General features: G+C 36.7%; 1 protein-coding gene across 3 annotated transcripts; it reads left to right on the top strand.

The window, feature by feature from the left end:
• The first annotated feature begins 6,943 nt into the window (after positions 1-6,943).
• MS3_00002111 (uncharacterized protein) lies at positions 6,944-28,272 on the top strand. Of its 3 annotated transcripts, XM_051209673.1 has the most exons (12): positions 6,944-7,396; positions 7,435-7,536; positions 7,571-7,670; positions 7,707-7,942; positions 7,975-8,077; positions 8,109-8,188; positions 9,577-9,645; positions 9,685-9,762; positions 15,469-15,582; positions 20,872-20,938; positions 22,075-22,155; positions 27,333-28,272. In XM_051209673.1, exons 1-12 carry the CDS (start codon positions 7,331-7,333, stop codon positions 27,416-27,418), a joined length of 1,182 nt encoding a protein of 393 aa, XP_051075133.1. In that variant the 5' UTR covers positions 6,944-7,330; the 3' UTR covers positions 27,419-28,272. The 3 variants fall into 3 exon arrangements, with proteins under 3 accessions (XP_051075133.1, XP_051075134.1, XP_051075135.1); XM_051209674.1 differs by having other exon boundaries at positions 7,975-8,188; positions 9,577-9,762; positions 27,333-27,616; XM_051209675.1 differs by having other exon boundaries at positions 7,571-7,942; positions 7,975-8,188; positions 27,333-27,616.
• Positions 28,273-63,416: the final 35,144 nt, after the last annotated feature.

The following is a 63,416-nucleotide window of genomic DNA, read 5'->3' as shown; positions in this document are numbered from 1 at the left end:
CTGTTTATTTTGGGGATTTGCTTACCGCTACGCTTCACCCCCACTAATCGGGTAGTGATGTTCCTACAGCATGGCCAGCTGAACATTTAGTAAGCACTCCTCTGATAGGTTACCATTTTCAGCTGTGCCTAATGGTCTTTCTTTGCTGCAAGAAGCCATGTGATACAGCATAACAACATAAAATGTACAATTAAAATTTCGATTCATTGTATTTTTTTCGGCTCTTTTTATCATTTCCATTCTTTCTGGAAGGGAAAAATGAAGGCATAAGTGCATTACGTGATACACACATACCCGCATAAGGAATCAAAACATGGGAAAAAACCCGGTATACATGCTCATATAAACCATGCGATAGCGTGAAAATATTTGATAGTGAATGGTGTTCTGGATATTATTTATAAAATACGATTTACACTTATATGAGAATAATGGAAGAAAAATGCTCATTTTTTTATTGGCGTGATAATACAAAAAGAGTGAAAATAAAAGCAACTATTAGCGAAAATGTCCATTTTGACATCTGGTAAATAAAAAAGGAACGAAGACATGCGGAGATGCACGAAAACATGGGTTAATCGCAGTCATTTGGAAGTTAGCCTTCATTAGCTCGCAAAGGAGATTGCATCCACATACACCGAAAAAGACGAAGTATTCAAGAGCTCTACAGAGCGTTGAAGTATATTTCCGTTAATGAGTTGCGCCTTATTGTATCCATTATCAGCTTTCACTACATCGCGAATATCGAGTGACACTAGTGGAAGTGTGTTAGTCCACTGTGTAACGTTTGCAGCTGGAAATGAAGCTGTCACTGGTCCGTGAAATCACTCTCCCAACTCGTTAGCTCGTAAGTGATAGACGGTCGTTTGGAAACTTGTAACGGCATAGATTGGTTGGTTAAGAGTTGACCTCAAACAACCAAGCATATGCCAAGACAGTACAGGTCAAGTATTCATTCACTTCCTTATTTTGCATAGGCGTTATATTTCCTGTTATCTTATATTGAATGTTTAGAGGCTTTGTTTGTCTGAACAAACAGTCTCACGCTCCACTGTGACTGCGCTTAGATCGAAATAAAGACCTATTCACTACTTGTCTGGTTTCTTCTATCAATAGCACGAGGGTTACCAAGATCTCATGATTCCTAGTAACGTAGTAAGGAAACGAAAAAGTCCAGATTTGAACTGGAGTTCACAGACTAGAGTGACAGTTGAATAGCAGCTGTATTTTGTTATTCAACGTTTGACGAAGGCGCATGTCACCATTTTAGCAGTAATGTCCTCTATAAATACTACCTCTAGGCATCATGTATAATGGTCTACACACGTCAAGAGGGAAGAGTGTCCATTTGAATCTGATAAGGGTCATATCCGATCATGATGAACATGGTCAAAACAAACGTTGGGAGTTTTGGAAGAGCTTATAGAACATTTGTTGTGTCCGATCACCTTAGATTTCTGACAGCTTACACAAGAGTGTGCCCACTCCCTCACGTCTTTATTCGTACCAGGTCAACGAACTGGTTTTGCGATGAGCTTTATAGTTTCTCGAAAACCTGAACGAGTGCATTTGTGCAAGGAGTGGAGGACGTTGCATTGAAACTGTTTCGGCACGATTTGTCGATCCTTATACGTAGATTTTTCACATAGTGAAGTCACCTTACCTGTTTCCATCTGTTTTATACAGAGTTTCATGGTTGTCGAGGACATCTCTCGTTGAAAATAGGTTTCTTTTCTTTGAAGCTGGTGGATTTAAGTGAGTTAGTCCTCTGAAATCTGTTCAAGGAAGTTACACGATACAAGGGGTCTATGACAATATTGTTTGCACCATGACTGTGTTATATATCTGTAGTAAACTGCGAAATGTAATCCAGTTGTCGAGACTCTCTAGGGGAGTGCTTGTGTAAAGGTGAGTAAGGAGCAAATGTCAATGATTGTTTTGGAATAACATCCTAACCTGTGCTGAACGTATTCCTCTCATTGTTGTACAAATTTATGGTTCTAGATGTTGAGCGTAGGTGGTCCATTAGGGTCTCATGACACGCACAGCTTGGTTTGATCCGCCAGAGAATATTCGCCAGCTCATTATACATAAGGATTTACTTGGCTGTGGTCGATTTTAGGTAATCCAGAATGGCAGCCACTTTGCTTTGCAGAGAGTGCATGCGTTGAGCATCAATATTATGTCCGAGGAAGTTCAGGGATTCGGTTCCGAATGGAAATTTCTGAATACTTACATGAATGTATTGTTCTCGCAGTCGTTCGAAAACACGATCCAGACTCTGGAGATAAGATTCCCTGTCCGGACTTGCAATAAAGAAATCATATACATATGTGTATACGAAGTTGAGACTTCGAAGGACATCACCGATGAAACTCTGGAACGTTTGTGCAGAATTTCTTAAACCAAAAGGCACTCACTGAGGGGAGTGATGAAAACTGATTTTGAGATGTCATCCGCAGCCATGAGAATTTGATTATGTGCTTTAATCTGGTCGGACTTCGAGAAAGCATTCAAGCATTTTAAAATAGCTGTCAGGTCGTGGATATGTGACGAAAGATGACGATCGAGAGTGGTTTTCGTATTAATATGCAGTCACCATTTGGAAGTAAATCGTTGTTGTCCTTCTTAGGATATTTTGAAAAATGGTTCGACCATATGTTTAACTATGATTGGGCATAATCTAAAATCAGAAAATGGGCTTCTATAAACAGATAATTTACTTGTTCCGTCCACTAACCTCCATTTGCTAGGGTTGATAATTAGCTTATGGTGTTGCAACTGGTTTATACCAATGATTGACATAGAAATGTTTGCACAGTCTGAACTTTTCTAAACATCTAGACTAAAGCACTTGAAATGCGGAAATTGCCTAACTTCATGCATCGTAAATTCTTTCAAATTGAATCTACATTCATTCTTTACAAGATATGCATGAGATAAGTCGTAGAGTACAACGGGTATTCTCGCGCTAAATGCATATGACTGACTTACTTAATGAGTGTCGCTCTCGATCTCATATTCTGAGACTTGAAGCCCTCTGAAAAAGAAGGCTTCAAGCTCCTCGAAAATCTTACTTACACAACTTGTGATATAATTATTACCCAAGACTCGCATATATACGAACTTCGAGATAACGTTTCTACGGTCGAAGTTGAAAGTCACAGATCTGTAGTGGCATTGTGTCCTAACCACTCAATCATCAAAGCTGAACACGAGACAATTGGCGAAATGGATATTCAACATTTAACATTGGGAAAAACCCAACGATGGAGGAGGCGGGAAAAGTGAGTAGAGAGTTGATTCTAATTGAACGGATGGCATGGCTCGGGCTTGAAGGCGTGGTCCCTGTTGAATGTTATCTTATATCTTTTATTCATATTAAATATATTGTCCTATCTCTAGCCTAAGCTTGTTCTACATAATGTATTGGTGGTGGTTACGGTACTATGAATTGGTGTAGATGATAATGTGACTTCCAATTAAGACCTTATGGATTAGGCAGTTATGTCATGACAAGTCTACAATTTTAGGATTAGGTCTATTATTAGAGCAGTACTAATATCATAGTAGACCATAATTCTAGAGATCCAAAACCTTCTTCGTCATCAAGGATGGATTATTATGGATCATTCTTTCCACAGAAATATGCATGGCAAATAGAATACATACGTTTTTAGCACTTCTTGATGAAGCCTTCGCTTGCACTGGCATAGCGTGTGCGAACACATCTGCACCCTACTCAGATATAATAGGCCCTCTACATGCCTAAATCATATCAGACTCCGAGCTTAGTTTCATTTTCTCTTCGTCTTTGCAGTTGTATTTGATGTCGCCTGAGCTATATGTTCCTCCTTAATTTTCCCTTGAGGTAAACAGATAACTCATCGGGATTGTCGATGCTGCCCAACTTTAATCGCCCTCAAGAGAAGCTCATTATTATCTAAGAGAGTTGTCGAGTAAACTTTACAATCTCTTGTATACTAACAGTAATCTAGCTACTATGGAGCCTGTAACCCACCAACCAGTCGGGATTGCACAAAATACCATCAACACTGAGTCAGCGTAAGTTCATTCTCATCCGTTTCCCACCAGTTTACTGCATTTACTTGCACACTGCTGACTTACAATCAACTCCACTTCACTAACCGTTGCCTTATGACCATTTTATTCCTACACTTCTCCGCCTGCTTCAGTAAACATCTGTCCTTCATTACACACTTCTAAACGTTCATACATTGTTTATAAAGTCACAATTTATACTATAGTCATTTAAAGCATTGTATCGATACCCTACTCACAGTTCATAAATTGTAACCACCTGATAAGCTAGTAAATGTTAATTATGGAAATAGTTTTCCCTACATATGTACACATGTTAACTCTTGCAGGGAAACATAAGCTTCCCACCAGGATTCTCGATCGAACTCTGTCCTCCTCTCTGCTTTCACGATGTTTCTAAGTGCTATTCATTCTTTTGATGTATGCTTCCAATTCCCAATGAAATGTGCTCCTCAGTCTTCCTCTTTTCATTTCAACTTCAGGATTCCAAATTTGCGCTTGCTTCAATGTGCAGTTTGGTTATTTGCACAGTGCATATCCTATCCACCCACAACGTCTTTTGCCAATTTCCTCTTCAACTGGAAACTGGTTTGTTCTCTCCCACAGTAGTTTATTGTCGATGGCATCCGACCAACATGTATTGAGTATCTTGAGTAGACATTTGTTTATAAATACTTGTACCTTTTTGATTATGGTTGTGCTAGTTGTCAAAGTTTCAGCTCCGTACAGACTATCTGTCTTGACGTTCGCATTGAAGATTGTGACTGATGTTGGTTGAGAGATGGTTGTTTGGAGTTGCGTATGTTGTTCAACTGTAGGGATGCTGCGCTTACTTTTCGAATCCTTGTCTCTACTTGTGCATCAGATCCTCCTTGTACATCGATGATGATGCTGCTGACTAGGTGGGATAGGATTGCTAGGCCATCTACGAAGTTCGAATTGTCTAGTTGCATGGAAGCTGTCTATTGTATTCCGTGCTTCCCGTCAGATGTGGAGGTCTTCATAATCCAGTCGACTACTGTAGAGAAATAGTGCGTGTTCTAAATGTAGCTCATCAACTTTGTAGAGGCTAGTGTCCTCTATATCTGACTCCAATAAATAGTATCCCGTTAACTGAGTATTTAATGCAGGCTGAATCTCCTAGTAGAATTATCGATTTACTCGAGATTATTCAAAAGTCTGAACACCAGTTATAGAGATAGTTTACTGTTAAAGATTGGTAAAATCCGCAAGCGTACACGAAGCAAGCACACAGTGAAAAAAGTGTATGTGTGTGTGAGTGTTAGAAATCCATATATATATTTATGAGTATTAATCAAGTATGGATAAATTATTGATTATCTGTGTATTACAACCAATGGGAGAATAGAAATGAAAATTGATGTGCAGACATGTGCTCAATCATACTCACACAGAAATTTACATGGTGGATTAAGTGTCTAAATTACAGTGAGCGTATAAATAATACAGTAATGGAATGGGCTTACTACATGTACATAATGTTCTCCTATCCACACAGTCAAACGCCCTATCATAGTCAAGGGAGTTGGTGTATAGTGACCAGTTCCATTCACTTGATGGCTTAATAAGGAAGATCTGTGTTTACTGCCTCGATGTATGGTGGTTTGAGTGGAGCTGATCTATTCATGATTCGCTCAAAATGTTCAAAGTACCCACTTGTTCCTCTGTCCCTGAATGTCGGTGATTGTCCTGCCTTATTTGTCCTTGACCGGTCTCTCTGGTTTACTAAATTTCCCTGCCAGTTCCATCATTGTGTCATATAGTTGTTGACAGGTCAGGTCCCTTGCTGGATACTTCACTACGATCAACTGAAGCATGTCATAGAACTGATCTTTGTCGTCCTCATCGCTATCTTTGATGGGTGAATAGCACTGAACAGCAGTTATTTTAACTCCCTGCTTGTTTGATTTGAAGGATGCTCTTATGATTCTGGATCCATGAAATTCCCATCCTATAAGTGCATTATGTGCTTCTTTGAACAGCATCAGTTCAACTCCCTGAGTATGTGGAGCATTTCCTTCTCCATGACCAGAGCACAACATCACCTCTTCTGAATCTAATCTTTTCTGTCCAGCTTGTGCCCAATGGGTTTCATGATTCCGAGCATCGTCGAGTTCTATCTCATCATTTCCGTAGCTATTCGACTGGTCTTTTCGGTCTCCCACATTTTCTGGACTCTCCATGTGCCTACATTAATTGTTGCTCTGGTTGTTATGAAAGGCATCAGCCTCGGTACTTCCGGAGAATCTTGGGTTTCATTATGAGGCATCATAATCCTGAATAAAGACCCCTCAACTTAGAGGACAGAGTTTGAATGGTATAAATTGTTTATTCTGGTTAGTGTTTTTTTTACGAGATGGTGTTGCCGACCCCATACCCAACACTCCTTTATTTGAGTTTGGTACCGGCGTTAACCCCAGAGTGCATTTAGGTGGATTTCAGATGAATAAATGCCAATAAATAGTGATGTGCGAAAGGCAACTTGATACACAAGCGTACTGAATCAAGTTTCTATAAATTTTGTCAATCCATAAAGGAATATATACCAGTAGAAAGAGGGCGAGTAAGAAGCATTATCTGTCTCCGGTTTTCATTTGGAATATGCTTGTCAAGTTGTATGGAGGCTGTTTATTGTAGTCCGTGTTTCGTCTGAGATGTGGACGCCTACATAATTCAGCCAACCACTAGAGCGAGAGAATAAGAGGCGAGAGTGAGTAGCCTTGACTGATAGCGGTCGTCAATTGGAATGTGCTTGTCAGCCGTCCTTTGTGCACCACATTGCAGTGTAGTCCGTCATATGAATTCCGTATGAAGGTTGATAATATTCCCAAGTACTCACTCCATAGTACCGAAAAAGTGTCCATAATGTTCTCCTATCCACACAGTCAAACGCCCTGTCATAATCAAGGGAGTTGGTGTATGGTGAGTAGTTCCATACGCATTTAACTTCTCCAGAGTCACTACCTGTACAAAACTCGCACAGAGCGGGGGTTTGTTGTGAGGTAGGCAACCTCATCCCTTAGATAACAGTCTTGCTATAAATATACCAACTAGTGTTTTCCTGTAGGATAAGAAACATCAAGGATCAATTTGGAAATGATATTTTAACTAAAATTAATTTTTAAAGAGTCTAAAGTCTGTTACTAGATACGGAAAGCTACTTCTCTTCCGTCCATAACCATTTGAAACATTTGAACTATTTACCGAGCTCAACTGGCGCGGCGAGTTTGCAGTTAGTTGATACGAGATGCCCCCAAAGAAAAATGAACCTTCTAAAAAGAATGTGGACAAACAGAAGCAGAAAATCGTTGAAGTAGTCCATAAGTTTCGCCAATACTATTTTTCTTCAAGGACAAAACTTTTGGAATGAAAAATAAAAAAGGGGCTAAGCAACAAAAGTTCATCCAACAAGTACAAAAACAAGTTACCCAAGGTAACAGGTCGGCTAAAGAGGTGCGAAACCATTTTCTAGTCGAATTTCATTTAGTTGGAGCGTGAAAAACAATCGAAGGAAGACAAGAAAAAAGAGAAGGTCGAACTTAATGAATTGTTCAAACCTGTGTTAGAATTACAAAAGTGTGCGAAAGGTGAGTGGTATATATTGTGCTAGCTGTATTCCTCAGGAGTTGATCCAAAGTCAGTTCTGTGCGTCTTCTTCAAACAGGGTTTGTGTGCCAAAGGTGACAAGTGCAAATTCTCCCATGACTTGACTGTTGAACGGAAGGCTGAAAAGCGTGGGATTTATTCAGATTCTGATAAAACGGACGGTACTATGGATGACTGGGACATAAATAAATTAGAAGAAGTTATTAGCAAAAAGCACGATGCGGATAACAAAGGGTTGCCACCGAGTACTATAGTAAGTTGTGAGTTTTTACATCAGATCTTTAGGTATGTAAGTACTTCATTGAAGCAGTGGAAAATTTCAAGTATGGGTGGTTTTGGGAGTGCCCGAATGGAAAGACATGTCACTACAGACATGCCTTGCCTTCTGGTTTGCTTGCGTTTGCAACTAATCGTTCTAGGTTTTATCTTACAACGAGATAAGAAGAAAATGGAAGAACAGAAGGAGATAATATCCATAGAGGATTTAGTTGAACGAGAGGTATATATAAACCATAAAACCACTCATTGATGTTTCCTATTTATCTTGGTATTTGTGGGTAATCTTGTTTTGTCACCTATTTCTTACGTAGTGACAAAAGTGAATAAAAGTAGCTTTCGATGTAAACTGGTACGTAATTTGGTCATATGTTGACACGAGTATATGAAGACCTATTTCAGTCAAATTCGTAATATCCAGATTTCCGTGTTCATCTGTCACTGTTGAAAAAAGGATAATGTATTAAACGCTAGAGTAGACATGCTGATAGTGCTAAGACATCCATAAAGGCTTAGTTATTTGAATTTTCGTTTGGCAGATTCGAAAGTCAAACTAGAAGGGGCATTAAAATGAAGGGATAAAGTGTCTTAAAATATATTTTGATACCAGGGAAAAATAATGGATATTGGTACATCACGTAGTAGGTCCAGCCACTGACTTCTAAACTTCTTAATACACATCACAAAGCTTAGCATAAAGTCGATAAGTACACATATTAGGTTTTAATAAACTATATACCGATTAGCACGTGACAGTTAGTATTTATTCATTTATTTGAACACATAAATATTGGTACAAGAGGGCACCAAATATATATGCGCCACTTGCCAAGGGGAACATCACTTCGTCTAAGTTCAGAAGCTAGCAGGCTCGATAAAATTCCTTTTAGATGAAAACAGTGACATCAAAAAAAACATTGGTGACAAACTAACTCCCGAAACAGGTATCTAAAATCATAGATTGGAGTTCTATGTTTATTGGAAAAGTCGTGTACAAGTTTACAGATCTGGAAAATAATTCTAGATTGTGGTACAATGTGAATGGTTTTTGATGTATATTTTGTTAACTGATTACAGGCATTAATCTAAGATTGTTAGCAATACTCTTAGATTCTGTTCCAAAACACTTCCTCCAATCTTTCAGTGGATATTTTTTTGTATAGGGTGTTCAAACGTTCTAGTCCTTTCATATAAAAGGAATGGAAAAAGTTAGGGGTTTAGTTAGGGACCGAGATGGGATTCTGAACCGGATATAATCTAGGGTTGATTATAAAATTGAGAGCTTATATGGTCAAGTTCACGAGTATTTTTTCAATCAACATGCTATAAGGACAAAATAAACTCAGTTTAAACAATCTATTATTTGGTTTATATATATATATAGACTGTATTTAGTCCTAAATAAATAATTCAATCTGTGAGCAGTTAATCCTTAGTATTTAAACCAGCTTTATACTTCTATTTGTTCTTTTACTGTCTTAGGCGCATTTTTGGTTCGTTACATTAAGATTACGTTTACGGGTCATTAAAACTGACCTGCTTTGATGCTAACAACTGAGGTCTTGTTAATTTATCTAACACGTGGTCTTACATGGGATTCTTATCTTTTAGAGGCAAGCCCTTGGACTTAATCAAACCAGAGTTACGTTACATACATTTATGGAATGGAAGAAACGAAAGGTAACGCGTTTTCATCCAAGACTTACCGTATTCTAAAAGAGGCTTGAGAAAATCGAGAAGCGATATGCCGATAAAGCGATGCGAGAAGCTAGTTATAAACAAGGCCGTTCCGCAGGGGTAAGTCGTTTTAGCTTTTATTATTTAATTTGTTTACTTAATGCACAAAATCTTAAACATCTAGGCATAAAGATTGTGACACATGAATAAGAATACAATATGACAAAATAAACGAGGGGAGGTAAGTAGAATTATATTACAGGAGCTATAGTTAGGTTAAAAATACAGTGGAAAAAGCCCTTTCAGTTAAGTTTTCCATACTTTTATGAGAAATTTATAATAAAACGATAGTAGGATCACTACTGACTTCTTTTCCGACCCATGCCTGATAATATCTCAAGACAACGAGTTAGACCATCTCTAGTCATTTGTATGGTTTAAATTGACACAAGGTTTTAAGATCAATCACCAGAGCGATTTTCAACTGGCCTTTGGAAAATCTTTTGAAGTCATATCCGGACCATAGCTGCTACCTTGACGTGGTGATCGGGCTTGCCTATCGTGATGACCCAACCGAGCTATATTGGCTGGAACATATGTTCCTGCAGGTTCTACCATGCCAGGCAGGTCTGTTGGAGAACGGTTAGACTAAAAGCAGCAACTCAAGGTCTGTGGGTGAAGTCGTACTGCTGACTGTAGAGGGGTGTGACAGCAGTAAGGTGTTTCCCTCGGACAACCAGCATCTTTAGCGATGCTGCCTTCTCACAAGGGAGGAAGGAGTTAGAAAAGGTCAACCCTAAAAATGTCACGCCTCACCTTACCTCACGGATGTCCGTCTCCGACGGTAACGCCCTTTAAAGAACGGAGCTAACACGTTAAAAACTTCCCACAGAAAAGCCTTGCTCTACCAGTCTCAAGCAGTTGTCCTTTGGGCTCTGCGGTCACGCTCCCAGGTCGTTAAGACCAACACTAATCCAACTTCCTTTCCAGGTTCCTCAAGAAATACCCTTCCACGGTGTGGAAGTGACATCAGCCCTCATACCCGTAACAGCATATGAGACCAAGTTGGCCACATTCCAATCTTTCCTACACCTAATAGCTCTCTTATCTCCCTTTATCACTTCGCACCGCCAGTGCAAACGATTCGAGTACGCGGGACGTTATTCCTGGTCTCCTGAAACCACGCTTTAATCTATATGTAAGAGCTTATAATGTCTGAACACTGCCAAATAGGACAACAGGCTTCCTTAGCAGGACTTTAGAATCTCTCACCATCGATGTGTGCTGCGTCTCCGAAACGCGCATACAGGATCCGAGTAGCGTCATTCACTTGACCTCACCATGCCAAAATAAAGAACCAACTCGATTCACGCTTCGTGTATCTGGAAGTCCTGATACTGATTTCCGTGACCTCACAAGTGTAGGTATAGCGTTGGGTCCTAGGGCAGAACTAGCTCTCTTAGACAGTCGTTTGTGCGCTGTCCGACTAAACGGAACAATAAGGATCCGAAAAGATAGGGACACTCGTCGTTGCCTCTTCTTCGTCTCTGCCTATTCTCCCACTGACTGCAGCACAGATGATGTAAAAGATTAGTTTTACAGAAAGCTCTCCAACCTTCTCCGAAAAGCTAGGCGCTCGGATGTAGTAATAATGGCTGGCGACTTTAATGCTCAAGTAGGTAAACTAAGCGAAAGGGAAAGACATCTAGGTGGATCTTATGGTGTCGTGGCTCAAGGAACAGATAATGGCGACTGTCTCGCAGCTACGCTCAGATAACCACCGGTTTCTTGCGAATACTAACTTTAAGCATAAGGAATAACATCTTTTGACATGGCGACCTCCGAATTTGTCCCAACGTTGGACCCAAATAGATCACATCGCTATCAGCCACCGACGGAGGGGCTCGATAGGAGACTGTCGCTCATTCTGGAGCATGTGCTTAGATTCAGATCATGCTCTAGTACGAACGCGTATTTGTCTGCGTCTTACTGGACGTAGGAAAGACACTTCAAGGAAACCTCTTAGAGTCCTGCTTAATGACAGCCAAGCTAAAAATATATTTCAGGAACAACTAGAAAAAGTTAGGCAGCATGGAATGATGTCCGAAAAGCTGTGGAAACAGCAGTGATATCTACTAGTAAGGTAAACCATAAGTCTAAGGAGAAACACTGGATCTCAGCAGCATCTACCGCACTGATAGATGCTCGAAAATTCATTCCACCTGGCTCTGAACACAATGAAGAGCGGAGTCAGCTTAAGCGCAAGCTGACAAGAAGTCTACGCAATGACCGTGAACAGTGGTGGGTAGCGAAAGCAAGAGAGATGAAAAAGGCAGCGGCAATAGGTATTAGCAGACAATTGTTCAGACTTGTTATGGAAACCGGTATTAGGAAACCGACTGTTAGCGAAACAGTCTCCGAGAAGAATGGACATATTCATTCTCAATCCAGGGGATTCGATCAATGGGTAGAACACTTTAGGGATCAGTTCAACTGGCCTTCAGCCACGCTTCGGTTTCCCACAATTTCCAGTCGACCTGAATGGCAAGTTAATGTAAGTCCTCCAACTCTTTACGATGCTGAAAAAGCTACAGGAAATCTGAAGCGAGGGAGAGCAGAAGGCCCTGACAGGTTTATCTCTGAGATTTTTAAGGAAGGTAGTCCAGTATTAGCAGTGAGATTAACTGAGGTGTTAGGTAGAATTTGGGAACTAGATGTAATCCCATCCGACTCTGGTCTCAATCACTGATTGTGCCAGTCTATAAGAAAGGAAAAGTCCTCTTGTGACAAGCACAGAGGAATCAGTTTGACTAATATAGTGTCTAAAATATTAGCTTCAATAATACTTCGACGCCTAACCAAAGCTCGTGAAGAGCAGACTAGAGAAAATCAGGTTGGTTTTCGACCTGGACGTGGTTGTATAGACCACATATTCACACCACGTTGGGTCCTAGAACATAGACACACATTTAGGCGCCCCCCTCATTCGACTCTGTTGATCGTGAGGTTCTATGGCAGTGTTTGTCACTGAAAGGGGTACCAAAGAAGTACATTAACCTTATAAAGGATCTCTACTCGAACACAACTGGTCGAGTGAGAGCTTATGGCGAACTGCCATCAGAATTGTTCGTCAGGGCTGTCCACTCTCCTTATTCTTATTTAACTTTTTCGCTGACGTGCTTTTAGAGATAACACTTTCCTCATCTAAATTTCCAGGGGTTGAACTTCTACCTGGAAATTCACTTTTTGACCTAGAATATGCCGATGACATAGTTTTATTTGGTGAAGACGCTGACAAAATGCAGAGTCTTCTGACCACTCTAAGCAACAATGCAGGCATGTTCGGAATGCGATTCTCCCCCTCGAAATGTAAAATGTTGCTTCAGGATTGGGTTGCATCGACACTCGAACTAATGATAGAGAGTGAAGTAGTTGAGCGTGTCGACCTCTTCACTTATCTTGGAAGTCTCATCAGCTCTTGTGGTCTGGTGTGTGACAAAATCTCAGCACGGATACAGAAGGCTCGACTAGCTTTTGCCAACTTGCGTCATTTACGGAGTAGGCGAGATATCCGTCTGTCAACCAAAGGACGTGTTTACTGCGCAGCAGTTCGTTCCGTCCTACTTTATGGCAGTGAAACATGGTCGGTAAGAGCAGAGGATATTTGTAGGTTACTAGTATTCGATCATAAGTGTCTTCGAAACATTGCTCGTATATCATGGGACCATCGAGTAAGTAACACAGTTGTTAGGAAACGGGTACTAGGTAAGAATGGTAAATCAATTGATGAAGTAGTGAAACTTCATCAGTTGAGATGGCTGGGACACGTGTTACGTATGCCCAACGACCGACTGCCTCGACGTGCGATGTTCAATGGTATAGGAGTAGGTTGGAAGAAAGCTAGGGGCGGCCAGACCAAAACATGGCACAAGTCCATGAAGTCACTGACAAGTGGACTGAGTCATGTTGGTAGGTGTAGACTACCTGGTTGGGGACCGCGAGATGATAGCAACCGATGGTTAGAGACCCTGAATGACATGGCTCAAAATCGTTTGCAATGGCGCAGGTGCATCCACTCTTTGTGTTCTCCCAAATTCTAATCTTCTGAATTCTTCATGTCCCTTTTTTCCTCTTTCCAAATTTATTTCACTGGATTATACTCTTTAAATAACATCTCCAAACCCTAATCTTCCCGATTACTGCTTATACTCTTGCTACCTCTACCACTACGGGATTTGAGTCGGCAATTGTATCTGTGTGCTAATGTGGTGTGGCAACTCGAACTGATGTACGTACTTACGAAGTTCTACGTTGTTACTAACTGATTGACTTTGAAGTCATATGTCTACCAATTTTTGGTTATCAGAACAATTTTGTTTATAATTTAGAAGGGTATGTTGATTATATAACCATGAATATACTTTCCACTTTTTCTTCTCAGCGGAATGTTATGAAAAAGCAGAGAAAACTTTTTGAGGAGAGTAGTCTGATATGTATGATGGTGTAGAGGTTTATTTATTTCTTTCGGTGGAAAAAGAAAACAAAAGAATATTTTTAGTCGATGGCTTCAGGCGTCGATGTAAAAGTGGAAACAGATAGGTCATATTACTATCCTTATGGGAGACTATCTAACATTTTTCCTACTGGTATGCGATTAGATTGGCACTGCTTATTGTCCTAAGTACATCAGTGTCACTGTTTATGCTGAATGTAAAGAATAAAAAGAAAGCTGGTTCTCGTCTGTATACTATATTTTTGTAATTGTATTTGATAAAAAAATATTACCAGCCGTCTGTTGAAGCTTAAGAATGACATCTAGCGTGAGACTGATGAGTTTCGAACTGAATGAAACGTACATCCTACTTTCAATACTAGTCATTACCAAATGAGATCAACTTTTTGAGCCATGTTTGGGTTACGAGCAAAGTTTTATGGGTTTGCTGAATTATTTATTATATTGTGCTTATCGGAGTAAGCCAATAGAGCTCCATGATAAATGAAATAAGGCATCTAATAGATCCACAAAATCATGCAGTACTAGTCTTCTTGAAGTTTACTGAGTGATAGTGATTAATCTGAGTGTGTTGGGCGAAATGAATTGAAGTGGGTTATATTATTGTTTTCTGTAAACGACACATTTCATCAATTCCATAATTATTTGTTCCTAACAGACTGATATCACCTTTTTATTTGACTAAATACCTTTTTGATTCCTCGTGGTGTGTTGAAACTTGGCCTAATTCACTGTTTTTTCAAATCTACATAAGCTAGTTTCCTTGTTTGCATGACTATGAGATTGCATCAGTACAGGTTGTGATGTTATAATTCCTCTCATTACAACCCAGCTATTCCTATTGCTTAGTAGTCTTGGATACTACTTCACCCGACAAGTCTCTAAAACAGAACAAAGTTGAACAGGAACGAAATTATGTTCCAAATAACAAGGGTAGATGGAAGTAGGAAACACAATAAGAAGAACGTTAGTATATTTACGGTTTTTACATGAGAAGATTCTAGTGTTCTCCAAGTATCAACTAGCGCTGATTGAATAGGAGATAGCCAATCAGCGCGCACCAACACAATCGTACACGGAACGTGCTTCAATCCAGTCTATATTCTCCCAACAGGAAGGTTCTTATGGTGTCATTGGCTTCATAAGTGCATTAAAAATTTTCGATTTTTACACACTAATTTATGCCATCTTCATAAAGTTATTTTATTCTTTACTTATTACTTTTAATTATTTATTTTCTAAAAGAAATGGTTGAAATGGATTATATTATTCCCATCTTCTGCTTGTTTCATATTTGTTGATCCCAATTGTAGATAAGTGGTCGGGAGATTTTTGAGTTTGACCCAGCATTGGTTATGGAGGCGCTGGATGATGACGAGACATCTGGAGTTGTTGACTCTAGAATTCGTGATGATGGAGAAAATGAAGTTAGTATACAATTTAATCTTATTTGTTTCTTCCTAAATTTAAGTCATTGGTTGTCGAAATTGCGACTTATTAGTATAAACGCCAGACTTCCAACCTCTGATTTCTGATTATCAACCTCATCTAGTGTATTGAGATTGGGGTAATCAAAAGTAACATTAGGTTTAATACTGTACATGTATTTCAATTTTCACTGGAACGACAAATCACAGCAAACTAACTATTACCATGAAAACGTACCGAACGTCAACTAAAGAAAAGAACTTTAAATCGATATGTAAATTTTAAGGTTGATTTCTTCCGAATGAATTATATCTAAATTATATTTAGCCCGACCGTTGTTGCTACCTTGACGTGGTGGTCGGGCTTGCCTATCGTGATGAAGCAACCGAACTATACTGGCTGGAACAACCGTTCCTCAAGGTCCTATCATGTCAGACAGGTCAGTTGAAGAGCGGTAAGAATGAAAGCAACAAATCCAAGGTCCGAAGGCGAAGTCGTACTGCTGACTGTACAGAGGTGTGACAGCAGTAAGGTGTTTCCTTCAGACAACCAGCATGACAGCGATGCTGCCTTCCCACAAGGAGGGGTGGGGTTAGAAAAGGTCGACCCTAAAAATGCAAACCTCACCTTACCTCACGGATTTCCGTCTCCGGCGGTAAGGCCCTTTTGAAGAACGGAGCTAACACGTCAAAAACCTCCCACGAAAAGGCCGTGCGCGACCGGCCTCAAGCAGTTGTCCCTTGGGCACTGCGATCACGCTCTCAGGTCACTGAGACCGCCTCTAATCCAATTTCCTTTTCAGGTACCTCCAGAAGAACCCTTCCTCGGTGTGGGCAACCGGGAAGTGATAACCGCCCTCATACCTCTAACAGCACCCAAGATCACTGTATTCATAATCAACCTTCCTCTTCAATTCCTATTATTCCTCCTACATCGACTTTCAACTCTAAACTTCCTCTTTCGGCTTCCTCCTCAAGTGTCACCATAGCCAACGATTCTAGTGCTCAAAACTCTGTCCCAGGTCTACTGAAACCTCGCTCCAAACTACACATTGGAGCCTTCAACGTACGCACCCTATGTCAAATCGGTCAGCAGGCTTCCTTGGCTAAAACCCTAGAGTCTCTTTCCATTGATGTATGCTGTGTCTCCGAAACACGCATACAGGATTCCAGTGTGGTCATTAACTTGACCTCACCTCGGCAAAACGGAGAGCCAACGAAATACACTCTACGTGTATCTGGTGACCCTATGGCCAGTTCTCGTGGACTGGCAGGTGTAGGCATAGCACTAAGCATGAGGGCGGAACAAGCACTGCTAGAGTGGATCCCCGTCAACAGTCGTCTATGTGCTGTTCGGCTAAACGGCTCAGTAAGAACTCGGAAGGATAGGGACACACGTCGTTGCCTTTTTGTCGTTTCTGCCTACGCTCCCACCGACTGCAGCTCAGATGAAATGAAAGATGAATTTTACAGAAAGCTATCTGAACTTCTTCAGAAAGATAAACGTTCAGACATAGTACTCGTAGCAGGTGACTTTAATGCCCAGATAGGAAGTTTAAACCAAACAGAAAGACATTTAGGTGGGTATTTTAGTATTCCGGCACAACGAACAGATAATGGTGATCGTCTGCTGCAACTGTGCTCAGACAATCGCTTATTTTTAGTAAACACAAATTTTAAGCATAAGGAGAGACATCGTCTAACATGGCGACCCCCTACACCAAACCATCGATGGACTCAAATAGACTATATTGCCATCAGTCATCGTTGGAGAGGGTCGGTAGAAGATTGTCGCTCATTCTGGAGTACCTGCTTGGACTCCGACCACTCCCTAATACGGGCACGCATCTGCTTGCGCCTCACTGGACGCAAAAAAGCCACACTAAAAAGACCCATTAGAACTGAGTTGAGTAACGAGAAAACCAAAAGTAGGTTCCAGGAACAACTGAGGTCACACTTAGGTAGTTCTGAAGACGAGGCTGACCCAGATGTTGCTTGGAAAGACATACAAGCAGCTGTGGAAACACCAGTGACATCTATTAGCGACCTAAACCACAGAGTTACAAAGAACCATTGGATTTCTTCAAAGTCTATCACACTGATGGATTCTCGCAAACTCGTCCCATCAGGTTCCGAACATGATGAAGAGCGACAACAAATGAGATCTAGGTTAAGAAAAAGTCTTAGAAACGACCGTGAGCAGTGGTGGGCAATGAAAGCAAAAGAGATGGAAAAGGCGGCGACTATAGGGAACACAAGACAGCTTTACAGACTAATAAAAGAAACTGGAATTAATAAGTCAAGTGTAAGTGAGATTATATCGGAAAAAGACGATACTCTCATATGCTCCCAGTCCAGACGTTTAGAACGATGGGCGGAACATTTCAGAGAACAGTTCAGTTGGCCTTCAGCTACTCTACAACTACCCCCCATTCCCAGACAGTGTGAATGGAACATTGAAGTAGGTCTCCGACTCTAGATGGAGTTCAGAAGGCTATAGTTAATTTGAAACGAGGAAGGTCAGCTGGTCCAGATGGACTGGCTCCAGAGGTCTTTAAGGATGGTGGTCCAATTTTAGCGATTAGGTTGACCAATATTTTGGCTAAAATTTGGGAGTTGGACGTTATCCCATCTGACTGGTCACAATCACTTATCGTCCCAATATATAAAAGAGGGTTAAAATCATCCTGTGACAACCATAGAGGGATTAGTTTAACTAATATAGTATCTAAAATACTAGCCTCGATAATTATCAGACGCCTAACTAAGACTCGTGAACTGCAAACACGAGAGAACCAAGCTGGCTTCAGACCTGGTCGTGGCTGCATCGACCACATATTCACCATTCGTCAGGTTCTAGAACATAGGCATACTTACCGGCGTCCGACAGTGGTGGTCTTTTTTGACTTGAAAGCAGCATTTGACTCGGTAGACCGCGAGATTCTGTGGCAGTGTCTGTCATTGAAAGGTGTACCTCAGAAGTACATAAACCTTGTGAAGGCTATTTACTCGAACACTACCAGTCGAGTCAGAGCTTATGGCGAACTGTCATCTGCTTTTGCAACCTCAAGTGGTGTACGTCAAGGCTGTCCACTTTCCCCATTTTTGTTTAACTTCGTCATAGACCTATTAATGGAAATAACACTCTCGTCTACTGAATTCTCGGGCATTGATCTCCTTCCAGGAGGTCCACTTATCGACTTAGAATACGCAGATGATATAGTTCTGTTTGGTGAAGACGCTGTTAAAATGTATGGTCTTTTGGTAGCACTGAGCAACAATGCCAGGATGTTTGGAATGCGCTTCTCTCCCTCTAAATGCAAGCTGTTGCTTCAGGACTGGTCTGCGTTAACACCTGAACTAAGGATAGGGAGTGAAGTAGTCGAAAGCGTTGACAACTTCACTTATGTTGGAAGTCTGATCAGCCCTAATGGATTGGTGTCTGACGAAATCTCTGCACGGATTCGAAAAGCTCGTTTGTCTTTTGCCAACTTACGTCACCTATGACGAAGGCGAGATATCTGTCTATCAATAAGAGGACGAGTATACTGCGTGGCAGTCCGTTCTGTTTTAATTTACGGCAGCGAAACATGGAGATTAAGAGTAGAAGACACTTGTAAGCTACTAGTATTTGACAACAGATGCCTTATAAATATTGCTGGCGTCTGCTGGGATCACCGGGTAAGCAATAATAGGGTTGAACGCAGAGTATTAGGTAATGATGGTAAATCAGTCGGTAAGGTTGTGAATCCTCATCGACTAAGACTGTTGGGTCACGTGTTACGTATGCCCGAACACCGATTACCACGACGTGGAATGCTAACCGGTTATCGGGATGGTTTGAAGAAAGTTAGGTGCGGCCAAACCAAAACGTGGCATCAGTGCTTGAAGTCACTAACTTCTAGTCTGAGCCATGTTGGTAGATGCAGACTACTTGGTTGGGGTCCACGTGACTATCGTAACCAATGTTTGGAGATTCTGGTTGACATGGCTCAAAATCGATCACAATGGCGTCGGTGTATACACTCTCTATCTTCCCTTAAACTAAGAGATTAAAATGGCTTCATATCTTTCTACGGACTAATTCTTTCTTCCTGTACTATATCCTTACTGCAATCTTTCTTTTATATATTACCACCTCTGAATTAACTACTTTTATGAATCCAGCGTCCATCTTGTTGTGTTAATGAGGTATGGTAACTTGGACCGATTCATATATGTGCCTGATCCTACGTTGTAGCTGACTGACTGAAATTATATCTAGGGATTTAGTATCTTTAGCATTACTGTAGTTATTCGCTTTTATTTTTGTCTTCATGATTTTTTAGTGTAATAGTGATACTAACTAGCGTAAGGGACATAATACAACACATATTTCTATTTGAATCCCGTGGGAGACAGGAAACTAAGAGAAACAGTGCGATCACTAGGACAGTGTCTCATAAGAACTACAGTTCATTACGTACCAAATTTTTAAGTGAAACGTTTCCACGAAGGTTTGTTTAATTTGAAAGAGACAGGTCACATCCGAAGTTTTTGAGATGATGGCTGGGTATTATTAATTTTACTCACTACGCTATTCGTTAGGCTTTAGAACCAAATGTTATCCGTTTTAAGTAATCTCAGTCGTCGGTTGCTCCATTTTGGAAATAGAAACAATTGTCTGATATATAGGTCAATTTAAAGGAGATCTCGCCCTGTTATGAGTCCAGATAGATCACATGCTATCATAAGGGCTGATAGCCGCTATGAAGTGCACACATGAACTGACTTACTGCAAGCATTTGGATTATTCGTCCCTTTCCTTTTAGGTAGCTAGATAGGCAAGCGTTTAGGAAGCGTGCATTATGAATGAGTTGGATTAGAAGATAATAAAGTCTTCATTCAGTAAACACAGAAAACTAGTTTGAGTAAAATGAATTTAAGTTCCTGGTATCCTGCCATCGTGGACACTATAGTTTCTGTGTCCTGTTATTTGGTTGAACACATTAACATTTGACTTTTACTGAATTCTTAGATGTACAAGATTAGTAAGTGTAGTGAGTTAGTATACCTTCATGATATACAAACGTGATTATGTAGTAAATCTGTCGATTCTTACATTGTCAATCAAATCACTGAAGTTTATTCATGATGGCACCCTTGATCATATCATAGTTAATTTTGAGTTGTCACTTTAGTGCTTTTCGTCAGTGATGAACATTTTCATTGGTGTTGCCTGGTCTCATTTTTAGTCCGCTTGTTTTGTCTTACTGTTTGTATAATGTCCTGTGTTTTTTTATCTTTTAGTATGATGGTCCTGTCAGGGATATTGACTTGAATATGTTTGCGATCGAAGTACTTGATTGTGAAGACAGTAAGTTTGTGTGGTTTATGTAAAGTTATTTAAGCTATTCTCTTATTCTGTCCTCAACCAATTAAAATTGTCGCGTACGTTTGGCTCTCTTAATGATTTTGTAGCAGAAACAATAAGATCTACAGAACAAAATAAAAAATTCATGGTATTTAGCAAATTTTGTTCAAATTAAAAAAGTGTTGAATATTGCACCACGTTATATTTCGTCCTATATATATATATATATATATATATATATATATATATATATATATATATATATGTCATGTAGAGCTTGCGATATACTGTTATTGAATCTTTTCTTATTTCCTACTCTCGAGTTTACAATATATGATATAGCTTTGATGCAAATCAGTGTTGTACGAGACAACAGATAGTTTGTTTCACATGATCAGCGCTACCCTGGTTATACACCCGATTTGTGTGGTGAATACTTATTAGTCTTTATATACATTAAGAACATTTTTGAAACTGGTTTTAGTTCTTTCTTAAGTTCGAGTTTGGTTTCATAACTTATCTGACTTGCCACGTTCAAGTTTAACACCATACAAATGTTTCACTGTTTTAAAAGTTGTAACGTGTGTGTGTGGCGTCATCTCGAGAGAATACTGAAAATGGGGGATTCTGTCACATCAGAAGGTTAAGTTTATTAAAACATTGGGGAATATAATTGTTTCCTAAAGCATGTTTATTTGTGATGAAGGTTTACAATTTAGGTGGATGCGTTTAGTGGCATTAATTGCGGATTTTCCTCCGCTGTTCTGGACAACATCAATTCCTTTTTCATATGGTAGTGGCCGATATTATTATTGTTCACAATGACAATAGAAGCTTCACAATTAAACCATTTAGCTCAGTAAATACGGAGCTACTGAAATGTCCATCTATGCTTGCTAAGAGTTTTCAGTATTTCAACTTAAACAATTCAAATTACTTTCGTTTATTTTTTAAATCGAAATCACTCTAAATTATCTTCCAATAAGATCGTTGATGTGTTAGGGGATTCAGTTAATCGGTTCGGATCTCTAGATCTAGGTTTCTTGGTATTTAGAACTCACCAACAAGGTGTATTTAGAATTTATTTTCAGAGACGTAATGTTAAACATTCACAGCATAAAGCTCTTTTCATATTTCAGACGATAATAGAACTGAATTAACAGGGGATTGTGCTATACCGGGAGTTAGCGAAATTCACGAAAATGGATATAATAATGATGGTTAGTTAATTATCATTTCTATTGGTTGTTTTGTTTTCCACCATAAGGTACGCATAATTGTACATTCTGTTTTTAATCTGAAGTACGTTATTTATAAAAATAATCCGTAACAATGCTCAGATTCAGATAGGAGTGGTTTAGTGGTAAGGCAGTTCAACTGTCAGCCAGGTCACAGGTTTGAATCTTGCTCTGCTTACTAACTTTTGAGCCGTTGAGTATTGTAGCGAGTCCTATCACTTAATATGTGATTTGAAACCAAGTACATCTGATATTTTACAGGCATTATGATCACAAAGTCTTCACAAATGCATTAAGTAAGAATATACCATTCTTGTTTCTTCATGCGAGAATTGCCTTTTCTTCTGACCCTATCAAATTCACGTGACAAACCACCATTCGGAATATCGTCTTCTGTGACCTTGTCCCTAAGCCAATCACTACTAGTAGTTTTGAGTCAACTCTAAATCCTCTTTGTTCTTCGATACAGTGGCTTCTTGCCTTTCTCTGCCCGCTGAGTTCAGAACACGATTATCAGCCTCCATCGTATGGATATTATATCCCAAACATATGTAGTTTATACACAGGCAGACTAGACCGCATCACACCATGAAATAAAAATTAAAAATTACACAAGACCAAGCCAAAATTGGTTGTGAGTAGGGTAGGCTGTAAATAATAGATTGGGAACGAATCAAGGATAGTAAATTGTATATTAGTACTTAATGGGTCAAACGAAGGCTTTTCATGAAAGGAATATAAAAATGTCTAATCTAACTACTTAATTATACAATAAGAAGGTATGTATGTACATAATTATTACTTACCTACCTCTGTTACCTCTCGTGGATGAACACAGGCCGCCCACCAGCATTCTCCATCTAACTTTGCCTCCGCTCTTCTTTCACGGTGTTTCCAAGTGCTGTTCATTCTTTTAATGTATGCTTCCGATTCCCGACGTAGTTCTTCAGTCTTCCTCTTTTCATTTCAACTTCAGGACTCCAAGTTAGCGCTTGCTTCAATGTGCAGTTTGGTTATTTGCACAGTGAATATCCTATCCACCCACAACGTCTTTTGCCAATTTCCTCTTCAACTGGAAACTGGTTTGTTCTCTCCCACAGTAGTTTATTGTCGATGGCATCCGACCAACATATGTTGAGTATCTTGAGTAGACATTTGTTTATAAATACTTGTACCTTTTTGATTATGGTTGTGCTAGTTGTCAAAGTTTCAGCTCCGTACAGTAGGACTGACTGACTATCTGTCTTGACGTTCGCATTGAAGATTGTGACTTTGATGTTGGTTAAGAGACAGTTGTTTGGAGTTGCGTATGTTGTTCAACTGTAGAGATGTTGTGCTTACTTTGCCTATCCTTGTCTCTACTTGTGCATCAGATCCTTCCTGTACATCGATGATGATGCTGCTGACCAGGTGGGTGGAAGTTTCCACCTGTTGCAGAGTTTCTCCATCGAGTGTGATTAGTTTGGTTGGTGTTTTCTGTGTCTTATTTGAGGGTGTTGCTTCTTCCCTTGTATATGTTGAGGCTTACTGATGTAGGGACTGCTATTATACTCTATCTTCACGTGCATTTGTTGGTGTGTATGAAGTGTGAGTGCTAGGTGATCTGCGAAGTCGAAATCACCTAGTTGCATGCAAGCTGTCCATAGTATTCTGTGCTTTTCCTGAGATATGCGGGTCATCATAACCCATTCGTCTGCCAGAAGAAAGAATAGAGAGAAAGAATAAGTTGCCTTGTCTGATACCGGTTTTCACTTGGAGTGAGTCTGTCAGTCGTCCTCCATGAACGACTTTGCAGTGTAGTCCGTCGTTCCATTCCTCCAGTCAGTCCATGTCCTTCTATGTTATCTTTATACCCAGTGTTGTTCATTCTGACTTTGGAGTTTTTGTCTCCCATCAGGATGGTCAGGTCTCTTCCTGAGCATCATCCATGTGACTTCTGAAGTATCTCGTCTTTCACCATGAGGCGTTGTAATTCTTCTGAATGAATATCCTTTAACTCGGAGGATATAATTTAAATGTTTCAATTTGTTTAATCTGGTTGATGTTTTTTACCAAGATGTTTACTACGGGATGTGGATGCTGACCCCATAGCCAACCCACCCTTTTCCGACTTCGGAACCGACAGTAACTGTAGAAGATATAGAGGCAAAGTTAAGTACTTATATGTAGTCCATAAATATTTCCTCGATGTTACCTCTTAGATATTCTCAATCGGATATAACAGGAGATGTCATATCTACGTTTTTATTCCTCTATTTTTTATCAGTTAAGATCAGTCAGTCAGTTAGTAACAACGTAGAACTTCGTAAGTACGTACATCAGTTCGAGTTGCCACACCACATTAGCACACAGATACAATTGCCGACTCAAATCCCGTAGTGGTAGAGGTAGCAAGAGTATAAGCAGTAATCGGGAAGATTAGGGTTTGGAGATGTTATTTAAAGAGTATAATCCAGTGAAATAAATTTGGAAAGAGGAAAAAAGGGACATGAAGAATTCAGAAGATTAGAATTTGGGAGAACACAAAGAGTGGATGCACCTGCGCCATTGCAAACGATTTTGAGCCATGTCATTCAGGGTCTCTAACCATCGGTTGCTATCATCTCGCGGTCCCCAACCAGGTAGTCTACACCTACCAACATGACTCAGTCCACTTGTCAGTGACTTCATGGACTTGTGCCATGTTTTGGTCTGGCCGCCCCTAGCTTTCTTCCAACCTACTCCTATACCATTGAACATCGCACGTCGTGGCAGTCGGTCGTTGGGCATACGTAACACGTGTCCCAGCCATCTCAACTGATGAAGTTTCACTACTTCATCAATTGATTTACCATTCTTACCTAGTACCCGTTTCCTAACAACTGTGTTACTTACTCGATGGTCCCATGATATACGAGCAATGTTTCGAAGACACTTATGATCGAATACTAGTAACCTACAAATATCCTCTGCTCTTACCGACCATGTTTCACTGCCATAAAGTAGGACGGAACGAACTGCTGCGCAGTAAACACGTCCTTTGGTTGACAGACGGATATCTCGCCTACTCCGTAAATGACGCAAGTTGGCAAAAGCTAGTCGAGCCTTCTGTATCCGTGCTGAGATTTTGTCACACACCAGACCACAAGAGCTGATGAGACTTCCAAGATAAGTGAAGAGGTCGACACGCTCAACTACTTCACTCTCTATCATTAGTTCGAGTGTCGATGCAACCCAATCCTGAAGCAACATTTTACATTTCGAGGGGGAGAATCGCATTCCGAACATGCCTGCATTGTTGCTTAGAGTGGTCAGAAGACTCTGCATTTTGTCAGCGTCTTCACCAAATAAAACTATGTCATCGGCATATTCTAGGTCAAAAAGTGAATTTCCAGGTAGAAGTTCAACCCCTGGAAATTTAGATGAGGAAAGTGTTATCTCTAAAAGCACGTCAACGAAAAAGTTAAATAAGAATAAGGAGAGTGGACAGCCCTGACGAACACCACTTGAGGTAATCAATTCTGATGGCAGTTCGCCATAAGCTCTCACTCGACCAGTTGTGTTCGAGTAGAGATCCTTTATAAGGTTAATGTACTTCTTTGGTACCCCTTTCAGTGACAAACACTGCCATAGAATCTCACGATCAACAGAGTCGAATGAGGGGGGCGCCTAAATGTGTGTCTATGTTCTAGGACCCAACGTGGTGTGAATATCTGGTCTATACAACCACGTCCAGGTCGAAAACCAACCTGATTTTCTCTAGTCTGCTCTTCACGAGCTTTGGTTAGGCGTCGAAGTATTATTGAAGCTAATATTTTAGACATTATATTAGTCAAACTGATTCCTCTGTGCTTGTCACAAGAGGACTTTTCCTTTCTTATAGACTGGCACAATCAGTGATTGAGACCAGAGTCGGATGGGATTACATCTAGTTCCCAAATTCTACCTAACACCTCAGTTAATCTCACTGCTAATACTGGACTACCTTCCTTAAAAATCTCAGAGATAAACCTGTCAGGGCCTTCTGCTCTCCCTCGCTTCAGATTTCCTGTAGCTTTTTCAGCATCGTAAAGAGTTGGAGGACTTACATTAACTTGCCATTCAGGTCGACTGGAAATTGTGGGAAACCGAAGCGTGGCTGAAGGCCAGTTGAACTGATCCCTATGGTGTTCTGCCCATCAGTTAAGATATTTCCGCCGCTCTCCCCCGGATGTAATAAATTGTAGTTATGTGTGTTTAGGTCTTGTCTCAGAAATAATATTATAGATTGTTGTAATCTATTTTATAGGTATTTTTTTGATTATGGGTATAAGATAATTTATAGGAGTTAATTTCATTCCTCAATAAAGTGAATTATCAACCGTAAAGCAGGATTTAAAATCATGTACTAAGATAATGACAACTAACGCTTGTATTTGGACCTGTAGCGTTCTTCTATCACAGTAAGTATACTGGATTTGTGTATCATGGGAAATGTATCTAGAATATCTACTTCCACACTGTGGGTATGTGAGTCTGTCATGACCACAATCTCAATTAGTGAATTGTAGTATATCAACAAAAGATGAGAAGCTAAAATGTCTTCCGGCTTCGCTATATTTTATCGAGAATATATTGATACTGTTAAATAATGTTTCAGTAGTCTAGTTGTAAATTCTCAAGACTACCACGCAACTAATCTCATTAGTCATCAATGAAAAAATTGCAAATAAAATATTTACATTCCTGCGCTCAAAATCCAACTGGTTATTTGTTTCCTTATGTTTCTACAATACATTTTGTTTCTTTGTATTTCGAGGCAGTATTCGTCAATGATTGAGTTTACCTGACGAATCACTGAAAACCAGGATTCACAGGGTAGACATTAACTCTCAGTTTGGGAGTCGTTGGCAATATGGTGTCAACAGTGTAAACTACCCAGGATATCAGCAAGGGTTAGTCGGATTCTAATGTGAAACTGTGTAGAATGCCACACGGTGAAGCTATGTAGTCTTCATTAATCAGGAGCAAGAACCTTGGAGATAAGTTTTTAGCAGTTATTAATCCAATTGGGAATGGGAGATCGATTGATTAACCAAACAGATTTAATTCGACAAGATAGTTGTTTTATTGATGGTTATCTCAAGGGTGATTGTTGCGTATTACTTCAAGTCGATCTCTTACGATTTTTTTCAATGTAGATGTGGTGATCGATGAAGAACTGTTTGATGAAACAGATCTGGCTGACATTGAAGCCGAGATAAACGAATTGGAATTGGAAGCCTAATTTTATCTGGCTATATATGTGGTTAGTTTCGTGACAGTGATGCTGTTGTTCGTGATTATGAGTGATTACATATGAGTCAACAAAACTGTCCTCATCTTAAATTGTATTTCTTATTTCAGTTTTTGTACAAAGATGCTTCTTTCCCATTATATTTTGCCTATCTAATTTTATACTGAGTAAATGTGAGTACGATCTGAACTATCTGATTTCTTTCGTACACATTCAACAGAATTTCATGTGGCTTTTTCCGTAACACTTAGGCGTCGTCTTTTTCGTGTTAGTAATATATATCCATAAAGATTCCATACAAGGATATAATACAGGAAGAAAGAATTATTTCGTAGAAAGAGAGGTATAAAGTAATTTTAATCTCACCGACACCATTGTGATCGATTTTGAGCCATGTCACCCAAAGTCTCAAATCATTGGTTATGATAGTCGCGCAGACCCCAACCAAATAGCTTGTATCTGCCAACATGGTTCAGACCAGAAGTTAGTGACTTCAAGGACTGATGCAACGTTTTGTTTTGGCCACACCTAACTTTCTTCCAACCGTCTCCAGCATTAGTCAACATTGTGCGTCGTAGTAATCAGTGTTCAGGCATAAGCAACACTTGGCCCAACCATCTCAGTCGATGAAGATTTACAACCTTATCGACTGATTTATCATCATTCCCTAATACCTTGCGTATAACCTCACTATTATTTATTTATTTGGACACATGAATATTGGTACAAGAGGGCACCAAATACATACGCGCCACACAAAACAATGACAATTCGAGGAGAAAAAAAGAACAATAACGAACAGATTAGTGTAAGGTAGTGTAATAGTAATAATAATAATAATAGTGATAGTGATAATAATAGTAATAATAATAATAATAATAATAATAATAATAATAATAATAATAATAATAATGGTGGAAACGGAGAGGTACAATCGGAAGAAACCTTTCAGTTCGGGAAGAAACAACCATTTTTTTATGAAAAAAGTAAAAGAAGGTTACAGCAGGATCGCCACTGGCTTCTATTCTGAGCCATATCTGATAACCTCTCTAACCACTGTGTTGCACCATCTCTAGGACCCCAACCAGGGTTCGTGAAGGACCAACACAAGCCAGCCCTTTGCAACTTTCTTTCATACCACGACACCATGTCATGCACTGACCACCTCTCCGCTTTTTCCAACCAGTCCCAGAGTCGGCAAATAATGCACGACGTGGAATTCTCTGGGACGACATTCGGAGAACATGTCCGAGCCACCGAAGTCGGTGTTTCAAGATGGTGACACCAATTGAATTATCATCTCTGTGCCCAAACACACGATGCCGAACCTCTGCATTACTAACATGGTGTTGCCACTGGATGTCAACAATCCTTCGGAGACAGCGATGATCGAACACAGAGAGTCGTCTAACATCCTCAACTCGGAGAGGCCAGGTTTCACAAGCATAGAGCAAAACCGCTCTCACCGACGCGTTGTAGATCCGATCTTTTACAGCCAGACTAACATCACGAAGGCGCCAAAGGTGGCCCAGATTGGCATAAACCGCTCTGGCTTTCACTATACGTGCATTGATCTCATCACTCACACCCCCACCAGCACTTATCCAGCTACCCAGATACATGAACTTCTCAACTACGTCTATCTGCTCACCATCCAGGGTGAGTACAGGATTAGGATCCTGCCAGTCTTGTAGAAGTACTTTGCACTTCGAAGGTGCAAAGCTCATACCGTACCTACGGACACTGATTGCCAACCGATTAAGTGCGGATTGCATGTCTTGGGCATTATCGCACATTAAGACAATATCATCCGCATACTCAAGGTCGAGAAGTCTTTCTTCAGGCAGCAGATCCACACCACCATTACTTACATCCATCAGAGCTGTTTCCAGAATGTCGTCGATGGCAAAGTTGAAGAGGAATGGTGAGATTGGGCAACCCTGTCTAACCACACTGCTCGAATGGAACAATGGAGAGAGGTGGTTGTATGCCCTCACGTTGGCCACTGAAAAGTAAGGTTAAATTGGCGCAGACCAGCGCATGATCAGAGTCCAGATAGGTACTCCGAAAGGAGCGGTAGTCTTGTACACAACCATACCAGCGGTAGCTGATCGCGATCAATCTGAGTCCAGGCTTGAGATGCAGAGGGAGGACGCCAGGTGGTTCATCGGCGATAACTGTGCCGGAAGTTAGTGCTAGCCAGAAACAAGTGCTCTGTGCGCAGTTTCAGTAGACGGTCCCCGTTATCTGTCCTACGACCAACAAGTCCCCATCGGCCACCTAAACGACTCTCTTCTGTGCCTAGACACCCGACCTGAGCATTCAAGTCTCCGGCTAGTACTACAATATCTGTCGAACGCACTTTCTGGAGAAGAACAGATAACTGGTGGTAAAACTCATCCTTGATTGCATCCCGGCTGCAATCTGTCGGAGCATAGGCGGAGTTGACGAAAAGACATCGTTTCTCACGTCGATTTCTTCTCACTTTGATGGAACTTTCTAATCTAACAGCACATAACAGACTGTTAATGGTAATCCAATTTATTAGTGCTGCCTCAGCTCTAGTGCTTAGTGCGACACCAACGCCAGTAAGACCAGACGAAGATGCCACAAGGTCTCCGGATAGACGCACGTAAAATAAGCTTTTCGAAACGACAAACGGAGAGCGAATTTGTAGTACTTCACCAGAGTCTTGAACACGGGTCTCGGATAGACAGCAGACATCGATATTAAAACTTTCCAAAACATAGCCAGTCCTATCTGTTGTCCGACCGGCATAAGTGTGCGAACGTTGAACGCAGCCAGTTTGAATGGTGCACGTGGTTTCATAAAAACTGCTTCAGTATTCGTTTTTTGTGGTAGCATACAATGTTCAACCAGGCAGTGACTCGAGAACGTTTAGATACAGTCGAATTTCCACCATAGACGAGCTGCTGTATAAGTCGAAAAAATAAGTGTAGACAGAGTAGGAATAAAAGAGGGTGAATAGTGACGTAGTAAATAATAAAATTATTAATAATAATTTGAGTCATTTGATTGTTTTTCGAAGCAAGAAAAGTAGTGTCCATAAGTATAGACAGTTCATCATTTGTGTGTGGGTTGTGATACTACCTGGGTGCTCAGACCGAAGCAGGTGGTTTTCTTAGGGGGCTACACCCCGAGCCTTTGACCTAAAGGTCTGATTCACAAGGCAGTGGAGCATTGTGAGGAAATGCTGTCCCAAGGTAGCTAGTGACCAACGAATGGTTCATACGCCATTTGTTTCCTCGGGATACTGGAGCCCATGTGAACCATTGGTTTGGAATCCGGCTAAAGCGCCGGACATTCGCTTTTCGTCCTCATTTTCATAAACAACAACCCCGCCACGAGAAGGCAGTGAGTAGGACTTCCCTGGCAGAGGCTATATACGTGTGGCCGTGTGAGAGCATTTCGAGAGGGAGGGCGGGCCCACCTCACTCTCGGCCATACCAGGGCATTTGCGGGCAACCTCACTATTACTTACCCGGTGATCCTAGCAGAGGCGAGCAATATTTATAAGGCATCTGTAGTTAAATACTAGTAACCTACGAGCATCGTCTACTCTTAATGGCTACGTTTCGTAGCCGTAAAGTAAAACAGAACGAACTGCCGCACAGTATACTCGTCCTTTTATTGATAGATGGATATCTCGTTTTTGCCATAGGTGAGGTGAGTTGGCAAAAGTCAAACGAGCTTTTCGAATCCGTGCAGAGATTTCATCAAGCACCAATCCATTAGGGTTGGTCAGACTTCCATGATAAGTGAAGTTTTCGACAGGTTCGACTACTTTATTTCCTATCCTGAGTAAATCAGTAAACTGACGTTAGTGAAGAAATATGTTGTGCGAATCAAATTTACCTATTAATTTAGTGAGGCAATCCAATGAATGACATCGTGCATTGTAGTTCAAAATTATTGTCAATTTGATGGTTAATTCTGGAGTTGCGGATCATGCGATGACGCCTACAATCAATAACTACTAATGCGTGATACTTTGACGGCTTATTTGAAGAGAATTCTTTTTCACTTTACCATTAGGTTACGAAATATTTGATGGTCACGGTGGGCTTGTTCAAGTTCACCTAGTTGACTCTTTCTATGATTTATAGTATATGTGGGGATAAACATTTGAAGAGATATTCAGCAGTTAGTTTTACTGATGAAACATTCTTAGTGAATAATTAATACCTAGGAAATGTCAAACATCAAATAGAAGACTAGTCTCTCATGGTTTAGTTTTCAATCTGGTTAAATTAGTAGAAAAATCTTTGATAAACCTTAATATGGTTTTCGAAAATCTGAGTATGATGTTAGCATTTTACCATACACAATGAGGATTTATAGTATATTCAAACGAAATTACCATCTATAAACGAATATTTATACCAGACAATATCAGGCTGGGCAATATAACTCTGATTACAACTGTGTAATCAATTAGTGTGGGGTAGCCAGTAATTGTCAAGCTGTCAGCGAACTACAATACTATGGGTGACAATAGTATTATTATTGTTGGTATTGTTATCAGGGGATGACTTAATCGATTGAAGTGAGACTAACATGTGAAACTGATCGTCCATGACACGTAATATCATTTTGAGGAGTAATTATATGACTTTTTCAATTGGCTATATTTTTGAGGTTACAGATGCTTAATTGCATGATGTAAATGTGTTAACTCAGTAAGTTATTGACCAATTAATGTAAAATACTATTCAGTTCAATTAATAGAAATCTGACTGTTAATGTAGTTTATTCATACCTGATTTTGATTTTTTTTTCTTGAGTCAAATTCATGTCTCCAGTCTTTGTTTTCTCACTATGCGTCGTCGGAGTTGAGGTCTCAATACCAATGACAAGCCAGTTAGGCATATCCGCAGACAACAATTATTATTACTACCATAAACTGTTTTATGAGCTTAGAAGCTTTAAACTGATGTGTGTTTCACTTTAGTTTTTCTCTATTATTAGAAATAATATTCGTTCTGCTGTAACTAATAGAATGTTTGTGAATAAACGTGTATAATTAGGCAAACACACCATATGTAGTTTACTGAAACAGGATGTTACATTGAGTGTTGTGTAATAAAGGGTATGGTATGGCAACAGTGTATTTAATGCGTTTGACAGAAAGAATGGTTACTTTCTGAATTCTTTATTTAAAATTGTTCATTAGTGAATGCAACTGACTGCACATACATAAGAAATAATTGGTTGGAAAGTGTCCAAATGAATTCGAGATTATTGTTGTTGAAACGCAAAACATTGTGAAACTGGTACAACTAGTGAATACTTTGAGAGGCAAATACTATTACAAATTATGTACAATCCTGCAGGTAAGACTAAAAAAATGAAGCAAATTACCAAGGTTTGTGGTAAAACCATGTGAAACTCATAATTTCATCATTCAGCTTAGATTTATATATGTCGTAATATCGAATGTTTCCGGTTTGTAATTTATACTTTCCAGATATTTCTTCCTGGCCTTTAGTTTCTTCTCGTCACCCCTTAAACAATGCTCCCATCGTTTCTTCAGTTGTTCGGTAACATGGCACAAGAATAGTTGTTGATATTTTTTCTGCTTTAGGGATTTGATGTCTTATTTTGTTATTTTACCTAAATTATCCTTTCTGGATGCTCTAGAGTCGGGAGCAGCTACATGATTATTAAAAATCAAATACATGGATGATAGAAGTATCAATAATATACAGTTAATTGTAAGATATCATTTTCCTCAAATTATCGATCAGCCCGATAATTTTGGTTTAATATGTAAAGTATTTGATGAGACGTTTTATGAATCTCATATTTGAAGTCGTTTCTACCCACCATAAGTTAGAATGACAGACCAGACTGTTCTATGAAATGGGGAGGGGCGTTCATATTTCCGAATTGCAGGACATCTTAGTACAACTCTCAATGACTGAATTAAACTGGAAACTAGCAGGCCGTTCTAACCAGTATTCGATTCATTGAGCCTTTAATTTGAACTGGCTGATAATTAGAACGTGTATTTAAAGATCTGTGAGACAATCCCCACTTAGCTTATCGAGTTGCATTAGTTTGCTACTAAACCTATCGATGGAAAATAACTCAATATCTGGCCACATGTTTGGGCTCCATTATTTAGTGTTTTCGAACCATTTGAAGTCAAAATAGCCAAAAGTCATTTCTCTTTGATGGCTGTTTGTAACAGGAAAATTAATTTTCTTGAAGATAACCAAAATATATATGGGGACTTCAAAACTGTTACTTACTTACGCCTGTTACTCCTAATGGAGCATAGGCCGCAGACCAGAATTCTCCAACCCACTCTGTCCTGGGCCTTCTTTTCTAGTTCTATCCAATTCTTGTTCATTTTCCTCATGTCTATTTCCATTTCCCGGCGTAATGTGTTCTTTGGTCTTCCTATTTTCCTTTGGCCTTCAGGATTCCATGTGAGGACTTGTCTTGTGACGCAGTTGGGTGCTTTCCTCAATGTGTGTCCTATTCACTTCCAGCGCTTCTTCCTAATTTCTACCTCCACTGGAATCTGTTCTGTTCTCTCCCACAGTAGGTTGTTGGTAATAGTGTCCGGCCAACGGATCCGAAGTATTTTGCGTAGATAACTGTTAATAAACACTTGTATCTTCTGGATGATGGCTTTTGTAGTTTTCCAGGTTTCCGCCCCATACAGTAGAACTGTGTTGACATTTGTATTGAAAATCCTGACCTTGGTGTTGGTTGACAGTTGTTTTGAGTTCCAGATGTCCTTCAGTTGTAAATATACTGCTCTTGCTTTGCCGATCCACGCCTTCACATGTGCATCAGACCCACCCTGTTCATCAATGATGCTGCCCAAATATGTAAAAATTTTTACATCTTCCAAATCTTCTCCGTCAATTGTGATTGGATTGTTGCATGTTGTGTCGCATTGGAGAATTCTACTTTCCCCTTTGTGTGTATTGAGACCTACTGCTGTTGAGGCTGCTGCTACACTGGTTGTCTTCTCCTGCATCTGTTGTTGCGTGTGAGATAGAAGATTGAGATCATCTGCGAAGTCTAGATCGTCCAACTGCATTCTAGATGTCCATTGTATCCCGCGTTTCCCTTCAGATGTTGACGTCTTCATGATCCAGTCGATCACCAGGAGAAAGAGAAAGGGTGAGGGTAAGCAACCTTGCCTGACACCGGTCTTCACTTCGAACGACTTTGTCAACTGTCCTCCATGCACGATTTTGCAGTGTAATCCATCGCATGAATTCTGTATGATATTGACTATCTTCTGAGGCACGCCGTAGTGTCGAAGAAGCTTCCATAATGTTGTTCTGTCCACGCTGTCGAATGCTTTTTCGTAGTCAATGACGTTGATGTAGAGTGATGAATTCCATTCAAGTGATTGTTCCACAATGATCCGTAGAGTTGCGATTTGGTCTGTACACGATCTATCCTTACGGAATCCTGCCTGTTGGTCTCGAAGTTGAGCGTCTACGCAGTCCTTCATCCTGTTTAACATTACCCTGTTGAAGACTTTTCCCGGTATTGAGAGAAGAGTGATGCCCCTGTAGTTATCACAGTTGCTGAGATCACCTTTCTTTGGTATTTTGGTCAGAAGTCCATCTTTTCAGTCTGTTGGTACTTGTTCCTCATCCCAAATCTTATTGAAGAGAATGTGGAGTATCCTCGCAGTTACTGCTACATCTGTTTTCAGTATCTCTGCGGGAATGTTGTCTGGTCCTGCTGCTTTGCCACTCTTGATTTGCCTGATGGCCATGATGATATCTTCAATTGTTGGTGGGCCAAAATCGATTGGGAGGTCCGTGGGTGCTGCTTCGATGTTGGGTGGGTTCAGTGGGGTTGGTCGATTCAAGAGTTCTTTGAAGCATTCTACCCACCTGTTTCGTTGTTCTTCAATGTTGGTGATTACCTCGCCTTCCTTGCTTTTCACTGGTCGTTCTGGTTTTCGGTGATTTCCAGAGCGTTTCTTTGTCGTGTCATACAGTTGTCTCAAGTTTCCTTCTCTTGCAGCCTTTTCCGCCGTCGTTGCTAAATCTTCCACGTATTTACGTTTGTCAGTTCTGATGCTTGTAGTGTCCTTCATTATTTTAAGCCCATATATCTTATTCTAGCTTTCGGACATTACATTCTATTCATTCTACTTGAGTCATATTTTGACCTTGTCAATTATTTGCTTAACAGTCTTGAATGTTTTTATATGAGCGTATATATGTGTACACTTCATATCCCATGACTCATCACATGTCTGTAGCTTTATTTTGTCTGCCCATAAATATTGAGTAACGCTTGACTAAAATGGAGTTGGCTTCCCAGCCATCTTCCCTGCGTGTCATTTTGCTTTGCTCTGTTTCATTCGCTTCATATACAAAATATATGTATTCACAAGTCAATTCTCGTTATTCGACTTATTTAATTCCGTTTTTGACTAACGCGATTCAAGTCGACGATGATATACGAGAATAGGCGATAGCAAACATCCATACGATCTAAATAGGAGTCAGATCCACGGGCCACTAAATGCTCCTCTTCACTTGCTTGTTTCCTTCTGTGTATTTAGCTTGTGCCTTGACTTTTTCTGCTCTTGTTCGGCTGGTATTGATTACTGCTTTCTTGTTCCCCCTTTCTTGAATCTTATCCAGTGTATCGAGTGATCCATTCCTTGTGATGGTGCTTCTTGTGGCCCAGAAACTCATGGCATGTCGAAGTGATTGCTTCCTTGATCCCTTTCCAGTTGCTCTCCAAGTAGTTCCCTCTCCATTGAGTAGATCATGAAAGATCTGGAACATATTGCTGAGGACTATCCTGAATTCGTTGAGTTTGTCAGTATCCTGAAGAAAGGCCGGATTGAACTTTTGTGATATTGTCCGCCCCGTTGTGCAGTGCTTCTTGAGTTTCAATTTCATCTTGGCGACCAGCAAGTGATGATCTGATGCTATATCAGCTCCTCTCTTGGTTCTCACGTCTTCCATCGTCCTCCTGAACGTTTTGTTGATGGAAATATGGTCGATTTGGTGTTGCGTGGTGTGGTCTGGTGAAGTCCATGTGCTTTTGTGAATGCACTTATATGGGAAAATAGTTCCGTCTATGACCAGTTTATTGAAGGCACATAGGTTTGCAAATCTCTCACCATTTTCGTTCCTTTCTCCCAGTCAGTCCATGTCGCCCTATGATGTCTTCATAGCCGGTGTTGTCCATTCCAACCTTGTCATTGAAATCTCCCATCAGAATGGTCAGGTCCTTTGTTGGGCACTTCTCGACGATTGACTGCAGCCTATTGTAGAATTTATCTTTAGCGTCTTCATTGTAGTCGTTGGTAGGCGCATAGCATTGGATGATGTTCATTGAAATGTCCTCTTTCTGTGTTTTGAAGGAGGCTTTGAAGATCCTTAGTTCATGAGATTTCCATCCTATAAACGCCTCTTGTGCTTGTTTTGATGGCATCAATACAACTCCTTGTGTATGTGGAGCATTTTGTTCTTCATGACCGGAGTATAACAGAAGCTCTCCTGAAGTTAGTCGTTGTTGTCCAACTTGCGTCCAATGTGTTTCATTGATCCCAAGCACCTCTAGGTTGTATCTCCTCATTTCTGCAGCAATTTGGAAGGCTCTCCCGGTGTCCCACATTGTACGAACATTCCATGTACCTAAATAAATGGTTGCTCTGGTTGTCAGAAGGGGCATCGGCCTCTTAACTTCCGAAGGAATTCGGAATCAATATGTATGACTTCATTTGTCAAAAGACAACAATAGTAGCAGTAGTGGTTGCGAAAAATTTTTCTGTTTAAGTACTGATTTGCTACTAATTGATCCGAAAGTGAAGTACCAAAAAATATGTGTCTTTATTCATGTGGATCAGTCTCATCAACCTATTGAATATCACTATTCTTCTCTGATATATAGTGCTCGTTATGACAGTTGTTGTAACACAGTCTGTTGACTTCTGGATAGATATTTTGACATAGTTTTAAGTGGGTCACAGATAAATACTTGATAACTGTCTACCAATCAGATCCAAGTATGAAATAAACGACATTAGTTACTAGTTTGTAATTAAGTAGATAGTCTGTGCTAAAACACAATAGATCAAATTATGAGATGGAAAATTTTAGTGTAAGGAAAAATAATCGATTAGAAATGAATAAAATTATCACTTTTGAAGATAAACAGGAATAGAAACTGAGAGTAATATGAAATCACGAATTTTCTTCAGATGTTTACGACCTAAAATTAACAGTAGTATGAACTATCAAAAAACCAGTGTACATCATCTATGAAGATTGATGAAATGGACAGTGTGAAAAATTTTCAAGACGATCATATCGTCAAATATTTCTATGTTAAACTATGCGAATATCCTGGAAGATAAACTTTTCAAGACTGATGGAAAGAGTTGCTTAATTTTTTTTATCGTAGTTGTTATAAAGTAGCTTTTAACTTAAGATATCCGTTGAACAGTTTGTCTCTGCTTCTTAGAAGGTTTTGTTCTACAATATTTACATAATTCAACTTTATGAACATTTATAATTCTTCTATGTTTATTATCCTTTTCTATTAAACTTCACTGATGAGAAGTATGTATACTGTTCTCTTTTAACTAATTAACACTATTGTTACTTTTAGATTATAAGCAACTTTAAAGGATATGTGAATTCATCCTATTGGGCTGTAAACGTTTATCTCGGTGCATTTGTATTTAAAAAGGAAAAAAATTGTAATCAGCCATTACAATCAAATTCAGTTCTTACCTTAGTTGTCTAGGTTAAAAAAACACATCGATTCGTCAAATTCTGTGGGAAGCAGAATGACAACAAAGATGAATCGTGAATGTTTCATGTTATCAAAACCCTAATGTTTACTCGTGATAGCTTGACAACCAACTTAGATACCACCATCAGTCATATTAAGGACGTAATACAGCTTTACGTTGTAAAGTGCCTGAATAAAGAAATGTTTCTTATTTGAATTTCAACATGAGAAGAACAACCCTGCAAGAAAAATAATCGAGATGAGTGTAGATTGAGTTGAATACACTTGAATTTGGGAGCAAAAGTTATTTAAAAAGGGAATGTAGCGTTGCTAAAATAAGTTACTTACTTACGCTTGTTACCTCTAGTGAAGGAGCATAGGACGCCCAACAGCATTCTCCATCCAAATCTGTCCTGGAAAATCGTTTCCAGTTGATATTCGTCTTTTCAAAGTCGGCTTCTGATTCCCGACGTAGTTCTTCGGTCTTCCTCTTTTCATTTCAACTTCAGGACTCCAAGTTAGCGCTTGCTTCAATGTGCAGTTTGATTATTTGCACAGTGAATATCCTATCCACCCACAACGTCTTTTGCCAATTTCCTCTTCAACTGGAAACTGGTTTGTCCTCTCCCACAGTAGTTTATTGTCGATGGCATCCGACCAACATATGTTGAGTATCTTGAGTAGACATTTGTTTATAAATACTTGTACCTTTTTGATTATGGTTGTGCTAGTTGTCAAAGTTTCAGCTCCGTACAGTAGGACTGACTGACTATCTGTCTTGACGTTCGCATTGAAGATTGTGACTTTGATGTTGGTTGAGAGATGGTTGTTTGGAGTTGCGTATGTTGTTCAACTGTAGAGATGTTGTGCTTACTTTGCCTATCCTTGTCTCTACTTGTGCATCAGATCCTTCCTGTACATCGATGATGATGCTGCTGACCAGGTGGGTGGAAGTTTCCACCTGTTGCAGAGTTTCTCCATCGAGTGTGATTAGTTTGGTTGGTGTTTTCTGTGTCTTATTTGAGGGTGTTGCTTCTTCCCTTGTGTATGTTGAGGCTTACTGATGTAGGGACTGCTATTATACTCTATCTTCACGTGCATTTGTTGGTGTGTATGAAGTGTGAGTGCTAGGTGATCTGCGAAGTCGAAATCACCTAGTTGCATGCAAGCTGTCCATAGTATTCTGTGCTTTTCCTGAGATATGCGGGTCATCATAACCCATTCGTCTGCCAGGAGAAAGAATAGAGAGAGAGAATAAGTTGCCTTGTCTGATACCGGTTTTCACTTGGAGTGAGTCTGTCAGTCGTCCTCCATGAACGACTTTGCAGTGTAGTCCGTCGTTCCATTCCTCCAGTCAGTCCATGTCCTTCTATGTTATCTTTATACCCAGTGTTGTTCATTCTGACTTTGGAGTTTTTGTCTCCCATCAGGATGGTCAGGTCTCTTCCTGAGCATCATCCATGTGACTTCTTCAACTCGATCTTCTTAGCTTTCTGCTACCAGGTTTTCTACTTCCGACTGGCGTTACATAGTATTTATGTTGACAGAATAAGTAGCATACAACACCATACATCAAAATTCCTAATTTCATTGATGCACGAAATTCATTTATAAAATATAATTCATTGCAAGTATTATATTTTCAATTCATGATGATAAATAAATACATTCGAAATTTTTTTGTTATTCAATGGATTCATCAATCAACCTTTCTACCTAAAGATAAACTATCTAAAACTAGTTATCTGCAATGAAACAAACAGGATCTATGTATTTATGCAACTATAGATCAAATTAATTAATAATTTGACGATAAAATTAAGAGAAACAATTAGAATAACACTTTTTTTTTCTTCCATTTTGTTATGGTTAAGTGACTTAAACAAGAAATCTTATCGATCCTCTCTAACAGTAGATACATTTTATCTTGTTTCAAAGAATCAACAGGAATGGGATAAAATACAAAACTATAGTAATAATCAGTTGGGTTTTTTTTCTGTTTACTTACTGAGAATACTTTAGTAAACTGAAACAAACCATCAAGATAACAGTTACAAACAGAAATACATAACAAATACACATATATACATACTCATTTATAGCTAGTCTATGATATTTAATACATAATGAACAGAAAAATAACTGACACACTGACAGTGAGTGGTAATATTTCAAATGTTCATTTATGAATCTGTTTTATGTCTGATAAATTCTTAATTTAGATTGAAGATGATGATGACTATAAAAAAGAATTATACATAGTTTGTGTTCATTTTTCTAAAACAGGCAGAGAAACAAAACGTGAGGTGAAAATTTCAAGTATTCTATTAAGGCAAGCTTTTAATTATGACATTTAATGTGTAATGATCGATTAAAAACAAGAAAACCACAAGAAAGAGGGAGAATGTTTCATAATTTATCAATACTGTGTTATTATTATTATTATTATTATTATTATTAATGATGGTCATTTCTTTGTTCATGATGTTTGAAGTAACTGAACAATATATAGAAAAATGAATAGCGGAACTGTTTATTACTCCAACCAATTTAACATATTTATAGAATCTAATATTGTGATCAATTAAAATTGGTTAATCTCTTGTTTATCATTTGACTAGATTATAAATATTTTGTTATGATAACCTAAGAGAATAATTTTGATTTTATTTATTACGGTGTTATTTATGAATTGACGGTTCTTAATTTTTATCCACTATGTATCTATATATGTACCTATCTAACTAACTATCTATCTATACATTCCAGTGCTTACTTGAATGGAGAAAGTTTATTTTGCGCCGAATAATTTCCAATGATTCATTTTTTTTTTTGAATTTTGTTCATGATAAGCTAGAAAATTACAGTGAAAAGAAATAAGAAACGAAAAAAAAATCGAAATGAAATACGTTTTTCTCTCTCTTTTTTTAATAAAGTAAATAACTTCTATCTGATTTATTTTTAGGCTGTTGTATGTATTTATGTTATAATATCGCATTATTATATTATTATCAGTTTTTTAGGGGTTGTGGAGATTGTTAAGTTTTTGGTTAAAATCATGAGTCACTTGAAACTAGACCACCATGGAAAACCTGGAAGTACTGGACGGCCGTTTCGTCGTAGTAGGGGACTCCTCAGCAGTGCTCATCCACGATCCCACACCCTGCGAGATTCGTTTGTTACATATTCATCTTTTGTCAAATAATTCAAATGATCTTTTTACATTTATTGTAGTATTTTGTTAAATATAAAACTTTTTGGTTTACTCGCGTGATGTCTAGTTTATTTATTATTTAAAACAATTTGTTTGTTGCTGTTGTTTTTGTTTATTCAACGACATTTTTATAACTTCATTTTGAATGAATTAATTTGCACTTTAATGTGTAGTGCTATAGATATTTAAGCGTAGATTTATCTGTATATTTGGAAGATTAAGTATATCATTTGTTTCTTAGTTCATTTTAGTTAGCTGAAAATCAATATAGAGACAGGAATACTGTTATATCTGAACGAAGATTAAATCACGAGTAACTTCTGAGACATATTAATTGATTAATATTATCTATACATTCTTATGGTATAACTATTCAATAATTAGATTATGTATATTTATATTCCTCTTATTATAAGCTTCATTTTGATCTATATTTTATTATTGTACGATTTACTGTTCTTAAGCTATGTTCATTTTATTGACTACTGCCCCGCACGTTCACAGCCACTTTTTGGCTTTATTGTGTACAAATGTTATTTCCTATTTTATGGTGCGTCGCGGTCTGTTTGGTTGATATTTAAACCCAGTATGTCTGAAATAAATGATTCGATTCACATAGTGGAAGCTGGTATTGGTGTAATGGACTCAAGTCGCCGGGCTAGGCGGACATAGGACCAAATAAGACACTGGGCTGCCCATACCGGTCGAACGTCATTGGTTTGGCACAGTGCTAAGATAGTATAAGTCGTATTTTGATTGGTGGATAAATCACGTGATAAAAAGCCGGACATAAAGTCATAACAAATACATAAGGGTTTTGGAGTAATTTTGTCTAATTTTGATTTTAGTTCCTATTTAGGTATTTGGTTAGTATGCATGAAATATCCACATTACGTTTTCTGAATAAATCTATAATATTGAGATAGAAGGTTCATTGAGTTTAAAAAAACTCACATTATGGATTTACTCCAACTATAAAATCAATAGTTTAGGATATTTTTCATAGTGAAAAATTCAAACGATCAAGTCTAAGATAGACTACTGAAGAAATGTTTCACTGTTGTAATGAATGGTTGTGACTTGGGGACTCGGAATATGTTGGGAGTAGAGTAGTAATCGCATGTGAGAACGTATGATCTCTGTATTGTTCATTGGACCGATTGAGTTTCTTAAAATAGACAAAAATATGAAGACTCAGCTGCCTGTAAATAGTACATTCATCATGAGGACCGAAGATCATGACTTTGAAACTTAGTAGGGTTATTAGTAAATACTTTTGAAAATTCCAATATTTAAAATTTTAATACATAACTTTTTGGTTAACAGTGATTATCCAGCTAAAGTCACTTCATGATACATATATGATCTTTAGGATTGCAGTAGTTTGCACTGAAGATCACTGCGTTCAAGTTAGCTATGTATTGTAAAAGATCGAATCTGAATCCGATCGACAATTAACTGTTAGTAATCAATGGTTGTCTTATAATCCAGTTGTACCATCAAGTTAGTTCAATTATGTATACAAAACAAAAGAACAAGTTAAAACACTGATTCAAATTTAAGCCTTCTTGATAGTTGACTCGTGTCAGTCAACTAACATTTTGCTAGAATTCCTGTCGAAATTTTAATCCAAACTAGGTTAGCTTTGAAATCTATCCATTATTTGTCTACAGCCGATTGTTATTGATTTCGCAATTAAATTTCTAAATAACCAATTCTTTAGAAGTGGCAAAGCACTATGAACTACAGTATTAGCTACAAATTAGTACTTAATACAATATCATGAACTATTATGGGATATAGAAATTTTAATATTGGTGGGATGTAATTGTTTTCAGTCCAACAGATATTAATTGGCTCTCAATATAGATATTAAATATCCCGATAATTGTGAAGCTGACAAAAAGGATAGGAACTTATTATTAAATTGAAATAAACCAAATTCTTTACTAAACGCATATCAAAATGCATATGCCACATTTATAAAAAATGATTAAATACACTGATATTTTATTCACCGATCTTAATTGTTCATAATAAATACTTCTAACATTTAATAATTCGTCAAATTTTTGTTGACTGGGGCAGAGATTCTAATGATCAGTATTGGTGTTTGTGGGGATTGTAGTAATTTTGATGGCTGACTTCATAAGTCGATTTAATCTAGACTACCACTGAAAACCTGGAAGCACTGGACGGTCGTTTCGTCGTAATATGGGACTCCTCACCAGTGAGGATCCACAATGTCGTACAAAGGACTCGAGCCAGAACCTTCGGCCTCGTGCGCAAACACTTAAATATTAGACTATTGAGCCGACATCCAACTGTATTAACATTTAACTCTAATGATAATTTCTTTGTAATTAGTATTTACACGTTTATCTTTGAAATTACTCTTTTTATTAATAAATTGTTAATTACGTTAATATGAGTGAGCTATTACGTATAATTATTTAAATATGAAGGTATATAAGTCGAAAATAAGTACCGTATAGTGTTTTTGTGTACGAGAAATCAAGTGGGGACAGTCGAATGTATTTGCATACAAAATTACAAAACATCTTAGTAAAAATTGAGAACCATACAATAAATACTCCATTTGCAGAATGTCAGTCGATCGTCTTACTATTCATTGTTCTTTCGTTTCCACACCAGTCATTCTTTGTTCTCGTTCTCTTTTGTTTGGTCTTCTTAACCTTCTGCTTCAAGGCATTTCACTTTCGATTGATGATATATACTACTTATATCTGTTGACATCAGTAGCACACACCACAGTGTTAGTTAAAATTGAACAGGTCATTTTTAACTGATGTAGAAGTACCTCTTTTGTCAATACAGTCATGAGCTAGAAGACTACTCTAAACTAAAGAGTGAGAAACAGTTGTTTTATCTGGATATGGGGTTCTTCTTTTTGTATTCGATCAGTATCTGTAAGTTTTGTGGTTATGTAAAAAGTGAATATTATTATCAAGTAACCTGGTAATAAATATAACAAGATGCAATACGTTCGTAGGTAAGTGGCAGCTGATCAAAGTATAGATATGCTTGTTCCTTTAAGGTTATCTTGATATGTATTACCGCCTAAAAATTACACACTGATTGATTCTTAACTTTCAACGTGCTCTTAACAGTACGACTTACTCATCATCTATTATTTAGTAAACACGATACTGATATTTTAAAGTCCTTCAAAATAAACAGTGATTTCAAAATGACTGCACTGTATCAAAGTCATTGTTATTAAAAATAACCCAAACCAAAGTTATACATTCAAAATAGTTCTGCTGTCAATCATTCACAGCTCTGTTGATTTCGATTACTGACAATAACTTGCATATCATTTCGAACAATCAGTTAAAAATTCCTTATTCTCCACTGTTATATCTGATTAAGGCTTTATTCATCTTACTTTTGCCATCAGTTTATTTTTTATAGCTATTATTATCTAGCATTTGGAATCGATTCCTTAGATTGTTCAAATTATGTAATAAATAGATAAATAACTGTATGAATACTTTTTTTATAAGTTTGATTCTATGTATTGTTCACTGTTGTTTATCTTCATTGATGACGATTTAAATTGTCGAATGTTTTGTTTTAATATTTGTTAGAAGTTACGATAGTATCTGTGAGGTGGGGTCGTTAATATGCACTGCTGAAGAGTCCCACAATAGGACGAAACGTCCATCCAGTGCTTCCAGGTTTCCCATGGTGGTCTAGCTTCAGTTGGCTCATGATCTCAACTATTGAAATCTCCACAAAACCCCTTCTGATTCAGATAAATTCTAATTATTGTATTATGAATAGTGTATTAACTTCATTCAGATGTAATAGGCGTAAATCTAAATAGTATTATCGTTAATATCATTAAGATAAATTAACTTCACAAAGAAGTGATAACAATAATTGAACGTGTCAGAATATTTTCTTGGTTCTTATGTATGGAATTAAAAATGAGTTTAGTTACAGTTTTTTCGACTGTTTAAATTGATATTCCATATTGCTCATTATGTTCAAGATGACTAGACTTATAAAGTTTTGTTATTCATTATATTTCATAATACATAGTTGCTGAAATTATTGGTCTCTTTGTCATATACTAATGACCAATTCCTGACATATTTAAGTTTTGACTAAAAGCGAATAAATCGCCAAAGGATACAGTTGGTAGCAAACCAAAGAACAAAGTCACAAAAGAAGAAAAACACAACATCATTTACAACTGCGGAAAAACACCACGTCGGACAAGGTGGACTTTCCCTTCATCTTTGCCTGCACGAACATCAACTAGCAGCCAAATGCCATGACATATCCTAGCTTATATAAACAACTGTGGACATACATTCGATTGGGAAAATTTTGAGATCTTGGATTGGGAGAATTCTAATAACGCCAGAGAATTTTTAGAAGCTTGGCACTCAGTTCAATCAGCAATCAATAAACACTTTGGAATCGATCCAATCTAACAACCAATCAGAAAAATTGTGGAAAAATATACGACCAAGAATCAAATCCAAGGGAGATGCAATCAAGATAGAGAAGTAGAGAATGATGGGTCAAAGCTCAACAATAGCCAATCAATATCGAGATCGACAGGACAAACTGAGTCATATGTGGAGAAATTCGAACAATTCACTTCAACCTGAATTTCGTTCTGATGAAGTTGTTCAGAACAACAATGAGAGATCCAAGACCGATCTATCCAGCTTAGAAAGCAAATTTCCACCAAAATCATTCACCTGACCTACAAATATTCTCCATCATATCAGTTCAATAGTTCATCATTTAATTGATACCGGGTATACCACTGACATATCTCGATTCTCAAGATTATCGGCAGATAAGAAATGCGGCATCTCTAAGGTTCGCTGAAGAAGTAGCAATAAAGAAACTCACACCTGATTCACAGGTCCAGAAAGAGACAGTGATCATTTTATCACTACCTTAGTAAATTATTTTGTTGTTGTCTTTAATATTAATTTATTAGTGTTTATTTTGTTATATGGTCTTCACCATGCTTATTCCTATTCTATAAGCACCAAAATTATTCTTCCATTCACCGGTTTTTTCATTTATTTAATTCTCTAAACTTATGTAAACTCTCCAAATCTTGTTTAAATATTGCGTAACCCTTCTTATCGATTTCTAAGTGTAGACATTTGCCAACTCATAACTATCTGTCTTTTTTATCTGTTTTCAAATGATTCGAATCTTATTTGAAATCTTCACAACTTCTATAGTTATTACACAATCTATCTTATACGTTTCTGAACTTCATTTAATTTCTGTCTAATCCACTCCCCTTGTTGTAGAAAACCATCTCGAAATGACTTCATACCTGTCCTTATACAAACACATAGATATATAATTATTATTGATAACCTCAGTTATGAAAATTCATTTCGACATCAATGTTGACTGTTTCACATTATATCTTACATCACTTTAATACATATATGATTCTAAGTGGCTGATTAGGAACCATGAAATATAGTCAATTCATATTATTCTGCCTCAATCGTTATTTTGACTTTATTGATAAATGTTTTTCTCCTATTTTTCACCAATAAAGCTACAATTATTTTCCGATAATGTGTACAGGTGTTTCTTACTATAGTTATTGCACTTTGCAAGTTATGTTAGCAATATTCTCTTTTTTTAATGTTGAGGTTTACAAAAATGACATGATACATTTCATTGCATAGCGACAAGCTGTAAACGCAGTTTAGGGACTGTAATATGGTATGTTCAAACAAATGCTTGTTTACCAGACCATATGTTTACCATTACATATAACTTATTAATGTCACATATGTTGAAACATCAGCGTTCTCCTTATTCTTAGTTAATGTATACTTACTGTTATGGAATACTAACTTTCTGTTTCTACCAGTTAGTATCTGCTCAAACTTTAAATCAGACTACAATTCTTCCATATTTTCGAAAAGTTCAGTAACATAAAAGTACTGACTTAGTATTGTTTATTGAAAGAAATAGCTATTTTGTACAATTCGACAGTATTTGGCAAAAAGTAACTTGGAAAGCTTTTTGACTGAGATAACAATAAGATCATGATTCCAGTTAGTACTTTTTTGAATAACTGACCACTTTTCTCATATCAATTTCCATATAGAAATTTAAATAACTGGAGTATAGGACTGGATTAAACAGTTTGTGTGCTAGAACAAAAAAATTACTATTATCCGATATTCAGATAAATTGTTTAGTCTTTTCCAGGTTGAAACTCTGAAATCATTGAAAATCACAAGGCATGAAACATTTATTTATTCTTGGCGCATTCAGATTGTGTCCAACAGTGAAATCCATACATTTAGTAACCTCGATATATATAGATTCCATGATTGATATTTTCAATGAGGTACGAGATCAGTTTATGTCGCTTTAAATGTTTATGCATTATTCACTGAGCAACTAAACCCAGATAGCCACTAACTATTCCTGAGGTTATTTTAAAAATGCTTAATTTGTTGCGGTTGTGAATATCAACAACATGATAATGCAGAACTTCTAAATATCCGTTTCTTTCTTAAAGTTGAGTAGCAGTGGGACTGAATTAGTTTTTTTGTAAGTTTGACCTGACTGTGGTTTTGACTAGAAATATAAGCACTCTGAAAAGTTACTTATTATCCCTTCTTGATCAGTAAAGAATACATTACAATTGCTATCAACTGTATTTTTCGGCGACTTATTTGCCCTTATCTAAGATTCTAATATAACAGGAATCAATTGTTAGTATATGATAATGAAGTATACTTACAATAACGATTTCATTTACAACTACTATTTTAAAAATATTTATTTGTCTTCATGATATGGTATACATGGTTATTGTGAAGTCTACATTACCACAATTTTCATCAGGAAGTAGTTGACCGTTGAAAATTTGGAACTACTGGACAGTTGTTACATCTTAATGTGTGGCTACTTATGGGTGTCAGTTCCCGAAAACACCACAGAAGAGCGAATACGGGGCCTTCGATCTTGAGCACGAGTTCTTGACTTCTAGACCATTGGATCGTCATTTAATTGTGTATACGTTTAACTTTCTTATTTTCAGTTTCATGTAAACAAAATGTTCATTGATTGTCAAACAGAAATAAACGTTGCCTGTCACTTACATAAATCCCTATAATGGAAATATTAATAACAAATATTAATTATCATTATCATTTTTAAGTATGTAAGTAAAAGTTGGAGAATGTAATTTGTTTTAACTAAAAATACACAAATTTCGCAAATGTATTATAGAAAGTATTAATCAGCTTACCCATTGAAGATTATAACTAAATACTTTTGTACAATTTACCAATTATATACACACATATAGTAAATGGTTATGTAGAATTGTAATTATGAGATTAAATCTGTCAGATTTGTAATAAAAACAAAAAGGGTGACAGAATTAACCAAAAATATAATTGACCAATCAAAAATATCTGGATTTGATGTAAAATTAAACTGAAAAGTCTCACTGCAACGTGCATTATTATTATTATTACCATTATTATTATTATTATTGTTATTATTATTATTATTCTATGATCCATGCAACTCCAAGCTTAAAAATGTCAACTTATATTTTTTTTATCTCTGAAACAATGCAAAATGCACTATGGTGTAAAATTGAAATGTATATGTATATAAAATTTACTCGATTTGATGTAGAGATGTATTAGTGATATTGATTTAAATGAATAACTGTAATGTTTATAATTTAACAAACTAGAGCAACACTCTTACAATTAATTTCGATAGTAGTTAAATTTTATTAAGCTATTTTATTAACTTACTTAACAGATAATTTTATTTGGACAGTAACGGTTCGCATATTTTTTTTGTATTGTTATGATCATTATCTTGTCTGTATCAATGTGTACTCTTGATCACATGATAGACTCTAGCTAAAATGTTAATAGCATAAATATCGCTTGATGAATCATAATCTTTCTCATGTGTATATGTACTCGAATCCTATTAATAGCCTTTGCCTTGCTCAGCTGCGCCTTAATTCGATTTGACAATAAATTTGCTTCTGTATGCACTCACACACACACGTTAGCCTCTCTGCTTCAAATTCTCTCGATGTGCTTGTAATTTTGTTACCTGTGCTATTACTTAATAAACTGTAGTCACCATTTCTTATTGCCTTCTGAATTCAAACACCGTTAGGGATTTATATAATAGCGGTTATCAAGATGATTGATTTCGAAGCTAAGCCACTACAAATCTAATTCATGAACGAAGAATGTTCTTTTCAATAAACTCTCTTTAGATTCTACAAATATATATCCAAAGTAATGATCCGAAAAATGGCATAGTTTACGGGGAAATACATTGTTTTAAGTTATAGCATGTGGACTTATGATTGTTAAACAATAGTTAGTGTTGATATCACTTATAGGGAATGTTAACTTGAATCAGCTTATACGTCAAATGAAATTTAAAGATTCATGATCAGAATAAATATGGAACAGATAGAATCGGAGAAATGAAAGTGTAATTACAAATTTAATCAATTATTTAGTGGAAGACTATAATATGTAAAACATTTTATATGAACTGAATAGTTTAATGAAATAGTGAACAATATGTCCTGGGTTCGAAGCTCGCCAGCCGGGATCGTGAATGTGCACTTCTCAGGAGTCCCACACTAAGACGAAACGGCCGTTCAGTGCATCCAGATTTTCCATGGTGGTTTGGCTTCAATTGACTCATGAACTCAACCATTAAATTACTATAATATCCACAAAACCCTTTTTTGAAAGTAATCATATCTCAATAAAAGATTTTGGCGTTAATTTTTTAAAAACACTTTTTATTCCAAAAATATCATATCAACCATGTACATGAATTTACATTAATTTAATTATATTTCTGTTAAAGGAAATGTTTTTTTTATGATAACTATGTAAATGATATAAAAGTAGTACTCATAATATAATTGATTTTGTCTGGTTACTTTGTAGTGTTTGAATAAGGACTCTTCAGAATTGTTTGTTTAATAACGTCATTTACATCTAACATAATTTAAAAATTAGTTTGTTGATTTGTTATTCAGAATGATTACTTACTTACGTCTGTTACCCCTCATGGAGGAGCATAGGCCACTCACCAGCATTCTCCATCCAACTATGACTTGGACAATCCTTCCTAGTTGGTATTCGTCCTTCCGATGTCTGCTTCCAATTCCTGACTTATTGTGTTCTTCGACCTTCCTCTTTTTCGTTTTCCTTCAGGATTCCAAGTAAGCGCTTGCCTTGTGATGCAGTTTGATGATTTCCTCAATGTGTGTTAGAATATTTCGTGCTTATTGATCTATCTAGTATTTTGTTTTTCCACTTATTTAAACTATATAGTCTTATTTGTAAAGAGATTTTTAATTCTATCGGTCACTTAATTCATTTTTGGTGTTTTGGTTATAGTAAATTTGAGAAAACAATATTAAACGTTGTATAAATTGGTATAAGTTAGGGGCTGGTCCTGGTTAGATCATCACGAAAAACCAGAAGGCATTAGACTGCTGTTCCACTCTTTCATGGAACTGTAACAATATGAAATTCAACTAAGTCGCGTGTGAGAAAGTTATCTATTTTAGACAATAGTAGTTGTGCAAAATTGGTAACTAATTAAAGTTAGACATTTGGACTGTGGGGTATTAGCTCAGTGGTCTAGAGGTTAAGTGTTAGTGAGAGAGATCAAAAGTCTTGCTTTCGATTGTATGATCTTTTCTTGAATGGATACTGTTGGTTAGTCATACACTGGTATGAAACAGCTGTTAAGTGTTTACTAATTTTCAGTAGAGATTCCTGATGTAAACTATGGAAATTATATAACCGTTATAAACATACCCGTATTTATTGGCTTGATTGTAGTGCACACTAATTCACATGAAAATTTTGTTCTTTACTTTAATTACATTTTTACACTAATTATTGAATTATTTTCACTGTAATAACATTTCTTTAGTTTCATTTTATTTTAGCACTACAAAATAACAAAAACGAAGATATGTTAAAGTAAAATAACAAAAGAAGCATTAAACAAACCTCACCGAACGGGTGGAAAGTTATCTATGAAATATTAATAGATAGGGATTTTAGGCAATACTCTATGTAGTTTTAAATGCTGTTGTTATTGTCAAACAAAGAAGTAATGAAAAGATTCTAGTTTTAAGTGTCGATAATTTTGATTAATTTAATTTAACGATGAATATTTTCAGAACTGTGTGTTATATTGGCTTTGTGTTGACACAAAGCACAAGTCAGTGGTAAATAAAGCAAACCATACAGCAAGGATAATTATCATTTAAAATTCAAGGTCCATCTTTCACCAAAAATCTAAATAGCACGTAAATAATTGTGTCATATATCACTGCTTCACATAAATGTGTGGCTGTACATACGTAGGGCTGAGTCATTTTTGATTTACAAGTTAGGGACTTTAAACATCTACCGAAATGGCTTCAAAAACAAATAAAATCAACTGACACACTCTTGATAGACATGGTTGTAACAGGTCATAAGATTGATCTTAATCCAACTTCTGGAGTTTGAACAAAAGTGTTTAAGGGCGTCGCGAATGGTTTATTGACGTCTTGGCCATATGGAAAGTTGAGCTCGACTTTGTGTATTCGAAAGCTGTTTGTTCTAACCCTAAACCTATCCTTGGTAATAATGGTCCATTATTCATTGCAGTGGATTCCGTATCGTTTTTCATATTATTTTGTTGATTATCTTTTTTTCCCCTTTTCTTCCATTAGTGTAACTGAGCGCTTTTTATTATGTAAATGTCCTTAACAAGTTTATGCATGATCAGACTGTTCGAAATTTATTGCGCTAATATATCATATAGTTGTGAATATCTTCGTTGTCATGTCTTATGACCCTATCAAAGATCACGCGACAAAATCGCCAATCAGACCACTGAGTTATATGAATTTGTCCCTGTGCCAAGCCAACGATGTGTTAATCAACACGAGCAGCCTTGAGTTTTCTGTGTAGTAGCTTCTCGCTTAACCCAGTCCGTTCAGTCCAGAACACAAATGTCAAACTCCGTTATATGAATCGTATATTTCAAGTGTGGTTTGTATACAAGCAAACTAGACCACATCATATCATAAAATAAAAAAATAATAAATATGTAACATCAACTGCGAATAAGTTAAAAGTTGTAAATCGCACTGCAGTAGCCAATAGGTCAAGTGAAACCTTATAATTAAAGGAATATGAATATTTATATAATCTAGTTACTTAATAATTTTCCAGTAAGAAAATATGTAATAATGGTCTATAGATAATTCCTAACAGTTGCCATCCATTTATCCTTCTTTTGGAAATAACTTTCGTCTTTTTACTACATTATTTAACTTTATCAAAGGGACTAATTGTTTCAAATGTCATTTCTTTGACTGTTCAGCTTATTGTATAAGAGAACTTTTAATAAAAGTATTAAACAAGCTGTTAATACAAAACTTGATGTAATTTTTATTGGGTTGGTAGTAAGTGTTCTACTGCGGTGTAATCTAGTGTGACTCGTTTATCGAAATGTTAGTTATGTACTTTGTTATATCGTAATTTTTAGACTAACTGTAAAACACTGGTTATGTCAAATGAAGTATGTGTTGTTTAATTCAAATATATTACTTAAGGCTTGACAAGTGAGTGTTTTAGTCGAAAAGGCACAGACTGATGTGAAGAGGTGATTTCATTAGGATAGCTAGGTCAGTTTACAAGTTCCCATTTAAACAGTATAACTAATTAATGAGTTTGCTGACATATATTTAATAAGCACAATAAAAACGTCACGTTAAAATATAGCTTAATACATTTGTGTGAATTGTATTACATAAATATATGACTAGGGTTTTTTAATCAGTGATACAACATAATGTTTCTGAATTTCTGTTTTACAGCGACAACATAGTTTTCCACACTTTCTCCTAGTCAAAATAGCTCAGTAAATGTGTGAGAATAAAAATTAATTGACTGATTAAAACTGACAAAAATGATTTTTAAAGTAATTTTCTCAAGATGGTTTATAATTAAGAAGTAAGCTGTATTGATTTCTTCCAAAATATAAATCACGCAATGTTTATCATCATTGTACCTTAACCTACAATCATTCAATATTCAGTTTTGAGTGCCATTTACCAATTAAGTGAAATAGTTTTTTCTTATCAATAATGGTATAATACATTAAGTTAAAATTAGTGACTACTTTTCAGAAGTAGTGTGTGTATATGAGAGGGAGAAATAAACTTTACTGAACATATTCAATGTAGATTGCCTAAATATTTTGATTCAGCTTAATTAACTGAGAAAAAAATTTAGCTTTTAATCGGAGACAGTAAGATGTATTTTTTAGAAATTCTATTACACCATTTCTAATTTCTGAAAAGTATTCTCAATATTCAGTGTGAATACCTCGGTCAACTGTAATGCAAATTATATCTAATGAGTTTATACAGATTTGATAATGAAGTATTTAGTAATTAGAATGAGTAATGGATTTGTGAAAAGCTGAGTTGTTGATTCAAATGGAATATGGACTATAGTAAGTGCCCCCTTGGAGACTGTACTTTTGATTTAGTCAAAATATATATTGTTTTTTTCTAGAATACTCTGAGATGATATATATCGCCTTTAATATGATTTTCTACTCATGTTTCTCGCTTGCAGTCTGTAAAATATTTGTGTTTAGAAAACAATCAACGCATCGATAACTTTAGGGGACAATTTCTAATACAAATAATATCAGGTAGTAGAAACCTACATGTTCATTATTTTGTCTAATTACTGAAAGTAAACTTCCATCTGTTCTTGATGATGTATAAATCTGTAAGTACTTGTAGTGACCTACTTTTATCAAGAGAACGCGATTGGTGTAATGGGAACAATTATTATTATAACCAATTGTACTAGGGATTGTTTTACCGTACTTGTTTGTTTAATTGTACCAAAATACATACATTCTTCCTCTGATCGTGACCTTGCACGAACTCGGCTACACTCAGTAACCACAATTGTAACCCGGCACGACCTCGATATTCTTTCGATACCACGAGATCGCCAACGAATACATCTCGACTACAGCCATCAACTGCCTTCTGATATTTGGCTTACGGGGGATCTTATCGGTTAACTGGCACGTAGTCTTCCTGTAGTGGTGATCATAGTCAACCGCGAGTCGACGCCACACTACATACTTATTTATGACTGGACGTTGACTAGCACTTGTTACGCATATTTAAAACAGAAAATCACAAACGAATCAAACTGTCAGATTGAAAGTATAATGCACAATAACACAATGGTTAATAAAATATGGAAATCATACATCAAATATATCCTTTGCACGTCGTCTTCAAATTGTCTCTTACAAGCTTCACTGTTCCCTTACTCCTGTTGTTATATAGACTGCGTTCGCTTTCCTTCTCTCTTCTCTTCATTTCAATTTTCTCAACCTTCTGTTCACAGACATCCTACTTCCGACTGACGTTGAATACTACTTACATCTGCAGACGTGAGTAGCATACACCGCATTATTACAGGTGAATATATAGAATGTTCATATTGAAGGCAGACAGTACAAAGTTTTTTGATCGTGTGTATGTACTCTATTACAGTCGGGGATACTGTGGTATAGCGTAACTGTAAAATGAAAAGGTGTGCTAAATTCAAACTTTTTACTTGGATCAGCCAATACTATAACTGGGAAGTACTTGTATCGTTTACTTCTAATGTACAGTATAGTTAGAAACTAATCTGTGCTATTTAGTTTACTTAAACTAAATCCAACATTGTGAGTTTGTCAACAATTTATGGTAATTTAAGTTATTAAGTTATTTTATTGGTTTTTGATACTAAATGGTTGTGAATAAATGAATCACGATTTAAACTCATGAAGGAAATTAAACTGCATTCAGATGACGAAGTAAACAACAGGTTAATACCTTAATTTCACCTGATATTAAAAAACTGTTAACTTCCATTCAATGAACTATCAGTCTACTTATCAACCATTAAAAGGAAAGAGTAACGAAGATCATAATTGAAAAAATTTAGAACCTTTAAGAATATTAATAACAATTAGGGATATGTTTTAAACATTGTTATTGTTATAACTTGTGGCCTTTGTGCCTTGGTAATATATCACGCGATACGATCACCAGTCAGAGTCACCGACTTATTGACCGGACCAATGACGCATAAAACAGTACGAGCAGCCTAGAGTTCATATTGGTCCTTAAGATAGCAGCTTTTCGTCCAACCCAGCCGATCCAGTCTAGAACGCAAATATCAGCCACCGTTATATTGAATCACATATTTCAAACATACTTGATTTATATACAAACAAAATCAAACCACATTACACCACAAAGTAGAAAATAACAATTGTGCATGATCAAGCCAAAAAGTGATTGCGATTGTGGGAAATTGTGAATAATAGATTGAGAACAACTTGAGAATAGTAAATCACATAACCAATAAGTCAACTAAAAGCTTATAATAAGAGGAATATAAATACATGGAGTTTATTTTCTTAACAGTTAAACAATAAGAAGATATGTATAATAATAATAAACCATAAATAGATTTCAGAAGCTACCAATAATTTAATATTCTTTAGGATTCAACAGTTATGACAATGATTTTTATTTATTGACAAATCTATATTATCATCAATTTTCTGAAACATTATTTCCTCTTGATTGATTCATTACATATTTCATGGTTCATTATTACAAACCATTTGATAAACAAGTAGACATGCTTATCAACACTGATAATTCTATTAGGAGAAAAAAGAAATTAAATGTTTTCAATAATGAATGACATTCATTTATGTGTGTTAGACATATCTTAGGTGGGAAAGTAAATTTTGGAATTCATCTTGTTTCCACTGAATACATAAGTTATTAATAATTGAATATAATAGTGATTCCATAAATACACCTGTTTGTCTGTAAAGTTACTTTTTTTCGTGATATGAATAAAGTAGAACATTCACAATTGATTGATCACTGGGTGGTGATCAATGTCATGCGTGTCCAGTACTTATTAGTGCAGATCGAATGTTATCGATCATGTTGCAATGTGGCCACCAGTCTAGGTGACTCGACACTGCGGGCGCTATATATTGAGATTAGATGGTGGTTGGAGGTAGTCAACAGGAAACCCTGGACCCGGGTTTCGTGCTACTTGGCACTCGTCAGCAAGGTGTACCTGTAATCTTGAGGGAACTGGTGCTCGCTGACGGATTCGATCTCGTGTCACTCAGCTGCAACATGATCGATAGCATTCGATCTGCACTAATAAGTACTAGACACGCATGAAATTGATCACCATCCAGTGATCAATCAATTGTGATTACATCTCTGTCCTACAGGAGCTCGGTCGCGGCTCGGATAGCTCAGTGGTAACGTCTCTGACTGTGAAGCTGGGTGACACGAGATCGAGTCCGCCAGGGAGCACCAGTTCCCCCAAGATTACAGGTACACCTTGCTGACGAGTGCCAAGTAACACGAAACCCGGGTCCAGGGTTTCCTGTTGACTACATTCAACCATCATCTAAAGTAGAACATTAGCACAACTCCGAAGCCTTAATAACCTAAAAAAGAATCTAACGGGATTTCAATCGATTTCAGATCATAAACAGTGATTGATGATATCTAACAATTTGTTTATAGAAATATTAAGAAATAAGAAATCAAATTACCATTAATTCATCCTATTTCATATGGTAACTATTGGAAATGTCTTTGAATTAATTTACGAATTGGTTACGAATTTAACTCCCTAATTATGGAGCTTGAAGATTCTGATCCAGTAATTCAAAATATTATACGAAAGTGAATTTTCATAATTCATTATTGGTTAAAATAGAACATCTGTATTGTGAATTTTGGTAGCACATAGAATTTACAAGGGTTTCAGCATTCAAACAAAAAGTAAACCATAATAAAGGTTCCAGTTCAACTTTTATAAACTGTAGAAATTATTCTGTTTCAATCTATAGTTTTTATCATTATGGCTCATCATTTAGTTATTTCGATGATGAAAATAACTGATATTGGCTCAACAGCATAGTCTAGTTTGATAGAACAAGTAAAATGATAGCGACTAGAAGGGAATTTTCTGAGAAAAAAACAAACAACAACAGAATACTCAGTGAGATACAGGCGAACCTATCTGACGAGTCCGACTTGTCATTTTTTTTCTTAAAATCGAAGTAAGTTTTAACACCTGTAAATTGTTTAAATAGCACTTATTTGTAGTTTTCAAAATGTATACGATTCGAATTACTAATAATATGTGTTTCTGTAAATAAATAAAAATAAACTTTGATTTTCATAACGATCATTCTTACTGATAATTATATAATATTAATTCCTTATACAATGTGTATATGATCAAACTAATAGAAGGTGAAGGCATTTTTCATAGAGATTTCCAAGGAAGAACATAAACATATATCAGAAGGGGTTTTGTGGATATTATAGTAATTCTAATAGTTGAATTCATGAATCAGTTGAAACTAGACCACCATGGAAAACATGGAAGTATTGGGCGGCTGTTTCGTCCTATTGTGGGACCCCTCATCAGTGCGCATCCATGATTCCGCCTCGCGATATTCGAACTCAGGACCTATCGGTCTCTCGCACTAACGCTTAACCTTTAGACCACTGAGCAGGCATCCAACGGTGTTCGAGGCGAGATCGTGGATACGCCCCAAATGCCCTGGTACGGCCGAGAGTGGGGAAAGTCCGCACTCCCTCTCGAAATGCTCTCACTTGCCCATGCGTATACAGCCTCTGCCAGGGAAGTCCTACTCACTACCTTCTCTTGGCGGGGGTGTTGTTTACGAAGATGAGACGACGAAAAGCGAATGTCCGGCGCTTTAACCGGGTTGGTGAAAACATGGAGGGTTTACCTAGGGGAGCTGGAAAACCCTGATTCCAAACCAATGGTGTACATGGGCTCCAATATCCTGAAGGAACAAATGGCGTATGAACCAATTGTTGGTCACCGGCTACCATGGGACTGCATCTCCTTACGATGCTTCACTACCTCGTGGATCAGACATTCAGGTCGAAGGCTCGGGGAGTTGCCTCCTAAGTGAACCACCTGCTTCGGCTTGGGAACCCGGGCAGTATCACAGCCCCCACACATATCAAATGAGATTTGTGTGGCGCATATATATTTGGTGCCTCTTTGTACCAATATCTATGTGTTAAAATAAATAAAATATTAATAATTAGTCGTGGATACGCACTTTTGAGTAATCCCACAGTAGAACGAAATGGTCATACAGTAATTCCACGTTTTCCATGGTAGTCTAGTTTCAATTGACTTATGATCTCAACTATTAAAATAGACATATATCTTGCCTAGAATAATGTCAAGTTCATTCATATTCATAAGCAAATTAAAATTAAACTTAAAAAACATTTTGGAATCAATTAGAAATGTTTTTGACTTTACGGTTTAACTGGGAATTACATTGATTCACTATTAATTCGTTTAGAAATCTACTTTAAGTAATAATAAACAAGCTACATCTAAATTTAGTGAGAATCTTGTGTCACTGAACGTACTCAGTGAGTATCTAATGTATTGTACAAGACTCAATGAAGCCAAAATCAATAATTGTCTAAATATTCTTTGTTTTAGAATATAACTACTTATCAATATTTCGACTTGCTGACAGATCATAAAGAAACAAATATGGCATTCAACTAAAAGAGTAAATAATGTAAATAGAATATTTTCTCCATAGTAAAACCATATAAATAAAATGTGTAAAACAGTTTAATTATCAATTCTCTCCATAATTCATTTTTTAAGGTTGACATAACTATTGAAAACCATGCAATTTAAGTCGAGCTAATATTAGATAGTAAAATTCAATGTTTCGATGGTTCATGTTCGCCAGTGTAGATCATTTACATGCATAGTAAATCTTGAAACTTAATTGACGTTAGACATTTAAAGCTAAATTTTCTATTGAGGTCTTTTATAAAAAAATTCATGGAAACGATAGTCGATAGGTTGGAGAAAATTATATTCTATTGGATTATACTAACGTCTAATCATAAAATTTAACGCCATATTTATTATTTTATTATAAATAAGATTGAAAAAATCTCATGCAAGCATCTTAACAAATGAATCTTTCAATTTTTGCGCTAGTAGTATTTTTGATAAGTTTCCTTGTTTACTGTCTTCTCATTACAACTCATGTTAGTTACGACGCTTCAGGGTAGACATTTGTCGTTTAGCGCCATTCTATGACCTCTTTTAGTGTGTTTGGTTTGCTTATAACATTCATAATTTCAATTAGTTTACGAATATCGAGTGAATAGTTCAGTGTTATTATTCTGTTAGTGTAATTGATGTGATTGTATTTTCATTAATAGCAAAGTAAGGGAAGTAACAATATTTCGTTTAGGTGAATCCACTGAAAAACTACTAGCATAATCATGGATATGAAAGTGAATAGAGTAATGAAATAACTGACTTGTTTGTCTGTACTTTGTGCGTTCCTAATATATTTTCATACCCCATTCTCATACCGTCTCTTTGTGAGTTCTGTTTTGTTTCAGAGGTGAAATTTATTTTAAATCATAGCTTTATGCAATTTCTCTATATAATAAATGACTTATTTCAAGAGAAATTATAAATAATATTTAACTATATTGATTGCAACTGTTTTTCATGTGTAACCTTTGAATGGAGGATATTTGTGAAGATAGTGACTATGCTGACTGTTCAAACAAATTGTTGATCAAATTTGTTGTTGCTAATATTATTCTAAACTGAACCCATGGGACGTTGAAATAAGATAATGATCATTAGTATAATTAACTAGGCTGTTGTAAGGTTGATAAAATGTTTTAAATTTTATATTTTGCGACTAAAATTTATTGTCAATAATAAACGTCTTTCTCTCAACATAACTTGTTCTAGATTCTTATTGCTAGTTCTAAATGTGAATTTCTAAACAGATAAGTGATAATCATATTGTAGTGAACAGAACACGGGTGGGGACAATCGAATATATTTAACACAAAGTTATGAGACTTGTTAATAAAATCTAACAATCATAAAAGTAAATGCTTAATTTGCAAAATGTCCACCAATTGTCTCAAAATGACTCAGACTTCATTGTTCTTGCATTTTCATACAAATTGCATCTTGTTTCCATTTTTTACTGTTCAATCCTCTTGTCTCTCTGCTTCCACACCTTCTGTTCACGACTAACATAATATAGTACTTATGTCAATATAAGTAGCACACACCGCAATATAATCATTATTTGTTTATACTTTAACTGAGATAATTTTATCGTGAAGTTAAGGAATTTCATGCCTGAGACGTAAAAAGTATAAATAACCATTACTTTCTAACTTTTAATAGTTCTTCAAAGATAACACTAACTGATTAAGATTTATTTGGTTATTTCGTGAAACATGCCTGTTGAATAAATGCACAGAAACCATGAGTATTCATCTGTAAATGTCAAGGTATCGAATTCATTTACAGATTTATCTCTTCTATAAGGCAGCTGTCATATATTATTGTTCCTAAATTTGGTATTTCAATAACCTATTCGTGAAGAAAGAAAATGATTTATGCTGCCTTGAATATACGACTTAGAATTTGTACAGATCTATCACTGTTCAAATTATTTCTGATTATTAAAAACATTTCTTAAGTGAATTATATTTCCATAAATAAGCTATGGTTAGTTTACTCTAGAATTTAGGGGAATGAAAGAAAGTGAATCTTGCCAACTGATACCAATAATATATATATATATATATATATATATATATATATATATATATATATATATATATATATATATATATATATATATATATATTATCTCAAATTTTCACTGTCAATAACTCTATAGGTTTTAGTTTAATCGGCAATGAATATCTCTATCAATCTGAATATTGAATGAATAGTGTTATTATTTGAGAGCAACTGGATTTATTAAAAATCATACTTTGCAGATTCAGCTGTGGACTTTCTACTTCGTGACAATTCCTTATAAATAAAATGTCAATAAAGTGATACCGAGAACAATACAACTAGGTGCGATATCTGAAACGAAATCGGAAACTTACCAAAGTAAGGATTTATCAAGTTCAGAAAGATTTTATTTATTCTAAGTATGAATGTTCAGATTTATTATCTTTTAGACTGCTCACTCAGATAAACATACCCTATTAAAATATATCACTTCGTGTAATTAGTAAAATTATATCATAACGAAATATATCTTGATGACCTAACTAATTTCACACTTGAATAAATGGATCAAGGTCGTTTGTCACTTTAATTTATGCCAGTTAATCCTTACCCAAACTTATTATGCATAAAACGATGGATTACTTTGACTAAATACAAATGGTTTTCTACATCAATGTTCATATGCATTTTAAAATTTATTCAGGAGTTAACACTGTTGCCTGAGAGCTAGTTAGTAAATTAAAAAAAGCATAACAAATCTTGTATCAATACTTGTAATAATTCATATTAGTCCTATTAAAAAGATGTTGTTTAGTAATTTAGCTTAACGTGTGATGCCCTAAAGAGAGTGCAAGGATATGGTTGGGTTATTTAATATTATCAAAATAGTTCAGGAATGAATATCTTAATCTTATTATCAGTTATATACTCAGATGAAAAGCTATGAATAAATGATAGAAATTTGAATAGTAGAACCTGATAATCCAAGTACCAGTTCTGAAATTTTGGAGAAGATTTGTATCTTTACTAGATGATATTTGGTGACGTTTCATTTACCCAGCATTTAGTAACAAGTTTTATATGTAAGGACTAAACAGCTAGCTTTTATAGTTAATTTTACGTATGAACAAGTTAAGTACAGTTTACATCAGGGTTGAAAAGTATTTGTACATGCCGTACTGTTGATGCCATTTCAGGCGAAGATAAACAAAAAATATCTTTGTTTTACCTACAGTTAGAAAATCCAATAAACAGAAACGTTTATCTGATCTACTCAAATTTATTTTTGTTAAAATAAAATTCCAATTAGATATTTACGTAGCTTTAATGATTACTATTTGATTTACAGATAGTTTTCTTTCTCTAGATTTTAAAGAAATTGTTTATAAAGAGCTGTGACATTTCAGAATTGTTTGTTGGTTAATAAATTAAGCTAACTGGTTTTTGAATAGCAAGGTATACACTCTTCAGAAAATCAGTATTTATGATGCAAACTGAAGTTCTTCAAAGTTAAAAGAAAAGGTCAGAAATGTAAGTTTAGTTTATGATAGAAGATATGAACTAATAACTAGAAGTCAAGCATTCACGTGCGAAATCAAAGGTCTTGGGTTCGGATTCCGCACGAGGGATCGTGGGTGCACACTTCTCAGGAGTTCCATAATATGATGAAACAGTCGTCTAGTGCTTCAAGGTTTTCAATGGTAGTCTAACATTGGTCGATTCATAATAGCAATCAAAATTATAAATGCATAGGTTTGATTTGTTTTGATGCTTCATTTGTCCTATTTACTAATCCTGTCCAGTGTCGTTTTACTTTTAATAAAGTTTGATATCATTTTATAATTTGCTAGTTTTAAAGGATTATATTTTATTAGTGATCTTATCGTTTAATAATAGGATTATGGTCACCTTCCTTTTTCGTTTAGTACATTTGTTTGATCTTTATTAGATTTACTCTTAAATATTTATATTTGTCGTTCACCAGTAAGTTAATGTTATTTTTATTCATCAATGGGATTTAATGAATTTTTGAGGAGGATTTTATAATTGTTAAATGCTAAATCACTTAGATTACTATATCCATGTTTCTATGTGATAATATATTCACTAGCTTCATTTTTATTTGAACATTTGATGCTTTTTTGAGATGAAAGTGAATGCAATTCATGTACACTATACAGATCTGTGTATTTGGATTTAAAATAGACTGATTGTGCAAAAGATCTTTGCA

This window comes from Schistosoma haematobium, chromosome 1, assembly GCF_000699445.3.
Source record: "Schistosoma haematobium chromosome 1, whole genome shotgun sequence".
Lineage (NCBI taxonomy): Eukaryota > Metazoa > Platyhelminthes > Trematoda > Strigeidida > Schistosomatidae > Schistosoma > Schistosoma haematobium.
The sequence above is the reverse complement of the archived record's forward strand: the minus strand, read 5'-3'. Positions and strand labels throughout refer to the sequence as shown.

Coding starts and splice junctions, on each gene's coding strand:
- MS3_00002111 (XM_051209673.1), top strand. CDS start 7,331: ATGCCCCCAAAGAAAAATGAACCTTCTAAAAAGAATGTGGACAAACAG. Junction 7,397..7,434: donor AGAAGCAGAAAATCGTTGAA/GTAGTCCATAAG, acceptor TTTTTCTTCAAG/GACAAAACTTTTGGAATGAA. Junction 7,943..7,974: donor GGTTGCCACCGAGTACTATA/GTAAGTTGTGAG, acceptor TCAGATCTTTAG/GTATGTAAGTACTTCATTGA.